We start from the raw sequence: 72,089 nt of genomic DNA on the forward strand, positions 1-72,089 counted from the left end.
GAGGACAGGAGTTACAGTGGAGACTGGGAGCTAGGTTAATCTTGGGTCTTCAGCAGGTGATGTCAAGAAGGGATTCACTGGGCAATGGTGTTATTATGGAAACACCTTGTGGAGACCAGACGGGAGTCAGGAAGGTTGGAGGAACACCCAGAGGGCCCCCCCCAAGTCTCACCGCAGGGCTGGGCTGGGCAGAAGCATCCTGCACCATCGTGCAGTCTGAGGGAGGTTTGGCAGAATCCTGAGCCAGAGTCAGCCAACAAGGAGGCTCACATCTCCAAGGAATGTCTGCTGTAGTAGCTCCGCCACACACAGTCCCTAGCAAGGAACAGCCCTGGAGAGGTGCAGCTACAGCTCAAACACAGCAATGGATCTCAAAGCTCAGCGGGGTCCATGTTCAGCTACACAAGTTCAGTAGGAGATTGGTGAGGTGCACACTTGAGGTTACCAGGGAGTAGAGGTCAGGCCAGCACTCACAGAAGAGAGGGAGAAGATGGTGCCTAGGTTCTGGTACCAGGAGACAGAGTACGTTGTGGTATATCCATAGTATATCCATGGATATGGTATATCCATGCAGTAAACTACTTCACAGCAGCCGGGGCACTGAGAAGCTTCCCATAAACTAACAAGATTTACTGAGTGAGAAGAACAACGTCTAACATCTGTACAAAGGAATGCTCTTCAGCAGGAAAAAGCATCAAACTACTGATACAGGGTCCGTCTGGATGAAGAGTCATTGCACATGCTGAGTGAAAGAAGCCCCACACAGAGGCTGCGTATCGCGTGGTCACACTCAGATCCACTTCTGAATTAGGCAAAACCATTGAGATAGGACTCAGAAGACAGGTTTCCAGGGGAAGGACTGGCTTCAAAGGGGCATGAAGGAATTTTCATAAAGGGCAATGGCCCATTCTAGATCCTGATCCTGGTGGTGCTTACACAATCGTAAGCATTGGTCAAAACTCATTGAACTATTCACATTTTCGTGGTCCACTTTACTGAATATAACTTATACTTCAATAAACCTGATTTAAAAAAAAAAACCACAAAGTGCAGAAGAAAAGTATGTTGAAGATGCTACCTTTAACATAAAAAAAAAAGAAAGAAAGAAAAGTAAGAATAAATATTGGCAGGGGCACCTGGGTGGCTCAGTCGGTTAAGTGTCTGACTTCAGCTCAGGTCATGATCTCATGGCTCGTGAGTTTCAGCCCCATGTCGGGCTCTTCGCTGACAGCTCAGAATCTGCTTCAGATCCTCTGTCCCCCCTCTCTCTCTGCCCCTCCCCTGCTCCCTCTCTCTCTCTCTCTCTCTGTCAACAATAAACATTAAACAAAAAGAACAAATACTTGCATTTTCTTGTATAATTGTGTTAAATTGTACAAGTTATACACAAATGAATGAGTGGTGATGTTAGGAAAGGGAACAGAGTGCATAAAAGACAGGTATGGGGGGGGTAATCTACTACACGCCTACACCCAACATCATGTAAAATAAATAAGTAAAATTACTTTATTTTTATATAGTTATAAAGAAAAGAGAGAGGGAGGACTCAGGAGGAGAGCAGACACCTACCGTGGGTCCACAATGGCGATGTGCTTGTGGATATGTAGCAGCCCCGGGAAGAATAAGGAAAGGAGGAGAAGCAAGGATACCTGTTGCGCTTGCTCAGAGGGATGGTTGATTTTATCTCAACTTGACCGGGCGAAGGGGCCCCTAGATGGCTGGTAAAACATTTTTCTGGTTGTGTCAGAGAGGATGTTTCCGGAAGGGATTAGCGATTGATGGGGTGGGCTGAATAAAGAAGATCGCCCTCACCAAAGCTGGTGGACGTCACCCAATCCATGGAGGGCTTGGTTGGAACACAAAAAGCAGAAAAGGGCAAATCTGTTCTTTCAACCGGAACATCTAGCTCCCCCTGCTCTCGTATGCGGGCGCTCAGGTTCTCAGGCCTTCAGACTCGGACTGAGTCACCCTAAGGGTGCTCCTGGTCTCCAGCCTGCAGACAGTAGGTGGCAGGACTTCTGGGCCTCCATGATGTGGGGGCCACTTCCTGTAGTAAGCCTCCTGTTGTAGCTCTCTTTCCGTTTCCTTTTGGTTCCGTTTCTCTGGAGACCTCTGACTTACTGTTTGCGAAGCCTGTTGGCACTTCCAGAGAGAGTTGACGAACAGCCTGGGGGCTGTAGTAGTCTCACATTCAGGGCTGAACTCCAGGCTGGGGACGAATGTCAGCAGCGGCGTAAGGTTGGGACAGGACAACGTGGAGAAGGAAGAGGAGTCTTGGGCTGTCCACAGGAAGTGTGCATGAAAAATAAGGGCAGCTGGATATGGCCACTGGTGTCAGGGGACAATGCAGGGAGAGAGGGGTCCCTAGGGTAAAGCCGACACCATGTCTTAAGAAGGAAAGTCTGGTCTACCGTGTCAGATGCGTCTGAGATGTCAGAGCACAGGAAGACCAAGAATTGATGGCTGGATCTCTCATGATTCTCACTGGTGATTCTGACAAAAGCTGCCATAGAGAAGGTGGTGGGGACAGCACTATGTTGGAATGAATTTGTTAAGGGGAAGATGGGAGGTGGGGATTGGTGACAGTGAACGGACACCAACCGAGCAAGCTCTGTAAAGGGATCCCAGGTTGAGAAAGAGTTGTTTTTCCATCTGATTGCTGTCATCACACGCCTGTGTACTGACAGGAATAACACGGAGGGGAGGGATCAGAGCGTGCAAAGAGCTTGAACAAAAGTTGGAACAAAATTGTTTCCAAGGTGCTGCTTGGTAAATTTCCATCTGAAAGTACACCATGCGTACCCGATAACACTGCATGAGAGAACTGCTCTGCTGCGGGTCTAATTATCTATTTGTCATGGCCTAAAACGGCACAACCTCGCGCCCTTTCCAAATTAATAATTCTGTGCAGAAGCAGCTATTCATTTTCAAATTCTCAATTTAATTAAGGTCATTACAGCTCTTTCAATAATATAATTCTCATTTGCTTTTAATACATCCCAACATTTTTCTTTCTTTGAAATCGGGTGACCTTTTAAAGTGTATCCTCCAATGTGCACCATGGGCATGAGGGATGTCCAATGGCCGTCAAAATCCTTTACCTAAAACCAAAGGTGGTCGTCTTAGCGTGGCTTCTATAATAGTCATCACGGAGTCGTTCTTTCAGGGAAGGAACACGAGAAATGCAAAAACAAGTAAGACACGGTATCTTTTTCATAGGAAATGTATCAGCGGAAGAGGGGAGTTAAAATACCTGCATAAATCACTAAAATACGTCATTCATTAAGTTGCGTAAAGGAGGGGCAAGCCACTCTCCAGACCTGCAGGGGGACGTCGATTTCCATCCAGTGTGCCAAAGGACGGTGGGGCTGGGAGTGCCCCGGGAGGAAACTGAGGGTGCTTGCCAGTGAGGTGTGGGGTGGGAAACCACAACCCAGTACCCCAGAGCTGGTAGCAGCAAGAGCCACCACCCTCCCAGCCTCAAGGGACAAGCGTTCACTCAAAGGGAAGGGGTGGAGAGATTTCTGCAGAGAAGCAGCAAGAGTCCAAGGACACAACCAGCCAGAAGTGACCTCATGGCAGGACAGACTTCCCTGGCTTCTCTCTCCTCCTTCCTCCGACCTCCTCCCGGGGACCCCCCCACCCCCCGCACCGAGCCTCCCCAACCAGAAGCTGCAGCCTGGGACCTGTCCGTGCAGCCCAGACAGCATCCTGCGACGCAGAGAAGGGCGAATCGGGAAGGGAAATGGAAGCAAGCTGGAACAACAGATGTGAAGGGGGCGGCAGGAGATCTGAGATTGGAAAGTGAACAGAGATGAGGTGTGTTTCTGCAGGCGGACGTCAGAGGCAGACCAAACGCAGAAAAGTGCGGACCAGAAGTCTGGCGTGCGTCAGCTGTGACTAGAAAGAGACAGAAAGAGACTAGGGACAGAAAGAGAACTAGAGTTCCGAGGATTTGGGCTGGGCGGGAACACCGTGCTCAGGGCTTCAGTTTGATTTTGCAGAAAAGGAAGGAGAGCTGAAAGTAACAAACTGCCAGCGAGGCAAAGAGAAAAAGGGAGAAGCAGGAGGCAAGAGGCAGACAAAACAGGAAGAAACTGCCTGGGAAAGTACCGAGGTGTGGACCGCGGTCTGTCTTTCCATAGAGCCTTTTAATTAAAATCCTTCTTATCGGGGCAACAATTTAAGTGAATTTTCCAGAATAGCAGAGATTCGGCTACAACTAGAATATTTCCATCACCATTAGCACGATGAATAAGAAATATTTTGGGGAAAGGCAATGACCGTCATCTTGGAAGGGGCGAAATGCACTTTAGAACTTGACCGGACGCAGAAGCCTCGTTTTCACTTTATAGAAATGGTGCTGCTGTTGTGGAAAACAGGTTGGCAGTTACTCAAGAGATTAAATGGAGAATGACCACGTGACCCAGCCGTTTCACTCCCAGGTATAGGTCCCCCCAAAATGGAAAGCAGGGACTTCAATAGATATTGGCACCTGCATGTTCATGGCAGCATTATTCACAAGAGCTAAAAGGAGGAAAGAGCCCAAGTGTCCATCCACAGACGAACGGATAAACAAAACGTGGTAGGTACACACAGTGGAATATTATTCAGCCATAAAGACAATGAAATTTTGATATAAGCTACAATATGAATGGCTCTTAAGAACATGATACTTAGTGAAATAGATCAGACACAGGAGGACACACGCTTGATAATTCCACGCAAACGAGATACCTCAGACAGGCAAATCCAGAAAAAAGGAAGGTAGAATAGAGGTTATGAGAAGTATGGGAAGAATTTTTAATTGTTTCTTGGGTTCAGGGTTTTTATTTGGGACGATAAAAAAGGTTGGGGTATAGATAGTGGTGATGGTTATACAACATTAGGAATGTATTTTAGTTCATTGACTTGTACAGTTGCAAATGGTCAAAATGGTAAACATCATGCTATTTATGCTTTACCATAATTAGAAAAAAACTGGGGCGCCTGGGTGGCTCGGTCAGTGAAGTGTTCAACTCTTAATTTTGACTCGGGTCATGATCTCACAGTTCATGGGATTGAGCCCCATGTCAGGCTCTGCACTGACAGTGCAGAACCAGCTTGGGATTCTCTCCCTCTCTCCCCTTCTGTCTGCCCCTCCCGTGGTCACCCTCTCTTTCTCTCTCAAAATATATACACTTAAAAAAAAACAAAATCCAGGGGCGCCTGGGTGGCTCCGTCGGTTAAACATCCGACTTCAGCTCAGGTCATGATCTCACGGTTCGTGGGTTCAGGCCCCACATCAGGCTCTGTGCCAACAGCTCGGAGCCTGGAGCCTGCTTCAGATTCTGTGTCTCCCTCTCTCCGGCCCTCCCCGACTCATGCCCTGTCTCTCTCTGTCTCTCAAAAAAGGAATAAAAACATTAAAAAAAAAAAAAACCTACCAAACTACACAACAACAAATATTGGTGACAATATTTGTTTTTGCAACAAATAATGTGCAACAAATACCTGGAAGCAATAGTTACATAATATTACACCAATATTTTCTCTTGATGTAATTTGCATCAAGAAGAATGAATCCCTGTGTCCACTTTTATGACGTCTCTTAAATTGCCATCCCTGCTAATGAAGAATAGAGCAGGTCCAGGCACCCAGAGTAAGCTCTGGAACACTCCACTAATAATCCTACTGTGTAGCAGGCATACTGCCTTTACTTCCCCATTAACAAAACACACACACACACACACACACACACACACACACAAGGGTCAGGGGACGGGGACTCCTTTCTTTGCTTATTCTAAGAAGCCATTCTGAGAGACCAATTTACATAGAAGTAAAGACCTAGTTGTACAAACTGTGGTAATTTTACAAACCATACACTGTCTGGGCTTCCGTTAAGGAAATACTGTGAGTTTAACGTTATCCAAGAAAATCAAAGAAGGATCATTCTAATGCAAATGACTCATTCTGAGCCATTCACCAATGGAAGGCTTCCTGAATGGCGCACAAGTTGAGTTGTTAATATAGTTTGTTTAGTTGCTTTTTGGTTGTTTCTTTTGGTCTATTTTACTTTAATCAGAGTAAAAACTAACGGAGAAAGAAAAGGGGGGGGGGGCGGGGACATGGGTGGTGAATTTCAAAACTTTTAAGTGTCTATGTTGCGTCACAAGCACATTTCCGGGCTGTTCCTGAGTCAGGACGATAGGAAATCACCCACTCAAAAGTAGACACCGAAGTTAACAGAATTAAATTAAATTACTCCCCTTGCATGTTTAAAATCTTTTATCAATCTTTCAGCGAGATTCATTTCATCCACATGAAAAAGAAATTTAGAACTTGCCCTTTAAAGACAAAAATTAAAAGACCAGCAGCATCTTCGTGTCCAAAAAAAAAAGGGACATTTCTTCTATTAATAAATTTGCTCTCGAAAAGTACCTCAAAGCATCTGTTATTTTCTGTTAAGATAAATGAGAAGGCAAAAATGACTTTGTTTCACACCTGCTTGAACAGGAACAAAGGTGGCTTCACTAAGAAATGAGCGATAATTTCAAAAAGATGTAAACTAACAAGTTTCTAATTTTCTTCTTAAAAGCGGATGTTTTTAAGAGGCAAAAATTTCCCACTATTCATACCACAGAAAACATTTTTCTAAATACTCCCTCTTTCACTTTTATTCATCATAAAGCGAATCTCAGCCTACTAATACTGATGCTTTAGAGGAGCGTTTATAACAATAAAATTTTGTCTCGTGGCAAAAAGAAGTAAAAGGGAACTATTGAAATTGAATGCTCGTGTTATCTTGCGACCCAAAGCCACACTTGATCCTGCAGTGTTCTGAAACTTTGCCTGCGGTTTTGAAATAGTCACAAGGAAGATTCTCAGGTTCCTGGTGGATTTCTTTCCATAACACTTTGGATCCCCCGTTGACTCAGCTGCAAGCAGTCTCCTGCCGAGAGCAAAAACAATCAGCACTTTGGAAACTGAGGCCCACCTCAGCAAGAAAGGGCCTCGTGATAAAGAACCCCCACGTCCCCAGGGGCCAGGCTGGGTGTGATTTCTATTCCACCTTCTGCAGGGAGATCTGTGAGCCCGCAGGAATATCTGGTGATTCCCCTTCTCACCTCCGGGAGCCAGCACCCAGGTCCCGTGTTTTGACAGAAGTCTGAAGACCGACCATCCCTCCTGTGTGCTACTAAAAGGTGTTCATCTAAGCAATAATTTTTTAGTGCCAAGCTTCAAAATTCCACCCTTAGTCCCCTTCCCCTTTCTCCTTTTTGATTCTTAACTGATGAAATAGATCTCCCGAATGACTTAGCATCAGTACAGAAAGGACTATCTTTGCCATCAAAGGGGTAACAAAGGCAGGAAAGCTGCCTCTCTGGGAAGCCCTCCCGGGGCCCTGAATTCAATGTCATCTCTTTCAGGTAGCTATACTTTGGCCTTTCAAATACAATGAATCTGAGACTTTGCAGCAAAAATACTGTTTAGAGGGGGAAAAGTTAGACTTATTCTTTACATGGGCACTTTGTTTTGTCCGTTTCTTCCAGTTTCTCAAAATTAAATTTCGAAGACAAGTATTAAAATGCATGAAACAGATGATGCCGCCACCTAACACAATTCTCAAGTTCACTTTCCTTCGACGTCTCTTCCTACCACCACGGCCTTGCGGTGACGCAAGCACCGCCTTCCGAAACAGGGATGGTTATCACACGGGAAACCATCGCGGTCGCATAGATTACTCAGATCATTCTTTAACCATTACTATGCGATTAAAATCTAGCATATTTTCCTAATCAATGAACTATTTTATAGGTATTTACTTTTCTGCAGCAAGCCCCCTGACTATTCCCGTTTTATATTTATATATTATTCGTGTTAGAAGTCCCTGACTTTCTTGGGGCGCCCGGGGGGGGGGGGGCTCAGTCGGTTGAGCATCGGACTTCAGCTCAGGTCATAATCGTGTGCTTCGTGAGTTCAAGACCCACGTAGGGCTCTGTGCTGACAGGTCGGAGCCTCGAGCCTGCTTCGGATTCTGTGTCTCCCTCTCTCTCTGCCCCTCCCCCACTCACACTCTGTCTCTCTCTCAAAAATAAAAAACTGGAAAAAAAAAAAAAAAAAGGAAGTCCCTGACTTTCTTTAAATTGGCAAGCTGAGAGGTATTACTAGTTCTTTTTTTTTTTAAGTTTACTTATGTATTTTGAAAGAGAGAAAGCAAGAGCAGGGGAGAGAACCCCGAGAAAAAGGGAGAAAGAGAATCTCAAGCAGGCTGCACACTGTCAGTGCAGAGCCCAATGCGAGGCTCGAACTCACGAACCATGAGATCGTGACCTGACCCAAAAGCAAGACGTGGACGCTTTACCGACTGAACCACCCAGGCGTCCCAAGGTTCCAATCAAGTTTGTTGCTCTTCTTCTATATATATATATATATATATATATATATATATAATGGCACTCCTTGCTTATTTTTAAAGTTTTCCATCAACTTTGGTGATAATTATATAATTAAATTTTGGAGCTGCAGACTTTTTTTTATAATGTAGGTTTACCTCCCATATTTTAACATAAGATAGATGCAGAACCAAATTTGCATTTATGTTTCCTTTACGTAATTGGAAAATGTTATTTCAACCTACCTACCTTCTCATGCTCTCAAAATGTTCTCAACTCATTTTCTAGTTCGAATAATCTACGCTTATGTACTTGTTATTTATTTATAAGAAATAAAATGTAATAATGCCATATTCGTATTTTACCTTGAGCTAGGATATTCTGAATATCCTTTAGAAAATACCATCAAATGCTCATTTCAGTTTTCCCTCTAATAATAAATACCACCCTAAAAAGTCACAAAACAATTTTCATCCATTTTTCTATTACTCTGAATTATTTTATATAGCTACTTTTAGTAGAAACATCCAAGTAAAAATGAATGTAAAGACAAAATGACAGGAATTTCTTTCACTTCTTAATGCTATAGAGAATCACCTCATTTTAAAAATTTGTTTTAACGTTTATTCATTTCTGAGAGAGAGACAGAGTGCAGGCAAGGGTGGGGCAGAGAGACAGGGGGACAGAATCCGAAACAGGCTTCAGGCTCCAATCTGTCAGCACAGAGCCCGACGCGGGGCTCGAACCCACAAACCATGAGATCGTGACCTGAGCCGAAGTTGGACACTCAAACGACTGAGCCACCCAGGCGCCCCACGAATCACCTCATTTTTATACATCTTCCCAATTACGTTAAAATAATGTCTTCGACTTACCTCGACGTAAATTGGCTGCCCCCAATGGGTATTGACAGATCTGAAACATAAGTTTATCTAAATGTTGGTGCAAGAGGTTGGCACCTGGGTGGCTCAGTCGGTTGAGTGTCCGACTCAGGTCATGATCCCAGGGTCATAGAATCGAGCCCCAAGTCTGGTTCTGAGCTGAGCACAGAGCCTGCATGAGACTCTCTCTCTCTGTCTCTCTCTCTCTCTTTCCCTCTCTCCTGCCCCCACTCACATGCACTCTTTCTGTCTAAAACTAAATACACACATATATACGTAAGTATTTAAAAAAATAAACGTTGGTGCAAGAAAAAGAAAAAAAACCCACATCCATAACCAGCAAGCTAACTGTCTGTGTAATTTAAAGGAAAAAATCTGCAAAAGAAAAAACATTTTCCCCTTCATGTTTAACATTTACTATAATCTCTCATCTCATTCTTTTGTCCCCCCCCCCCCCGAAGCATCCAGTCATTGTTAAGATTGTCAAGCATATTCTTCAGCCTGAATCTGTATCCCCAGCCCATTTCGAGGAGTAATTCTGTAAATCTGCCCCAGGGCCCCCATGCACACCAGGGATTGAGTCCTGTCTCAGTGGGAAGATTCTTTAACTGGGGTGGTTGCTTTCTGAGCTTTTGCACAAGACCTTAAGAAGAGTCGGAGAGAGATGTTCATCTAAACTGATATTTGAGGGGCACCTGGGTGGCTCAGTCGGTTGGGCATCCGACTTTGGCTCAGGTCATGATCTCGAGGTTTGTGAGTTCGAGCCCCGCATCGGGCTCTGTGCTGACAGCTCAGAGCCTGGAGCCTGCTTCGGATTCTGTGTCCCCCTCACTCTCTGCCCCTTCCCCACTCATGCTCTGTCTCTCTCTGTCTCAAAAATAAATAAAGCATTTAAAAATTTTTTTTAAATTAAAAATAAATAAACTAATATTTGAGTTGGACTTTCCAAAATTACCCTCCTTTTAATAACAACTGCATAAAATAAGAAGTGCCCTTGAAGAAACATAATTACACACCTCAAAGTAGAATAACACAAAACTTCTCAGACGCTTTACTCTTTACTGCCAATGTGGATTTTTAACAAGCTCTTACCAAAATACGCGAGGAACTGGAAAATCTTATTAGTAAAAGAGCCATTTACCTTTAGATGACATTTGAAACTTGAACACCCACAGTGTTGACAGAGGGTTATTTAAAATGCAGGGGGTGGGGCGCCTGGGTGGCTCAGTCGATTAAGCATCCGACTTCAGCTCAGGTCACGATCTCGCGGTCCGTGAGTTCGAGCCCCGCGTCGGGCTCTGGGCTGATGGCTCAGAGCCTGGAGCCTGCTTCCGATTCTGTGTCTCCCTCTCTCTCTGCCCCTCCCCTGTTCATGCTCTGTCTCTCTCTGTCTCAAAAATAAATAAAACGTTAAAAAATAAAATAAAATAAAATGCAGGGGGTGAGGTAGGTAAGTAGAATATGGCAGAACCAAGAGGAAGTCAGCAGCCTGTGTGCTCGTCTTTATTTATTAAAATGTTTTTGGTGCTGGAAAGTCATATCTTTTGAATCCATTTAATGCTATTTGAGATCATATGACCAGACAGCCAAAGAAAAACATGAAAGCCACCTAGAGCTCATGTTTGCAAGGAACCACAGAGGCAAGTTTTTAATCCCTCTTTTAGTCCAATACATGTGGTATAAATAAAAATAGACAATTAATAATAAAAACAGACACACCTGTAACGGACCATGGTCCCCATGCACACATTCAAGGTTTTGAGTGCTGAAACTGATGTAGGTTTGAAGACCATTTGCTTCATCCAGGTCGACACCATCGCTCTTCGCGCTTTGAAAATTCGAGACCCCTAAAGAGGAGAGGCTTCGCTTAATGTTTACGCCAGCCACAAATCCTACCTGTAAGTGCAGCGCAATCCTATATCAATTCCTTCCAGTCCTTTCCTTGTGATTATATACACTCTAGCTTCCGCATTTATTAAAGATGAGAACACCAAAAGGCAAACAAAAACCCCCAGAGGTGACAAAGGAATCTGATACAATGGAATGTTCTGGAATAAGGAGACTGAGTGATGAACACATGTGGAAAGGTGGCTTTTCACCCCATTCCTTTTGCATCTTTTGGACCATGTGAACATGTTGCCTGCTCAAAAAGTAAATAAATATTTTTGTGTGCGGGGAGATTCCGGGGCCCCACCCTAGACCTACTGAAACAGAATCTGTAAAGCGGGGCCCCGGAATCTTCATGGGAACGAGCTCACCAGGTAGGCCTGGTGTATAAGGAGGTAAGCAACAAAGGATGGAGAATATACATTTTTTATTTTAATGTTTATCTTTGACAGAGAGAGAGAGACAGAGCATGAGCAGGGGAGGGGCAGAAAGAGAGGGAGACACAGAATCGGAAGGAGGCTCCAGGCTCTGAGCTGTCAGCACAGAGCCCGATGCAGGGCATGAACTCACGGACTGTGAGGTCATGATCTGAGCCGAAGTCGGACGCTGGGCCACCCAGTTGCCCGGAGGATGGAGAATATACACACAGAGACGCCCTACGAGTCCGGTAACACAAAGAACACTGAAAACCCACCACCGCCAGAAGGACCCTCCCGCGCCAGCCTGCTCTGATGTCTGACTCCGTCTCCAATGTGTCCTTGTAAAACTGTATGCCGCGTGGTGTGCAAAGGGAAGTCTTGCCCTCACCAGGCTCACCCCTCAGTCTACTCACCCGCTGATCCCTGATCAGCACGAACTCTTCCCTGAAGAGACAGGTTCCTCATATGCTCCTCCTTCATCACCCTCTTGGGCCCATCGCGATCCCCTTCGATACTCGTCAGTTACTGAAATGATCTGAAGGCCACCCACCAATGACTGTCCAGCAGATGCGTGCACCTGTTTTTCACCCTCCATCCTTCCTGAAACTCTCTCCTCCCAGGACCTGTGTGATATTACGCTGTCCTGATTCTCCCCTCTCTCTATCGTGCTGTCAGCACAGAGCCCAGTTTGGATCCTCTGTTCTTCTCTCTCTGTCCCTCCCCCACTGACTCCCCCCACCTCTCAAAAATAAATAAATAAACTTTCTTGTAAAAAAGGCATCATTGGGAACTTAAGACTACAATTTTAGCTTCTCTCACTTAATTTTACAGCCACGCCTCTGGTTATTCTCTTCCACGCGTAGTAAATGTTCCAAACAGAAAACAATATAAAGGGGGCACCTGGGAGGCTCAGTCAGTTAAGCATCTGACTTCAGCTCAAGTCATGATCTCACAGTTCGTGAGTTCGAGCCCCGCATCAGGTGAGCATGAGCCCCACTTCGGGTGATCCCTGCTTTTCTCTCTCTCTCTCTCTCTCTGTTCCTCTCTCACTTGTGTCCTCTCGCTCAAAAAGAAAGGAAGAAAGAAAGAAAGAAAAGAAAAGAATATAAATTATTTCTCATTTCAAGGTTATAATTTAAACTTTTTTCCTCCAGTCTGAACTTTTCTCTATACATATCAAAATTTTACCAGAAGTCTGTCTAGAATCTAAAACTTTGATACGTGTCGGAAAAATACAAATTCAAGCCAGAAGTATCAGAGACTGCATTTAGCCTCTTACCTGGACAACCAGTAAACCAGAAATCTATGTATGAAATAACAATTTCAAGGCACTGGATATTTAACAACAAAGACAATGATGCCAGACGACATGAACAGGGTGAGTCCTATCATCGCCCCAGCTCACTTCCTGCAGAAAGTTTCCAAGCTGAGCCACCAGAAGCGAAAATCCAGGCTGACTCTGGCAGTTGAGGAGACCGAGCTGGGAAAGGTCTGGAGGAGCGAAGGGTGCCGTAGTTTGCAGGGTAGAGTATCCCTGAGCTATGGGACAGGTTCAAGAGGCCTAAGAGAGGGGTCATTGGAGTCCCCATAAGGAGAGAAGGAGGAGACTGAGAAAATAATCGAGGATTTAAAAGCCAAAAACTTTTCAAAAGTTGGTGAGATCTCTGTGCCCACACATCCAAGAAACTCAACACGCTCCAAGAAAAAGAAACACGAAGAAAACTACACAAAGACATGTCGAAATCAAATCACCCAAAACCAGGGAAGAAACACAAAACGGATCCAAAATAAGACAGGAAATGAAGAAAAGAAAATCAAAGAGCCGATGAGGCAAGGAGAAAACAGAAGCAACCTGGCAGATCCGGGCCCAGTTGCAACAACTATGTTAACTATAATGGTGGAAACACACCAAGTAAATGCAGTCATTGTCAAATTAGATAAAAAAGCAAGATCCAATTATCTGCTGCCTTCAACAAGCCCACTTTAAATATTGAACACAAAGGGGCGCCTGGGTGGCTCAGTCGGATGAGCATCTGACTTCGGCTCAGGTCACAATCTCCCGGTTCATGGGTTCGAGCCCCGAGTCAGGCTCTGTGCTGACAGCTAACTTGGAGCCTGGAGCCGATCTTTGGATTCTGTGGCTCCCTCTCTGTCTGTCCCTCCCCTGCTCGTGCTGTCTCTCTCTCTCTCTCCCAAAAATAAATAAAACATTTAAAAAAATTGAATATTGAACACATGTAGGTTAAAAGTAAGTGAATTGTAAAAGATATACTGTGCTGACACTATCAGAAGAAAGCAGGAATGGCTATGTTGACATCAGACAAAGCAAAGACAATTATTAGAGATTTTTTAAAGTCATTTCATATTTGATGAAAACCAAAGACTCACACATCCAAGAAGTTCCACAAACCCCATACAAAAGAAAGATGAAGAAAATTATGCAAAGGCACATCAAAATCCAAGTGCCCAAAACCAGTGATAAAGATCGAGTCTTCATTCCATATCAAAATCAGAAGATATACTCATCATCTGAAAACATGATTTTTTAATGTTTATTTTTGAGAGAGAGAGACAGAGTGTGAACGGGGGAGGGGCAGAGAGCGAGGAAGACACAGAATCTGAAGCAGGCTCCAGGCTCTGAGCTGTCAGCATGGAGCCCGACACGGGGCTCGAACCCACGAACCCCAAGTAGGACACTCAACCCACTGAGCCTCCCAAGCGCCCCTGAGAACACAATTTTAAGCAGGAATGATACGAGAGTCCAGAAGCTTCCATAAGGCACAAGGGGCTGATCGGTGCTGCATCCAATGGCAGCAAAAAGCCCAAGACAGGCGAGGGAGCCACGTGCTGTGAATCAGAGCCACACATTTCCTTTTTAGTTTTTATTTCAAACACCCAGTGCCCATCGTGACAAGGGCACTCCTTAATCTGCATCCTTTATTTACCCCCACCCCCCACCCCCTTTCCTCCAGTTACCATCAGTGCGTTCAGAGTCTCGGTTTGTCTTGGTTCGTCTGTCTTTTTTTCCCTTTGTTCATCTGTTCTCTTAAATTCCACATAAGGGTGACTGGTTATTTGTCTTTCTCTGACTGGCTTATTTCACTTAGCATTATCTCTCTAGCTGCATCCGCGTTGCTGCGATTGGCCAGATTTCATTCTTTTTTATGACTGAGTAATATTTCTTCTTTAGCCACTCATCAATCGATGGACATTTGGGCAGTTGCCATAATTTGGTTATTTGTTCATAAGGATGCTATACACACCGGGGTGCATGTATGCCTTTGAGTTAGCCACAGTTTTTCTCCTGGATCCCATGAGGAGCTATTGAAGGAATCTGTGCTAGGCAGTGGAATGAACAAATGTGAGACGGGAAAAAAACACCTTTCTGGCAGCAGGTTCAGAGTTGTGGGGCCAAGAGGGGAGGCACAGGAGAACAGGTGGGAGGAAGTAGCAGCTGGGGGTGGGGAAGAAGGGCTAGGGGTAGACAGGCATGTGACTGTAGAAAAATCAGGGAAAACACTGTTATCATAATCCAAAACCGGTGAGCCTTCTAACTACAATTATTGTCTACCTTCCAAAAAGCCCTGTAGGCTTCCAGAAGGCACCAAATGGCTTTTTGTCTTTCTCTCTCCAGCGCGGGGTGCAAGGCTTGCCATACATATTTTTAGAACAAATGAATGAATGGATCTGATCGAGACTTCTCTTTTTATTTGCTTTTTAAAGCCAGAGACACTGGTGCTTGTGATTCGAGAAGTTTCTCATATGTAAAGTTCTGAGGGAAAAACAATGTCCTCAATCAAACGTTAGTCGCGGCCTTTCTTCCACACCGTTCAAATTGCGTATTATCGTCCTAGATACATCGCATGTATAATTACAAGAAAATCATAAATTACATTAGGTATGATTCAAAATTAAAACGACCGGGTTTGGTTCCTGTCTTTTGGAAACACCGCCCTGATGGTATTGTTTCTTTGGGAGACAAGTCACGTCCCCAAGTACACGGGAAAACACACGCACTTTACTTTGAGCACAGGGGGTGGGGGAGGAGACCAAGAAAGAAGGCTTTTTTAGTCATTCTAATTTCAGACTAAAAATATACCACTGGCAACATTCCCATTTTTTCACTGAGTTTCCTTTCATCTCTATTAACATTGAATATCACTTTCGAAAACAAAACCGCAACAGAAATTAAAACGTGTTAACTCAGATTTGAAGGTGCTCATGTGGTACTACTACACTTCTGCGTTTTGAATCGCTTCCCAATATAAAAATTGTCCCCTTTCTAATCTCAAGGTTTTAAATCGTTTCGCTACTTTTCTCTCCCGATCGTCTACGTGCTCAGAATTACACTGTTAGGCAGAAATAAATACATCCTTATGCACCGTGAGGGAGGTTTGCCCACAGTTAGAGATTTGCGGCAGTACGGAAAAAGCCAGGCTTCGGAGTCGCAAAGGTGACTGTGAGTGATTAACAAGGTGGCCTTGGTTACTCTCTTGGAGACACTCGGTTTCCGTATCTGTAAAAGGGGGGGATGTATTAGATGCTTGTGCAGGACTCCAAATATTCTCTGCCCGGCTTCTTCCTCCAGCCACCGCTGGAGAGATCGGCTGCACCTAAGTCCCACCAGCTTTGAGAAGGTCAAGGGGGAGAGCAGCTCATTTGAGGCTGCCCTGGGATGTCTTTTAACACCCCTGCGTGTGGTACCCGTGGAACATGCCCCAGCAGGCACAAACGGGCCGGTTAGCAGCTACTCATCGGCTTTGACTGATGGGACAATGGAAGCCGAGGGATAAACATTCTCCCTTCTGCCCACCAGGCAGACACTTCTGGGATGCATTTCTCAAGCCTTTCCAAGGGGCCCCCGTGGAATCGCGTCCAGCCCACTGGGGGGACAACTTCAAAGTACATGCTTGCATTGGCTTTCCCTCCGCCCCTGGTTCCCTCCCCAGTCTTTTACTCCAGCTCTCTGGAATTATTTACTGGGCACAGGCTTCGCTTTCAGAGGAACCAGGGCTGGGGCGCCTGGGTGTCTCTAGTTTCGGCTCAGGTCATGATCTCACGGTTCGTGGGATCGAGGCCCCCATCGGGCTCTGTGCTGACAGCTCGGAGCCTGGAACCTGCTTCAGATTCTGTCTCTCTGTCTCTCTCTGTCTCTCTCTCTCTGCCCCTCCCCTGTTCATGCTCGCTCTCTGTCTCTCTGTCTCTCTCTCTTTCAAAAAATAAATGAACATTAAAAAAAAAAAAAAATCAAAGGAACCAGGGCTAAGGCAGAACATAAGAAAGAATGCTTCTCACCTCCCAGGGCAGGGGAGGGATGTAAATGAGGTATCTCCACAGGTCCGTATATTAACACGTAAACCTCCCAACGACCCAGTACTACCGTTATCTCCCCTTGGTAAAGAACGGCAGAGAAGTCAGGAATTTTATCCGGGGCCACGCAGCTGTTACGTGGCTCCAGAGACCACGATGCATCCCGGACTCTGAGCCACAGAAGCACAGAGTAGGTGCCAGAGAAGAGGTGGCTTCACGTTGGTAGGGTGCTATTTCAGACTGAACACGTGCTTTGAAGGTTGGAAAATTGGGAGGGACACGAAGGAATTCAGAGCAGCGGGGGTGACAAATCTGCCCCCATAAAAAGTTGATATTCGAGTCGGCTTTGATCTCTGAGATGAGACGCGCAGACGGGCTCTGTTCTGTACGCGCAGGGAGGCCACCGCTCGCCAGCCCTACTGGCACATAAAAATAGTGGTGGGACTAAATTGATTTAGAAGCCCGGTTTCCTGCTTAAATTCCACTTATCCTATTGACTTGAAACCCAGGCTTTGGCTTGCAGTGTAGATTCCCCCCATTATCTAGTCCCCCAAGGTAACTCCCACTAACAGATGTCTATCTAGCCCTTACGTAGTAAAGCTTGACGTCCAAAATCCCCTTATCAAAGGAGATTGCAGCCTGTTTTCCCAATTTAAAGGCCACCGATATCTAGGTACAAGAAATAAAGATAGGCCTGGCAAGTAAAACCCAGGGCCCCCAGATCCCGGCTGTGTAAGCCAGATACTGCTGTCCTGACAGGACGGGAAGATAAGAAAAGCTTCTGAGGTAGCAGCAGTCTGGCATCACTCCGCTGCCCGAAGAGCCCCCTGCCCCCCAGTCCCCAGGTATCTACAAATTGGCTGTTACAAACTCAGGAAGTGGGGAAGAGGCGCCATCCCCAAGTCAGCTGTAGAGCTGGGCACCCTTTCCATCTCAAAACCAAACTATCAGACGGCCATTTTAGCAGGTACGGGCCCCCGTAGGCCTGAGCCCAGGGATTTTCCTAATCCGAGGGCCCACTCAGCTCCAGCCAGGGATGCGAGCCCCCTCTCGCTGCCCTCACTTTTTTCCTTTCTGTTATTTTTTCACTCACATTAAAAAGGAAACACGCTGCATTTCTCTCCAGAGAAGCAAATCAGAAAGACAACAATTCGACTTCATGGCAGGTCTTTAAAGTTATCACCCAGGCCCGTAAAGATTGAACACCGGGTAAAGAACACAGAGACTCAGAGGATAGGCTGGATGTCTCAAGTGAAAATGCTGCTTATGATTTGTCAACAGAGAAGTCCTATAAAATATTTGGCATTCAGAGACAAGGAAATTGCAAGGGTTTCCCTAACAATAAATAAGGCTTCTTTTCTTGTGCAAAAGGCTAGATGCTGTAATATATCCTGGGGCTTTGACAGACCTCGCTGGCCCTGCCCGGCTGTCACCCCAGCCCTGGATTCAGGAGACGGGACACAAAGACACCGGGGAGGTTTCTGAGAAACGTCTGGGCCCCCGCACAAAATGAAACTGCTGTGTCTTCCAGGCTGCATTTTGTTTCTTTAAAAACCGTGCCTATTTTATTAAGGAGGGGGAAAAAAATTCACCTAAAGATTACACAGGAAGAGGTGAGGGAGCCGAGTAAACCCCAGTCAGGAACTCCTGCCCTACGAGCAGGGAAAGCAATTCTCCAAACGCAGCCCAGTGAATCTGGTCATGACCTCAACGTTGCTTTCAAGTTCATTTTCGTAGAAAGGTGATCAAAATTTCAACCTGAATGTTTTTTGCAGCTGCGTTTGCTTGCTGCTTCCTGAAATCTGGAATTCTACTTTTTGGGAAAAGATCATTTCTGAAGGATCTTTCTTCAAAGGTTTGTAGTATATCCCCCTTGGAAATTACTTTTTTGAGCCTATAAAGTATCACCGGCTCAGTCAGAAGTGACCCAATTGGGTGTATACTTGTCCCTGAAAGAGATACATACAATTACAATTCAAAAATAAAGGATATCAAACGTTAAAAATAAATCTCCTTGTGAACACCTCTCAGTTTACCCTGATTGAGAAACACATGTGGAGTCTACGTTTGCAGCAGATATGTTCCCCTCTCCCACAGCAGCCACCAAAAATCAGGGAAAACCTTTGCTATTATTATACTTACAAACTGCATTTTTGTCAAAAATGAAATAAATAAGCCAGGCCGAACAAAAACTTCTGCACGGCTTACCCAAGACTTTACTGACAGCTAAAAGAAGAACGCATTTTAAACAAAACACTCTGAGTGAACCAGCCTAAAACTTTTCACCGCATCGTTGCTATTTTAATTTAATTCACGGGGAAAATCAACTCAAAGTGTGAAAAGGTTAGTCACTCAGGAGGCCTGAACTGTTCCAACATCATTAACATGTCATTACTGTCAGGTAAAACAATTACTTTGAACTCACTCCAAACCCTATGTACACTCGATGAAGGCAACAGAATTCGCCTTCTGCTGACTTTCGGGCATTGCCACGAACAGGTACAATGCACTATAACGCGGTGCTTTATTGTGTAGAACAGCCCTCATTATTTTTTTTAAATTGTTTTCAATGTTTATTTTTGAAGGAGAGAAAGACAGAGCAGGAGCAGGTAAAGGGGCAGAGAGAGAGGGAGACACAGACTCCGAAGCAGGCTCCAGGCTCTGAGCTGTCAGCACAGAGCCTGACATGGCGGGATGGGGGGGGGGGGGGGGGGGGCGTGGGGGGTTCGAACTCACCAACCGTGAGATGACCACCTGAGTCGAAGTTGGACTGAGCCACCCAGCGCCCCTCAAATAGCCCTAATTGATAACCAGAGAGAGACTTTGTCCTAGCCCCAGTTTAAGAAGTTACTTTGTAAAATTAGTAAATATACAAGGAATGTACTTGAAAACAATGAATTACATTTTACACCAAATATAATATTTGAGAGCGTAATACATTCAAGAGCCCCATTACCTTTGTCAAGAAAAACAGGTGATTATGAGCATTCTATAGAAATATGCATGCTGTCTGCTCCACTCAAAGTCACTTAAGACCAGGCAAGCTCTGCTGTCCCATACACCAGCTGACTTGGTGCCGTCGACCAGGAATGCGTCTGCTGACCAGAAGCAGGCCAGCACAAATATTACGTTGTCTGGGAATCCCAATTCCTAGTTCTTTATAAAAGTCTTGAATTGGATTAAAAAGATTACTGAAAGAATGCAAACGTCCTATTTCTCTGTTTTACCTAACCTCTAGCTTCAAGGGCTAATAAAAATAAGGGTAATTAAGGGGCGCCTGGGTGGCGCAGTCGGTTGGGCGTCCGACTTCAGCCAGGTCACGATCTCGCGGCCCGTGAGTTCGAGCCCCGCGTCAGGCTCTGGGCTGATGGCTCAGAGCCTGGAGCCTGTTTCCGATTCTGTGTCTCCCTCTCTCTCTGCCCCTCCCCCGTTCATGCTCTGTCTCTCTCTGTCCCAAAAATAAATAAATGTTGAAAAAAAAAAAAATTAAAAAAAAAAAAAAATAAGGGTAATTAAAACACTAGCATAAAAAAAAAAAAGTTCAAATCCAAATTCTGTATTCATTTGAAAGCATCATCTCATCATTGACTGAGGAAAAGTTCAGGCCTAGGTTTCAGAAGCTCGTGTTCCGTCCCTTTTGTCGAAAGGCAATAAAGCCTCACATATACAATTCAAGTTCACATACCTCCTCTGCCTCATAGAAGGAAATGATCCTGAAGCCATCAACGTTTGGCTTTGTTTTATCAAATGGCATACCCTCCACGGCACCTCTTCACGTAGACTTCATCGGTGTCTTATGTATTTATCAGGTGCATCAGTATTAATGCTTGTAATGGCCATCCTAATGAGGAGCTACACTTAATTAAACAGTGGGTGTTAAAGTTACTTTGTTAACATGCATGCTGTGTGTTATTATTCACTTTATATATTCACTTATATAATATTATCACTTTATTATTCACTTAGATAATATTATCTGCGTGCCATCACCATACACTTACTCTGTAGACATGCAGGACACATGATGTTAAAAGAATGAAATGAAGGGAATTTTGTATCTTTGTGTAAATGCAACTTTTGGTCCAGACTGCAGAAACAGTCAAGAGGTGAGCTGTGGAGGTATCAGTGCCGCAGAACAAAATAATACGGAGTTTAATAACAATGATACATCGGGTCAGTTTCATTGAAACAATACTAACGGTAGCATTTAACGCAAATTGGATCTAATGCAGATCCTTTTAACTCACGTATATATTCAAATTTTATCATCAGCTTAGCAACTCGGACATCAAATATCTTTCAATAAAGAGCAATGATATCAAAAAATTTTTTTTACATTTATTTATTTTTGAGAGACAGAGCACAAGTTGGGGAGGGGCTGAGAGAGGAGACACAGAATCCGAAGCAGGCTCCAGGCTCCGAGCCGTCAGCACACAGCCCGACGCGGGGCTCGAACCCACAAACCGCAAGCTCATGACCTGAGCCGAAGTCAGATGCTCAACCCAGGGAGCCACCCAGGCGCCCCAAGGGCAATGATATTAAAATGTTAAGTGTAGTCATTGCAGAATTTCCAAAGAAACATTATACAATTGAGAAAATTAGCCTTATATATTAAGTGCTTATCCTTAGAAATTGGCCAATAAATAGAGTAATATAAAATAAGAAATCTTAAAAATCATATTTTCATTTTAAAGTGTTTCCAGTTTCCCAGGACATGAGAAAATTTTAGTCTTAATCATAAGTATTCATCAAGAAATTGATTAGTCCAAAATAATTTTTTTAAACAATCTATGGTTAGAAAAAGATCAAAAGAGTAATATAGTTTTTAGACCTTAAGAATTCTTAGCCTCTCTCTCGAAAAAAAAAAAAAAACTGATCCCACTTCCCATAATGCCAATAATGCAGTAGAAATAGAGCTTGCCAACTAAAATTAATAGCGTAATTGTATTATTTTCTAATTAAACTGGGCACAAACCAGTAAAACAGAAGCCAAAAGAGAGAGAATTCTGCCACTACTAATTGATTCTGGCCTCCGGTGATTTTTAAATGTCTCAGGTCAAGCAACAAACACACATTTATATATTTTTTATCCCTTTCTCTATTATTCCCCAAATGAAAGTACGAGACCTGGCATTTGCAAAGAGTTCAGCCAATCAAATTCTTGTGAGTAGACAGCAAATATTTATTTTTAAAAGCTGTTGATCACTCTACAATTTTAACAACTGATGGTGGTTTTTTCTAAAAAAAAAAAAAAAAGGATTATTTTTAAATAACGCAAAGAAGGATTTCAGCGTGAAATGCTGTTAATGCCAAGTCATTAATTTCAAGTGAGTTGTTCTTATTTTTAAGACTTGCAAAGGCGTAGTATTTCCCCCTAGCCATTGTGAAATGTTTAAATGAACACCGGCTATGTGAATTTGAGTGTCTTCTGCTTTCACTGTTGTAACACTATTTCAGGTCAATTAGTGCATATGACTCATTACAAACATACACACAAACAGACACTTGTTTTAAACCTGTTCAGATAGATTAAAATCAGAATGGACCGCTTGGCCTTGTGCAGTGGACACCCTACCCGAGTGTCTATGACAGACCTGTTCATTGGTATAGTTGATCATTTTTACAATCATTATTTCAAGCAAAATCATGATACGACTCAGTCCCTTTGGGTTGGGGCAAAACTTTAGATACATTGCTATATTGTTACGAGTCACAAAAGAGAACATAGGGCCCATGGCAACAGAGGCAGAATAAAAGCCTGAGTGAGATTCCAAGAGCATTAGTCATTTGAAGGCGGCTGCTTGTTCACAACAAAGCAAGGGCAAGCTCAAGCCTTTCGGATACACTGAAGGACAAGCGAAAGACTGATACTAGAGTCTGATATTTCAGAACAAATGACAACTCTTAAAATGTGCTGTAGCTCTGAAACGCTCAAGAAAATATGAAAGTAATTTTCTAAGCCTATTCCTTGATGTTTCTCTTTTAAAAGAAACATGATCTCTGAAGCCTTTGATTAAAGAAGGGTGTAATCACTCTTTTTAATTCACTCTGATTTCACCTCAAAAGGGACGCCCAGATTCTCTTATCCCAGGTTGGCTCTCACTTCAAACCAGAGGAAGGCAAAAAAAAACCAAAAAAGCAAGTCCATTTGAAGAGCTCTTCCCAAATGCTTGGAACTTCAGGGGCATTGACAGATACTAAACTGTACTGTAAAAGAAAGAAAGAAATTGATGGTCCTTATGTGATGTGGGACAAGCCGGAAGAATTTTAGTTGAGGGGAACATAGGGCATGTGGGATACCCCTGAGGTGGGCACAGCTTCAAAGATGGCTCCTGTCGTGTATCTGCACGCTGCCACACCTCTAGGGTGAATACGGACTGTTTTTAAGAAGGAGAAGAGTGAGGGACGCCTGAGTGGCTTGGTTGGTTAGGTGTCCACCTCTTGATTTCAGCTCAGGTCATGATCTCGTGGACCAGGGGTTCGAGCCCCTCATCAGGGCTCTGTGCTGACGGTGTGGAGTCTGCTTGGGATGCTCTCTCTCTCTCCCTCTGTCTCCCTCTCTCTCTGCCCCTTCCCCTGCTTGCACTCTCTCTCCCTCTCCCTCCCTCCCTCTCTCTCTCTCTCTCTCAAAGTGAACAAATAAACATTAAGAGAATAATAATGAAAGTTACCCTTATTTAAAAAAAAATAAATCATATATTGTGTTTAAATATTTAAAAAGAATCTCAGAATCTGTTAATTGCAGGGCTGAAGCTGAGGGATCCTGCTTAATAGAGCATAATACAAGGAGGAGGAGGAGGAGGAGGAGGAGGAGGAAGAGGAGAGGAGGGGGAGGAGGAAAAAAAGGATGGGGAGGAGGGGGAGGAGGAGGGGAGGAGGAGGAGGAAAGGAGGGGAGGAAAAGGAGGGGAGGAGAAGGAGGGGAGGATGGAGGGGGAGGAAGGGGAGGAGGGGGGAGGAGGGGGGAGGAGGAGGAGGGGAGGAAGAGGAGGAGGAGGAAAAAAAGGATGGGGAGGAGGGGGAGGAGGAGGGGAGAAGGAAAAACAGGATGGGGAGGAGGAGGAGGGGAGGAGAAGGAGGGGAGGAGGAGGAGGAGAAAAAAAGGATGGGGGGAGGAGAAGGAGGAAAGGAGGGGAGGAGGAGGGGAGGAGAAGGAGGAGAGGAGGGAGGAGGAAAAAAGGATGGGGAGGAGGGGAGGAGAAGGAGGGGAGAAGGAGGAGGAGGATGGGGGAGGGAGAGGGAGGAGGAGAAGGAGAAGCAGGAAAGGAGGGGGATGAGGGAGAAGAGAGGAGGAGGAGAAGCAGGAAGGAGGGAGAAGGAGGGAGGAGGGAGGGAGGAGGAGGGACAGAGGGAGGAGGAGGAGGGAGGGAGGGGGAGGGAGGGAGGGAGGAGGGGGAGGAGGAGGAGGAGGGAGGGAGGAGGAGGAGGGGAGGAAGAGGAGGAGGAGGAAAAAAAGGATGGGGAGGAGGGGGAGGAGGAGGGGAGGAGGAAAAACAGGATGGGGAGGAGGGGGAGGAGGAGGGGAGGAGGAAAAACAGGATGGGGAGGAGGGGGAGGAGGAGGGGAGGAGGAAAAACAGGATGGGGAGGAGGGGGGAGGAGGAGGGGAGGAGGAAAAACAGGATGGGGAGGAGGGGGAGGAGGAGGGGAGGAGGAAAAACAGGATGGGGAGGAGGGGGAGGAGGAGGGGAGGAGGAAAAACAGGATAGGGAGGAGGAGGAGGGAAGGAGAAGGAGGGGAGGAGGAGGAGGAGAAAAAAGGATGGGGAGGAGGGGAGGAGAAGGAGGGGAGAAGGAGGAGGAGGATGGGGGAGGGAGAGGGAGGAGGAGAAGGAGAAGCAGGAAAGGAGGGGGATGAGGGAGAAGAGAGGAGGAGGAGAAGCAGGAAGGAGGGAGAAGGAGGGAGGAGGGAGGGAGGAGGAGGAGGAGGGACGGAGGGAGGAGGAGGAGGGAGGAGGAGGGAGGGAGGGAGGAGGAGGAGGAGGAGGGGGAGGAGGAGGAGGGAGGGGGAGGAGGAGGAGGGAGGGAGGAGGAGGGCCTGGGGAGAAGAGCTCAGCCTCCAGGCGCCAACTAGTACGTGGCCGCTAATGAACCCGGGAGGCGGAGGAACAGGGCGGCCGGGGCGGCCCCAACTCAAAGGCCCCGGAGCCCGTCCGACGAATCGGCCCGTTTGTTTTGACAGCTTCGCCGGGAACCCTCGCAGGCCCGGCCCGCACTCCCCGCGGGGCCCGCGAGCGAGTGGCCGGCCCAGATACCGGCCGCACATTGTGTCACCTGCGCCGCCGGAGACTCGGGAAACAGCGCGCACCGCTGTGTCAAAACAGCCGCGGATGCCGCGCTCGGGTTGCCCGCAGCCCCCGGCCCGGCCGCCAAGGGCCAGGCCACCTGCCCGGCGGGGCGGGGCGACCAGGGACCGATGAAGGGGACCGAGGGCTACCTGCCACGGGCCGGGCCGGACACACCCAGTCGGCCCCGCGGCCACGCGGCCCGAGTCCGCACTGGGCCTGCGGAGACTCAGACTCCGGGAGCCGTCGGGGCCAGGAGGGCTCCGAGCTTCCCGGGACACCGGGGCCTTGTCCGTCCCCTGCTGCCGCTGGAACCGCTTGACTGGGAAAGAAGACACTAGAGCTCGCACACACACCTAAGGAAGGCCCTCTGCGTGGTCCCCTCTTTGTTCCCGCGCAGAGCGGGCGTCAGGACCCCCTTGGTTGGCGCCTCCACTCATCCCCCCGCAGAAGCGCCTGGGATAAGAACCTTCTGATGAGGCTCTAAACCTTTGGCACATATCAGCAATGCCTAATTATGACGGATCCAATAATACGTTCCTTGTGTTTCTCTGACAACCACATGTTCGGCATCCGGGCCGCGCGACTGGGAGCAGAGAAAGACCCTGACACTACAGATCATTGCCAGGGTCCTTCCACCGTCCCCACACTGGCGGGGCTGAAGTCCCCATTAGACACACACCTAGAGAAAGGGAAAACAGGCTGTGCACCGAAGCAGTTTGTGGAAAGGAAAGGAAATTTGTGTATGTGTGTGTGGGGGGGAGGGGATCAAGTGTTGCTTGGCAATTAAAATAAGTGGAATGAGGTATCTTTTAATTAACATTCTTCGAGTGGCAGGGAATGTTCCAATGTTGCCGCTTTAAGATTTCCTGCCTCATCTTGCGTCTTCCTGAGATTATATATTTCTAAAAATACATTAGGTGACAGTGTAACAGGCAGGAGAACGCACATCGTGGCTCCATACATATGGAAATCAGCTCTCTCCGGCGGTACCTGGAACAATGGTGGCAAATCTATATCAAAGGAGACGGAACCTGCAAGGCTTTGCCTTTGTGCGGCCCGTGTGTGAGCCCCGACTTAATGAGCTTCAGCTAGAGGTGCCACTTTGAACAAATAAATGCCGGGCCACCTCGGCTCTCCGGCCCACGGGCTGCCTGAAAAGGACATAAAAGGGGGCTGCTCGGGGAGAGATTTACCGTATACACTTGACACTGGATCAAAGCGCGTGCATTCGCCGCCCTGAAACGGAAGGGAAAGACGCCGAAAGGCTGTAGCTGTTACCAGTGGTTCCAGGGGGCTTCCTTCGAAGCCTTCTGGGGAAACGATTATGCCCTTCTGTCCCCAGGCATGCTTTAAAATGCACTTTCTAGACAATGATCATGGGTTCTTCCGCGGAATTCAGAGGGTGTCCATGAAACACCCACTCACACTCTCCGGTGCAACCCAGCCAGCGGTGGGGAGCCAACAGGTGAAAAGGTACCCTCTCTCCAGGCACCCACACCTCCACAGAGAACACCTGGCCTAAGAACCCCACTCCCCGCTCCTCTACCTACATTCCAAGAAATGTGCAGTGCGGGTAAAATCTGAATCCTCAAAGCAGAAGACTCAAAAACAGAGGAACTAATCCAGTTTCCAGATGGCGAAGTCGCTCCGTGATGCCTTTTCGCAGCCCGGCTTGTATCACAGGGTTCTATCTGCTTGTCTTATTGGACTTAGACACTTAAAAAGTCCCAATCCTATGGCTCTACTGGGTATTTTCTAGCCTTTCACTAAATTAGAGCATTAGACCTGATGATATACAATTGATTTTTAATTTTTTTTAATGTTTACTTATTCTTGAGACAGAGAGAGACAGAGCGTGAGCGGGGGAGGGGCAGAGAGAGAGGGAGACACAGAATCCAAAGCAGGCTCCAGGCTCTGAGCCATCAGCCCAGAGCCCGACGCGGGGCTCGAACTGACGGACCATGAGATCGTGACCTGAGCTGAAGTTGGACGCTTAACTGACTGAGCCACCCAGGCGCCCCTATTATTATTATTATCAATGTTTACTATTAATTTGAGAGAGAGAGAGAGAGAGAGAGAGAGAGAGAGCACGAGCGGGGGAGGGGCAGAGAGAGAGGGAGACACAGAATCCGAAGCAGGCTCCAGGCTCCAGGCTCCGAGCCATCAGCACAGAGCCCGATGCGGGACTTGAACTCACCGACAGTGAGATCATGACCTGAGCTGAAGTTGGTCACTCAACCGACTGAGCCACCCAGGCGCCCCTACGATTAATTTTTAAGTGTATTTTTCCTGCATAGAACAAATAGCTGGATTTTTTTTTTTTACATGTTATCACCATCAGGCCTGAACTTCTCATGAAAAAATCAGGTATTTCCCGCCCCCCCCCCCCCCCCAGGTATGGTAACGGTTTCTAGCAAAGAGCAATCTTTAAATCCCTGGAACCCTCCAAAAGGTTCACCAGGCAGCGAAAAGGTTTTTCTTTTTCCTTGGTACAAACACAGTTCATTAACTGCTGAGTCCTGGCGTCTGTGGGCCCACTCACAGTCACCTCCTGCGAAGCAGAGCAGAAATCACTTTCACTGATCAAGGAGAGGAGATTCCCGATCATTAAAGCAGTTTTCAAAGACAGCTAATCGGTAGAAATGGCCTCAGATGTGCAGCTAATCTCATCATTCAAATTTCCTGGTTGTCCTGTTTTCCTCTGCCCTGATAACACTTTATCAGACTGTAATGGAACCTCTCTGATCTGGAGTAGGGCATTGCAACAAAATATATACATACCTTTGATATCTTCCTTTTTGGAAAGCCAGGGAATTTAGTTGATACAGCAGCGAAATACAAAGCTCGGGTCCTGAGGTCTAGACTCAGTTTCAGCCACCAAATTGTAACTCCGTGGGCTTAGTTTTGACAGTCGTATTAATCACAAACGACTGGAAATTGTTACTATCGTGGTCTTTCCTGAACTAAGTATGTTGAGCAAAAGAAAAAAATACAAATAGGAAGTGCTTTCAAGCAATCTGGAAAGTGCTTTTGAAACACCGTGTTAAAAAATAACTTTTAACATTAAAAAATAACTTTTAACATTGACTTTAAATTTATTTAATACCTCTGAGAAACTAGTACATGGAGGCAAAATTAATTCTTGGATTTTTCTTTTTATAAAAAATTAAAATAAAAATGTGTGTATTCTTAAGATCTCTTTTTTTTAAAGCAAAATATAGACGAGAGAACTAAGAGAAAACTCATAAATGGTACAAGCACCTGACTACCAAAATGTTGAGACCAAGGCTGTATGAAAACATAAAAAGTTTAAAAAAAATTAATAACCACTTTGGAAAAGAGTTTGGCAGTTTCTTAGAAAACTAAAAACACACTCTTGCCATACGATCCAGCCTGTGTGCTCACTGGTACTTTCCAAAATGATTTGAAAGCTTGTGTTCACACAAAAACCTGACCGTGAATAGCAGCTTTATTCGTAATTGCCAAAACGTGGAAACAAGCAAGTGTCCTTCAGTACTTCGGGAATGGATAAACGAGCAATCCAGATAATGAAATATTATTTATCAAGACAAAGAAATGAGCTATCAAGCCTCAAAAAGGCATGAAGGAACCTTAAATGCATGTTGCTGTAGGAAACAAAACAAATCTGAAAAGGCTGTATGTTACCTGATCCCAACTGGATGGCATTCTGGGAATGGTCACACTGTGGGGGCAAAGAAAAGGAGTGTTTCCCAGGGTGCAGGGGGCAGGGTGAAGGGTGGATAGGTGAAATACAGGAGCTCTTTAGGAAAGGGCAACAATTCTGTGCAAGGCTGAAATGGTGGGTACATGTAGCTATACATTTGTCTGAACCCCAATAATGTACAACACAAAGCAGAACCCTTCTGTAAACTATGCACTTTGGGTTGTGAGGCTAGGTCAATATGGTCTTGTCGACTGTATCAGATAAACCATACTAATGCAAGATGTTACAAACAGAGGAAACTAGCCCAAGGGGGAAAGTGTGAGAGGGGATATACTGGAACTCTCTACTTCGGGGATATACTGGAACCCTCTACTTCGGGGATATACTAGAACTCTCTACTTTGGGGATATACTGGAACTCTACTTCAGGGATATACTGGAACTCTACTTCCTGCTCCATTTTCCTGTAAAACCGAAACTGTGCTACAGATAGTCTATTAACTTAAAAAGATGACAGTCCCCAAAATATACGCTCATAGTACAAAATGTCATTGAAATGAATGTTACTCCAGAAATATGCCTTTTAACAACGTAGCATTTCTAAATATGTATTGTGCAGATTGGAGACAAAAGTCAGTACTAATGCTTTTCCTTCACCAATAAATTATTTACTTACTAGCATGGGGAGTTAATCATTGGCACCCCGAAACGTCTTTGTTTTTGTTACATATAAAAGGGAAACATAGTCTCCATACCCCACTTGACTTCACCAGTATAACCCCAGCACAGTGAGACAGACGCCTTCCATTTGCCCCTACTAAATCTGTTCCACTTTGACAGCTTATTACGTTGTAGACACAACCTTACCAAGAATGCTCTTGACCCCATCATCTTATTCAATGATGGATTATCACCCACCTCTCCAAGACCGACCTCTGGTTACCCTTAATCAGTGTGTCTGTCCCACACTGGCCAATCTGCCGGGAGGATGTGAACAACCACCTTAGAGCATGGATGTCCAGTGCCTTTCACATGGAGGGCGGGGCCTCAAAGCCTGACTCTTGGAACGCCATTCTTCCAACCCTCCACCCCAATACCCCCACCCCAGCTGGAAAGGAAACAGCTCCTGCTTTCTGTTCACCTCAGCGAAGCTCCAAGTAAGATTTCTTTTGGGGGGGAAAAAAAAATTCTGCTGCCAAAATGCTTTTCTGAAAAACCTCTTATATAGACCGTATTATCTGCCTTCGTGTAATGAAATCAGTTGAATTTCCTCTTAAATTGCTGTTGAAACTGCTCATTTGGCTAGTAAGGGAAATTGCCTCTTTAAAACAAAATGCACCGAGAACTGAAATTATGTAGCTACCTAGTAAGAAACGTGGTGGAGGAATTGGGGCAAATCAAGGCAGTAGAGACTGACCTAGAAAAGACTGGGAGGTGGGGCCCGGGCTGCCACCGGTGGGCACAGCAAGAGGGCGGCCATCTGTGAACCCGGAAGACAGCCCTCACCGGGAGCCCAGCCTCCATAACTGGGAGGGAAAATGTCTGCTGCTTAAGCCCCCCAGTCTGTGGCATTCTGGCAAGCAGTCCAAAGGGACTAAGACCCTCTGGGACTGTGAGGAAATGAAAATGTGTTGTTGAACCCCCCGCCCCCCTCTCCGGTCCTTGGCACTTTGTTCAGGCGACCCCAGCACACTGGCACAGCTTTCAGAAGGCTGATAGTTCTAGATATCTTTGCACAGCTGTCCAGGATGGAGTAAGCCCCAGAAAAGAAAAACCCGGAGGCCAACAAGAAAAGGAGTGTCCGCATCTACAGGGTTGCGGGGCCCAGGAGTCGACTAACAGTAAGTCAAAGAAGATGTTTTTAAGCGGCTCCCCCAGCTCTGGCCACTGGCACACCCCCGTGTCCACAGTTTGATTCCAGTGTCCAACCTCTTCCCGGGCAAGACTGGGGCTCCATGGGAAGGTCTAGAGAGAGTGGAGAAAAGCAGCAACAAAAAAGTTACTTTTATTTGGACAAAGACAAAAGAACTCTAACACTTTCTAGGTGCCTTGTCTCTTCCGTGTTCCCAACCACCCCCCACCCCACCCCCAGAACCAGACTGCCAAAAGAGGGTCATTTTGGAGATGGTAGAGGGAAGGACCTATAGCAGAAATGGGTGACAAGCTGTCAGAGAGAATTTAGAATGAAGTCAGAGAAAAGCTAAAGTTCTCCAGGAATCGGACTTCAGGTTGAAAGTCACAGAGACTTAGAAAACTATTAGGATTCTAATTAGGGTCTTTGAACATGATAAAAGCCCACTGAAAGGAGCATCAGGCAGGGTTCCGGCAACAGAAGAGGAAGGTGTGGGTGAAACACATTGAATGGGGGAATTGTTTGGAAGGTGTGGGCTGGGTTACGGGTGACCTCCAGGGATGCCCAAACACCCTAGGGCCTACACAGTGCGGGAGGCCCCCACCCCAGGCCGGAAGAAAGGGGAGGGGATGGTGTCAGCAGAGCTGAGCAAGACCCCAATGTTAATGCTCCGGGGCAGGAGCTGGGGCCCTGGAGACTGGGGCATCAGGACTGCAAAAGGAGGAAGTTCCTCCCCAACTCGCCTCCCAAATCACACCGTGCTCCCACACTAACCCCCACAGGGAGGCAGAGGGCAAGAGAGCCCTGTGCTTTGTCTATAGTGCTGACCCGCATGCACCCAGCAGGGACAGACAGGAGCCGGGAGAGCTGGGCAGGGATGAGAGAGGCAGGGCCAGCACGCCTGGCCTCATCCTGTTGGATGGTTTGGACTCAAAGGTCCCAAACACCCTGACTTCATGCTGCTTAACCAATAAGGAAGATAGGCTGTCACAGACAAAGGCTGCAAGACAGAACCAATGTTCTCAGATGCCCAACAAAATCCTGGGAAAACCACACTCTTTTCTCTCTCCTCTGCTCACACGGCCTTGACCTCGGGCTAACTCAGCAGCCGCAGTGACTTGCCTAGGGGCAAAGTGGCTGGCTGTCTCTCCCTGCCCCTCCCCTCCCCTCCCCTGCAGGGCGCAGAAGATGTATTATCTCCAGCGAATGTGAAAACAATAATAAAACCAACTTAACGTCTGTTTTCAGTTATCACCGTGCAAAGCTAAACAATGTTGGCAATGAGAATGTTCCTCCCAGAAAGAAACTTTTGTTCTCCAAGTTCTAAGCGATTACTGTAGCCACCGTTGAGTTTTAGTAAAACGTGTAAGCTTCAAATTAGCACATTTTATGACTCATCCTTTAACAAACAAAGGGTCCGAGAACCCCCAGTTATACAGTCCTGGTACACAGAAAACAAGTACCACACAGAAGGTTCTGGAGTAACTTCCTAAGAATTTGGGACAGTTGGAGCTCACTGCAGAGGCAGCCCATATCCCCAGTCCCCGAGTTTCTAAATATTCCGGCATTTAAACGGGAGCTTTGGCATAAACCATGAGAACGAAAATGGTATAAATAACAGTTTGAGCTACTCCAGTCCTGTCATTCAACGTGAACACTTAGAGAGGGATAAATACAGCGTTTGACACCTATAACCGCGAAGCAATATAAACCCAGGATGTAGTATTTGTGTTTGATAAGTGCGGGCTTCAGTTCAGCCGTGAACAATTGCGCCTGGGTGGCTCAGTTCATTAAGGATGTTAAGCATCAAACTCTTGATTTCGGCTCAGGTCATGATCTCCTATGCCCTATGCTGGGCAGCGCGGAGCCTGCTTGGGATTCTCTGTCTCCCTCTCTCTGCCCCTCCCCACTCTCAAAATAAATAAACATTAAAAAATGTATTTGAAAAATCATTCTAAATCTCATGTGCTCTTTATTATTTGCAGACGTTGTTCTAAATGCCAAGTAGCTCCCGGGGTGGGCCTGGACTCGTGTTGGAGTAGAGATGACAGAGGCTATCACCCCACTTGGGCTTGGAATTCAGCCTGGTTGTGGCCCCCAGGCCCCAGCGAGCGCGGCACAGGTGGGGAGACGGCGCCTTGTGCAAAGACAGAGGCTCCCAGGGTCCGGGACCCTGCTGCAGGCAGAGCTTTATAACACTGCAGGTACTGACATGATTACAACGAAGCGGAGGGTCAGGGGAAGGGCACAAAGGACTGCTCTGGACCCACTGTGAGACACCCCAGGGACCCCTTAGATCGGCTGTGAAACACCCACGAACCCCCTAGATCTGCTGTGAAACAGACACCCACGAACCCCCTAGATCCCCTGTGAAACAGCCCAGGAAACCCCTAGAAACAGGGAATTGGGACTTTGGAAGGGAGCGGTCTCAGGCACTGTGCACCTCCGGGGGGTATTAGTTTATGACCCCGAGTCCTGTCTGTGGGGTCTCATCGTATCCCCTGGCTCAGGAACCTGTGGCAAACGCAGGTTACCGAATAAAGTGCATACAGATTTTTACTATACATAAGGAATGAAAACTGTGTGATTTCAACTGGGTGGCCCTAAGGCAGAAAACCTCCATTTTGGGGGCACCTGAGTGGCTCAGTTGGTTGACCATCTGACTCCTGATTTGGGCTCAGATCATGATCCCCGGGTCGTAGGATGATCGAGCCCCGCATCAGGCTCTGCACTGACAGTGCGGATCCTACTTGGGATTCTCTCTCCCTCTCTGCCTCTCCCCTGCCCACCTGTGGTTTTTTTTCCCTCTCTCGCTCTCTAAAAGAAAAAAGAAAAAAAGCCTCTGTCTTGTATCTTCACGAGCAGATTCGGGTTCAAACACTGAATGAGGCACACTACCACAGTGAATACCAATGTGGTCACTGGGCAACTGTGAAATGATTAAATCCGTTTGAATCTAAAACAGAAGAAAAAAAGAGTTGAATTCTGGACAGTTTTTTGGAGTTAAGAAAAGTACTTTAAGTGCCTGTCTGAAATATATACCGTTTATTTGATATTTCTTCGTTCTTTTGTGGCATATCACTTTATCATCAAAGAAATGAATGTTTAGGAAATAAATCTGTGCACGTGTCCGTTAAAAACAGAATGCCTGGGGCGCCTGGGAGGCTCAGTCGGTTGAGCGTCCGACTTCAGCTCAGGTCACGATCTCACGGTTCGTGAGTTCGAGCCCCGCGTCAGGCTCTGGGCTGATGGCTCAGAGCCTGGAGACTGCTTCCGATTCTGTGTCTCCCTCTCTCTCTGCCCCTCCCCCATTCATGCTCTGTCTCTCTCTGTCTCAAAAAAATAAATAAACATTAAAAACAAAAAAACAAAAAAACAAACAAAACAAAACCAAAAAACAGAATGCCTGACCAAGAGTAACCTCAGTAAACAGACTCACTGCAGAAGTCAGTGGCCACTAGCCTTGACTCTACACTTGGGCGGCTGTCTGTCTAACTCCCTTGACCTTTGCTGATGACTGCAGCTTCAGAATCACAAGAAGGCTGCCGTGCCTCCAGCCGTCAAATCCAAACCGTGGAGAATGTAGGGTTTTCTTCTCTTGGGCTCCTACTGTTTACCAGAAAAATATGGTTCTCCCTAGAAACTTACTGCTGCACCTCATTGGCCCACAACTATGTTCCAAAACTCCTCCTGACTGTGATGGAGACGAGAAGATTAAGTATTTCATTTTCCAGATGCTACCTGCCTTCTTTCCTGAATTATAAAGTGCAAGAGACAACACAAAACAAAACCCAAATTCACTCCTGTTTGTTTGTTTTTTTCTTTCTTTCATACCTGGGTAATGGACTTAATAGTTTCATCAGAAGAGTCTAGAATAGTTCTGAACCATGAGATGACCCAATAACTTTTATGATCTGACCCCTCAGGCTTTGAGACATACTTGCGATGGGAGCTGATCCCTGGGAGTCTGTGGGATGTGCCAGATACTGTCCTGTCATCTGATGACAGACTGGCTGTTGGACGCCTCTTTTAAGGTTCTGGGTTACAGTTTTGTGATATACCAACTGGACGACATTCTGAGTCTCGGTTCTCAATCCCGTAAATGAGGAAAACTAGACTATTCCTTTCCCTACAGAATATTAGGGGGTTCAAAAAAAAAATATTCCAAAAGGGTTGTGAACACCTGAAAACGTTATAGCAAAGACAGGGATTATCATAACCTCCATGTTAAAATTAGTCCAAAAAGAAGAGTTAAAAAAAAAAAAAAGGAACCCATGGAGGTCTGTGGCTCACTGTCCTGGGGGCCTTCCTCAGTCCTTTCCAATCTTCTCCAAAACATCAGCCCCCAAATCCTCACGTTGGTCTGTAGAGGCGATGTCACTTTGTCCCCCTCGGGAGCCCAGCTCCCCATTCCCACCCAGCTCCCTCTCCCTGGCTGGCACCCACCCCCAGGGGCGTTTCATCTGCAAATGTCGTGTTGTTTTCATCAACAGACTCTGCATGCCTAGAAACAGTCCCCGCTAGGCTGCTGGGAGCTGCCTTTCGTGTCTGAACAGGTTTAGTGGCATGAATCAGTATTCGGTGCTTCCAAAAATATACACATCTATAGTAAGATAACTGTTCCTCCGTCAGAATATCATGAACATTAGGGGAGACAAATATACTGTCAGATGTAATGACATCCTCCTCCCAGGTCCCTCATAAAGAAGTATTGAGAACACATAATTGCCCTCAAAAGATGTCTATTTTATGATAATCATTACCTAAATATTACACACTAGAGATTTGTACTATTAAAGAGGGCTGAAATTACTCATGAAATATTAGCTGTGTTTTACTTAAGCTCTTTGGACCTAATTCATAAAAATTAATTCACGGTTTGTAAGAGTGATCTCTTATTCCTTAATAGAATACTTCTGTAATTCATTAAATTCCTTAATGCCATCATCCCTGATCACATACATTTCAATTCTAGTCTTCCAATATGAAAAAAAGAAAAAAGAAAAAACCCGAACTTTCGGCAAGTCGAGGAAACATCAGAGTTTTCAAGCAGGACCCTCCTCTCAGAAGATCATGAGAAACTTACAGAATATGGAGGGGGAGACAAAATGCAACAAAAGTCGACCCAGATATGTCTGGGTCACATGTGTGACTATCTGGGAGTAAACCTACATTAAGAAAATGTTCATTTTGGAGGAACTGCTCTCAGAACAGACGGGTCCTCTCTGACAAGGGAAGCCCGATTTCTAAACTGTCAAAGCAGGGGCGCCTGGGTGGCGCAGTCGGTTAGCGTCCGACTTCAGCCAAGTCACAATCTCGCGGTCCAGGAGTTCGAGCCCCGCGTCAGGCTCTGGGCTGATGGCTCAGAGCCTGGAGCCTGTTTCCGATTCTGTGTCTCCCTCTCTCTCTCCCCCTCCCCCGTTCATGCTCTGTCTCTCTCTGCCCCAAAAATAAATAAAAACGTTAAAAAAAAATAAAAATAAAAAATAAACTGTCAAAGCACATCCTAGATTTCCTGGAATTGCTTGGCCGTGAGATTTTCATTGTCCTTAAGCTGTTAACAACAAGGAGCTCTGGGTTGTGTGGGGAGACCGTGACCTGCAGGCTTCTCAGGTTTGCCTAGGAGTCTCAGGGACGCCGTACCATAAAACGTAATTTACGATTTCCCATACGGACAATTCAGTAAGTATTGATTCACGTCATCTCCACCTCTGGGCTGTAACACCCATGAGGGCAAGGCGTTCCTCTGTCTTCTTGACTTTTGCATCCTTGGCCACGTGATAGAATTTCCATTGGTATATATATATTTTTTCCATCAATATTTTTAAATCAAAAGCTAACAGGGATGCCGGGGTGGCTCCGTCGGTTGAGCCTCTGACTTCAGCTCAGGTCATGATCTCACGGTTAGAGGGTTCGAACCCCATGTCGGGCTCTGTGCTGACAGCTCAGAGCCTGGAGGCTGCTTTGGATTCTGTGTCCCCCTCGCTGTCCCTCCCCTGCTCATGCTCGTCTCTCTCTGTTGCTCAAAAGTGAATAAAGGTTAAAAAAATTTTTTTTTAAAAATCTAACATATTTTACTAATTCCCTCTTGCCCAACAAGGATAAATGACATCAATTCAAGTCACCATGCATTTGTTGATTTTCCACTAGGAATACTGATAAAGATGGAGAAAATAATCCCTTACATTTATATTATTCTTAACAGTTTACTAATTTTGCGTGTGTCACGGAGTGTTGTGCTCACATTAACCCTACAGGGAATTAGGGTCCATTTTCTTCCAGTACTTTGTAAGTAAGGATATTGACATTCCAGGAAGGGACATAATGCAAAGCGACCCCACAGCGGGGTAAAAGGTGACAGGGCTGAACGTCAGCACGTGTAGACTCTGTATCTATCTGCCACTGTTTACAATGAACAAGTCACTTAATTTTGGTGTCTTCATTAGAGAAACGATTAGGTACACCATGACGTATTGTTCTCTAAAAAGTATTAGGAAGAAGATGAACAAGACCCTTTCTGGTTAAATCAGCCTCTGCCGAGAACACTGGTCCTAAGGGACGTGCGGAGAGACGCGTGTATGGTGTCTCCAGGATGTTGCCTTCGGCCTCATGGAACAGAATCAGGTTGCAGGAGCACGAGGAAAGGGGGGCAGTTCTCTCACGTGACACCAACCCGGGCTGGGCCAGCCACTGGCTGGGTGAGTCAGGCACTTTCCTGCCTCATCCTTCCAGGGAGGCCCTTGACCTTCACGGTCCAAGGTGATTACTCCGCTTCCCGGCCTCGGGACTCTGTTCCAGGCAGATGGGTGAATGGCAAATTCTCTTGCTAGCTCTCAGTATAACCAAAAATTTTACTCAGAAGACTCCCACTTAAATCACGTTGGCCAGAACTGGATCACATGTTCACCTCCGGCTAACGCGAGTGTGGACTTGTGTGTTAGCCTCCTGGACGAGAGTGTGGTTTTCTTCCAAAGGAAGAAAGGTAGAACAGACATTGGCAGGGCATCAACAGTACCGATGCATGTGGCGGAGCGATTGAGGACAGAACGAGGACGGAATTTTTCCAATTATTTTGTGAATCGATACACTGGGGATCTCAGGGTAAGCGTGCGTGAGGGTTGAATTATATCCTCCCTCCCAAAGTCACATGTTGAAATCCTACCTCCCAGGACCTCACATTGTAACCTGTTTTGTTTTGTCAACAAGGTCATTGCCGGTGTAATTAGTTAAGATGAGGTGATTGGAATGGGTCATAATCTAATATGGCTGCTGTCCTTATAAAAAGGAGAAATTTGGACACAGACACCCATGGAGGGAGAACACCATAGGACCATGAAGAGGGCCATCGACCAGCCAAAGAGAGAGGGCTCAAATGGATCGTTCCCTCACAGCCCTGAAAGGAAACCAACACTCCCGACCCCTTGATCTTACACTTCCAGCCCCTGACACTCTTGAGACAATAAAGAAACTGTTGTTCGAGCCACCCAGTTTGTGGTAGTCTCTTACAGCAACCCTAGCAAGCTACAACAGGGTGACTACAGTAGATATGCTTTCCTATGTTTTTTGACCAGGAGGCACTTTTTCACAAAACACTTGAAAAAAAAATACTGTCCCGCAGAATGTAGTTTTTTTTCAATTCCATTGAAGTGGAGTCATTTCACCTAAAACCAGGGTGTCTGACATTCCACGGCACTTTGCTTTTGACCGTATCATGTACTGAGTGTTCCATAATAGAGTTTCAGTACGTGTGTTTCAGTGATTTTTCTCCAGGTTGGTACCATAAGGTCCTACCAAATAAAGATAACAATAGTGTCCATTACCTCTACGGTACTTCTCTGTATGTCAACCATTGGGCTTAGTGCTTTACAGACATTTTCTTTTCTAACCATCACGAAAGAACAATGAAGTAGGTACCACTACCTTTTCCAGTTTACGAATGTGAAAACTTAACATATAAACAGCTTCTTGACACTGAGTGTAGATTGTTGTTGATTCTTTAAATAAACTTCTTTATTAAAGTGTAACCAACCTAATGAAAAGCACACGAATCGCAAGCGTGCAGCCCAATGGATTTTCACAAAGCAAAACCACATCTATGCAAATGCCACGAGACCAACACATAGAATATCACGAACACCCTCCTTTCCAAAGATTAACACCATCCTGACCTCTGTCACTGTAGAATACTTTTACTGGTTTTAGACTTTAAATAATATACCCTGCACTCTTTTGTGGCAGATCAGGTCTTTCTTTTCTTTTTCCTTGTTTTTACTATGATTAGAAAAAGTAAGACAATCCTATGGAGTAGCAATGATACTCTGACTCTATACCCAATAGAAACTCATACATATGTACCCCAGATGCACATATAAAAACCTTGCGTAGAAAGACTATTTGTAATAGCCAAACCTGGAAACCATCCAACAGACCAGCCTTGCCCTGACACCCAAACCAGACAAAAATATTACAAGGAGAGAAAACCACACTATCCCTCATTAACAAAGGGATTAATAATTACCAAATCAAACACAGCAATATATGGAAACTATAATACTACAACCAACTGTGGTTTATCTCAAGAATGCAAAGTTGGTTCAATATCTGAAACTCAATCAGTATAACCTACACTGTATTAAAAGTCTAAACACACACACACACACACACACACACACACACACCCCACATGATTATATCGATTGATGGAGAAAAAAATTTTGACAAAATTCAACAACCATTCATGATTTAAACACAGGGAAAAAAGAAAAAGAAAACCTCTTAGTAAACTAGGAATACAAGGGAATGTCTGATAAAGGACAACAACCAGAGCAAGCAAACAATCAGGAACAACTTTAGTTAAAATTGTACTTGATGATGAAAGACCAACTATTTTCCCCGTAAGACTGGGGACAAGTCGAGGGTGCATTCTCTCACTACTCCACTCAGCATCATCCTGGAGGGCCTATTCAGCCCAATAACATAAGAAAAAGAACTACGAAGCATACAGATTCTAAAGGAATGAAAAAAACTGTCCCTAATTGCAGATGATACGATTGTCTTTTTTCAAAGTTCCAAGGAATCTTTTTTATTTTTTTTTAAATGTTTTATTTATTTTTGAGACAGAGAGAGACAGAGCATGAGCAGGGGAGGGGCAGAGAGAGGAGGAGACACAGAAGCCGAAGCAGGCTCCAGGTTCTGAGCTGTCAGCACAGAGCCCGACGTGGGGCTCGAACTCACAAACCGCGAGATCATGACCTGAGCCAAAGTCAGACGCTTAACCGACCGAGCCACCCAGGCGGCCCAAAGGAATCTTTTTTAAAAAAATAGCCTCCTAGGGGTGCCTGGGTGGCTCAGTCGGTTAAGCATCCAACTTCAGCTCAGGGCATGATCTCATGAACTCGGTGAGTTCGAGCTCCACGTCGGGCTCTGTGATGACAGCTCGGAGCCTGCTTCGGCTTCTGTGTCTCCCCCTCTCTCTGCCCCTCCCCTGCTCATGCTCTCTCTCTGTCTCAAAAATAGATTTTTAAAAAATTTCTAAAAATTAAAGAAAAAAAGCCTCCTAGAATGAAAAAGTGAATTTTGTAAGACTGTACAGTACAAGACCAACACACAAAATTTAGTTGCATTTCTATACACTAGCAACAAACAATTGGAAACCAGAATTTCAAGAAGCAATAGCATTTCCGAAGACCCAATTTCTTATAAAATCACACACACTGAACCATATCATCCAGCAACCCCACTCCTAGGTATTTATGCTAGAGAAACTGAAAGTTATTTTCACATAGAAACTTGAACACAAATGTTTACAGTAGGTCTGTCCATAATCGTCAACAACTAACAACAATCCAGATGTCCTCCAACAGGAAACCACTTCTTGCGCATCCGCACAATGGAATACTACTTAGCAATGAAAAGGTACGACCCAGGGGTACACGCAACTTGGGTGAATCTCAAAGCCATGAACGTGTGCAAAGGCCATTAAGCCATTAAGTTGGGTACAAGAAGCCGGTTTCAGAAGGGTTTTGCGCTGTATGGTTCCACTTCCTTGTCATTCTCAAAAGGACAAAATACATAGTCATGGCACCTCCCAGGTCAGTGGTTGCCAGGGGTGACGGTGGGTGTGACTAGAAATCGGTAGCTCCGGAAAGTTTGGGGAGAGGTGCAATTGTTCTGTAGGTGATGCAGGTGATGGTTACACAATCTATACCCATGCTAAAATGCATAGACCAAAATAACGAAAGCTCTACTTTGTTGTATTAATATACAACTCAAACAATAAAATTTTACAAATCAGCCATGTGTGCCTATTGAATGGGGCCATCGCGCAGAGTGAGAAAAGTAGACGGTACAAAACCCAAGCAACGATGCCTCTGCAACATCAGCATAGTTTTAAACGTTTCAGAGGCAGGGCTCTCCTTCCCACCACCCCCTTCCAGCCCACAAACTCATTCTGCTATTCGTTCAATGATCCCAGCATTTTCACCGGTAAGAATTAACATATTTGCCTTAAAATATTTTAAATTAATCAACTCATTTGGTTTGGCCTTGCGCACCTATTCCCCAGAAAGGAGTAATATTTTAAGTATTAACATCCATTTCCACCTTCCCTGGAAGAGGTTTAAATGATTATTATACTAGCTAGCCTGGTCCCTTGTCTACAAAGTGACCATAAATGTTCTGGAGTCCAGGAAAGAAACGAGCTCAGGATCTAAAGCAAAGGAAAATGAGATGTGAAGGGCACTTGGACGCTCAGGGCCCTTCGGGGAACAGCAGGGACAAAAAGAAGAGAGTCTGGGGCTCATGACACGCGTCCAGCCGATCTCACCCCCTTACTGCTTCCTCTCAAGTCCTTTTCACATCAGTGTACGGAGCTCTGTATCTTTTACAAATGACTGTATAGCATCCCAATGTAAGTATTTACATTTTTTTACACAATAACAGGCGTTTGGATCGACTCGAATGCTTTATCATTACAAACAATTCCTGCGATTTAGATATTCTTGTTTATGCGGTCGTACCAGAGCTTGTATAGGATCATTCCTAAAATTGGAACCACTAGAATCATTCAGAGCTGGGACTATTTTAAATTATAATAGATATTGCCAAATTATTCTTCAGCAGACTTATATTAATTTGCACATCTATCAATAACATATGAGACTGCCTGTTTCCCCAACCTGCCCCCCACCACCGCCACGGTAGAGAGTGATCAAATTTATATATTCGCATCTGTCTTTCCAAGTCAAAATATGTCTTTTGTATGGATTTGATTTTTCTGAAACTTAGCATATTTTATATTGGATATTCTTCTTAGTGTATGAAATATGCGCTTCTATGATTTATCCATTTTTCTGTGGGCATGTTTGATTGCACACATTTAAACCTCTTTGCATATCACAAATAGTAATTGTTCTCAATGACGTTTCAGTATTTGTTTCCAGTTCTTCTTTTGTATTTCGACCTTTCGTAGTTTTTTCGCATGGAATTTAAATTTTCCTTGGAGTCAACTAGATCAATTTTTTTTATGGGCTTCATGATTTGCTTAAAATGTCTTCCTTACGCAGTTTAGAGCAACAATAAGCATCCATTTCAGCGGTTTGGTTAGCTATTTTTCTTCTTTTCTTTTCTTTCTTTCTTTTTTTTTTTTTTTTTTTGGAGTGGAGATTTGAATGCTATTGTACCCCCAGGGCTCCCAGATTGTCCCAGGGAGTGCCAGACTGGTCCCTGCCTCAGTGCAAGGCCCAGGTGTAAGAGAGTAGATGTTTCCCCGTCGAAACCGAGGTAACCGGGAGACATTATCAATTGGCTGAGCGAAGAAAAACTTGTTCCCAAGGCAACACATACTTGGGGCCCCAGCACACCCTCTCAAGTATGATCTCCACTCTCTCTAAAAAGCCTAGTCACTAGACTTTTTACCAGTTGGAGACCAAATCATCACTTGGCCCAGAATTCCACAGCCTCCAAAACAGTAAAGAAAAGCAGGTGGGGGGCAAACAAAAGCCCAGGTGCATAGGGCTATGTGGCTTGTGTACGTGTAGGTGTTCACGTGTCTTTGTGCACACCCTTGCAGCTTACCCTTTCTCTTGTTTCAGTGAGTCTTAGTTGCGAGAAGATCCCTGCCAAAGTCATCCTATTTCAAAGAGCTGAAGAATTTGGACAGGAATAGTTGAATCACTGGCCATAATCATATGAAACTTCCTTACGTCCCATAGTAGGATTTCTCTTGGTTTCTTGGTAATCGCATAATCCTAGAACAGCTTCTTGAAAACCGGCCTCCGTCTGCTTGGGCTCATACGTTGCAGAGGGAGTCACATCTCGGTCATTAGGGCTTTCAGAGAACCTACAGGAAGAGGGTTGTGAGTTCACGGGTCAAAGGGTCCAGATTTGAAACAGAGTTTAGCTTTTTCTTCCTGCTTCAGCCCAGCGGGGGTGTGTTTCCCATGAGAGGCTTGTTTTTTTTTAAGAATAGCCATAGTAACTGGGTCATCTGGTAGAGAATTAGTCAAATCTCCCCAGGAAGTGTTAATTTAGTGCAAATGACCGGACCCTGGATGGGCGGATCACAGAGCCAACCACCCCCCTCCCGTTCTTCAAGATGAGACACAGTAGGACTCGGCAAAAAAAAATAATTTGTGATGAGCATTTACCACATAAAAACACTTTGTAGTTGTTATTTTTAAAGCCCCAAGCTTTCAAGAGGAAAGACTTGTTTTCTTAAGAAAGATGAACAGCAAAATGCCTGGGCGGTGATGGCCAAAGTGAACATTCTGAGGGATTACACAGTCCCTTCTCAACACGTAGGGACACAGGAGACTTTCCTGCGTTTATTTGGGAAAGAGCACTAAAAGCGAGGAGATTATAGTTGTTTGAGATAACACCAGAAAATTGTTTATTTAACAGAAGGAAAGCATTGCGAAGGAGTGATGCTATTATTTTGATCCTTAGGATGAAAAATTAGTAATCAACAACAAAAAATATGAATAAAAGAAAAGGCTGTATAGCTAATTAGTTTGAATACATTTAACTTGTAGCTTAAAACTAAAGCTATTAGTGAATTTAATGGTGGTTCTACCTCCTGATAAATTGCTGTGTAGGCCAAATACATATTCCATTAGCTGTGATAACTCTAGGTTAGAATCTTTGGATTAATTGGATTAATTTGAGTTTACCTTCTAAGAATATCTATTTAGAGTCTAGGTATTAATCCTTTATACTTTTAGATGGTTTAATATGTAATTAAAGCAAATGTACATTAATCCTCTTAGACTGGTTTTTCCAGAAATAGACAATGGCGACAGATTGTATACAGCACGACGCCTGAATATCTTTGTAAGAGTTGAGCAAATGGTCGATGACAACCTTGAAACTTTCTGCAACTGCTGGTGTTTGTCACATCCAAAATGTTTTTATTCGAGATTTTTGGGTTTTCGCACATCACCCAGTTGTCTGGATTCCGGGGCCTCGGCATCTGTTCCACGGAGAATGTCTTCAGCCGGAGCGGCACATTGACTGGCCGGTGGAAAATCAGTGAGTACGTGATGGGGTCCGTTCGCTCTCTCCTGGCTGACGTCGGAAGCCAAAGGTCTTTTCTTAAAAGCACAGGACACGGCGGCCTCAGAGGAAGGCGTGTGTGAGGGCTGTCACACACGCAAAAGAGTGACCTCTTTTGCACTCTCTTCCAAACCTGTGACCTGCAGGGGGGCCACGCTGACAAGTCAGTTCCTCAGGCCTCTCCCAGGCCACTCAAGGGCAACCAGGAAGAAGAAAGGCCAGTTCTGAAAAAGGGAGCGACTCCCTCACGCCCAGGGCACCCGTTCCCACTGCGTGGCTGTGGCCCACCTGCAGGCCGTGCACCACACCCCCACGCACGCACAGTCTCTCTGTGGCGTCCGAGTTCACGGCCCAGTTTCAGCAGAACAGAAGAGCTTTGGTATTTCCTCAAGCCACCAACTGAGATTGAACTTGATCTGGATACAAAAACACAAAACGAAAAAAAAGCTCTACTGAGAGCAGCTTTGAGGGGGAGAGCGGGGGGCAGAGCCCTGTCTGGAGCCCCCTCCGTGCCTCGGAACCCAGCACGTGACAGCTCAGGCTCTGGGCAGCGTTGGCTTCTGAGCCAGTGGCCACAACAGGGCGTCACGGTCGTCATTTATGGCCGTTGCAGGTATAGTGGCAGAAAATCACCATCGCGTCTAGATGAAATGGCAGAACGGGTTGATAACAAAACCACACGCTTTCTGGTACCCAATAAAAAGGATTCAAACGCTAAGAAAACAGGCGAACTTCACTTTAACAACAGACGGATCCCTTGCCGACCTGTACTCCCAATGCCAGAAATACCAATTAATATCAAAAGATAGGGAACTGATTTGTCCTTACCTGCTTGTACTCACAATGCCAGAAAGGCCGGTTAATATCAAAGATAGGAAACTGATTTGCTTCTTAATGACTTTAAGCATCATTCTTAAAGGGCCAAGAACAAGGTTACGTAAAGATGATATAATAGTAATACATGTATTAGTTCTTCTTACTGTACAAATGTATTAGTTCTTGCGATCGTAGCTGTGCTAACATACGGTTTTATTAAGGTGTTTTAAAGCTAAACCTGGTACTATGTTTAATATATTTAAAATAAAATAAACATATTTAATTATTTAAACATGAAATATATTTTAAATATTTAAATATGTTAAATTTGTATCTTTGTCATGGCGTATACTAATTTTATCAGCGAAAGATATTTCGTTGCCACAATCCCAGCTAAATAAATGATAGAACAACACAAAAGGCCACAGACCAAGGAAATAGCCTGGAAAACACAAACTCCCACCAGATTCTCAAACACAAGTCCTCCCACGAAGGGACAGCTGTGTTAGTCTGCAGACACTCGTGGCCGGTGAGCGATAAAAGGAAGGAGCACCCCAGGACACCAGTAAGCACATTTCCAGAACTCGCCTTTGGGTCACCCCAGCCTCCCTCTCGCCGGTGCTGCCCTTTTGTCCTGAGTCTGCAAATCACAGCCTCTAGTCACAACCTCCTGTTCCTGAGTCCAAAGTAAATGGAGATCTTCTTGTCTACCTGTGAAACCCGTTGCCAGAAGGACGGAGAGGGCCCTCTTTGTCTCCATATGGCACTCGGAACTGCCACGTGCATCATCACTGCACAGGGCAGGGTGAGGCTGGCAGGTGGACACCGATTTGCTAGCTAGCGGGCTTCGCAAAGGAAAGCGTTGCTTTCGATGTTATTTGTGCCGGGGTCAACGCTGTCAGCTCTTCGTGTGTTCCCGCGCTAGGAAATCGCGCGGTTGCACCCACACCTGCCAGTGGGGTATCGTTTCCAGCAGCCTGCCTGTTTCTGAGATGTTCTATTTCTCGACAATACCAAATCGATAACCTAATTTGCGGCAACGTACCACATCACAGCATTTTGTATCACACTTCCAAGAGCTAGCAGCCTGAAATCTTGACAATTGAAGCCCCGTCCCAACTCCTGACATTCGGATCTTTGCCAGTGAGAAATAGGATAATCAGGCTTTTTGTTACACAACACAGCGCCTGTCCTTCCTACTTCTGTCAATAGGCCCGTCACTTAGGTTGTGACCTTTGTCACTGTTACCTTACCTTCTTCCTCTCCTGTGTGGCTGACGGCATCTCATCAGGCACCAAGTCCTGTGACTTTTCTGGGCGTCTTCCTCTCCTCTATTCCACCTACCTGCAGTGGCGTCCTCCTCCTGCTGAGATCGGTCACCGCATACCTGGGCTTTCCCTGTCCCTTCCCAGTCCTGCCACCGTCTCCGGGCTCTCCCCGCTCCGGCTCGTTCTACTTCAAACACCACCTGACTGGTCTTCATACGATCCTCGTTCTTCATTCTGATAGCCTGCTTAGAAGTTTCCAGTGCCCAGTCTCCCTGATCTTGCTTTCCAAGCTCGCTCTGTGTCATCCACGCAGGGACGGATCAGACTCGTCATACGCCCTCGACCACCACACCGATGCCTCACACCGCACCTCCACACCTCTGTCCAGGTGCAGTGCCTCACCAGGGGTCTGCTTCCCGAACTTTCTCTTTATCAGACTGTACCCATCCTTCAAGCTCTGCCCAAATCCAACCTTTTCCATGAAACTGCTCCCAAACATCCCTGCCCACAAAGATTTCTCTCTCTGGACTTCTCCTGTCCACTGGCTCTCCAGACATAATCTGCGCCTTTAAAATAGCCTTTCTAAGGGTGACTGGGTGGCTCAGTCCATTAAGCATCCGACTCTTAATTTTGCCTCAGGTCATGGTCTCACGGTTCATGAGTTCGAGCCCCACATCTGGCTCTGTGCTGACAGCAGGGAGCCTGCTGGGGATTCTCTCTCTCTCTCTCTCTCTCTCAAAATAAATAAATAAACATTAAAAACTAAAAATAAAATAAATTAGGCTTTCCATCTTTATTTGTCACTCATATCCATGGATATACCCATATAGAAACACAGTCATCCGTGTGCACACATATATTTTCCTTACGTAATTGCTGTCATATAAATATTGTTACATAAAATATTGTTACATGATTTGGTTTTTCTAGACACTACCAGTATACATTGGAGATCTGTCCCTATGATACATATGGGAAAATGGGTGGCTATTTCCTTTTCATATGTCTTTATTTTTCCGGACTGTCTCCAATCATCATGTGCAAACTTTGTCATGACATGAAAACACGTGCTTTTCAGACCACAAAACAAGGGGACAAGGAGAAGATATCAACAAGAGGGATCACACCTCAACCTTCTACCCGGTAAGGAAAAAAAAGAATTTCAATGACGATAAGAATGAGTAATTGGAGAGCACAAAACTGTATCACCTTTGACATTCAAAGATTTTCATAGAAGAACTGAGGACAGCTTATCTACCACAATATTCATATTTTCGTTCAATATACATTTAAGCACCTGCTAGACCCAAGGATCGTAGAGTGCACATCTGAACCAGAAATGAACTGTCTCCAATCCCTGCTCTAGGCTGACATCTTATAGAAGTCTGCAGTGATGACCTCACATATGTGTGTGTTTCCTTCCTTGAAACTCCCATTGCACAGAAAATATACCTTGGAAAGGTCATTTGACCATATCAACCTATGACCTATCAACCACAGAGTTATAGATAAAGAGTTTACATGAAACATGTGTAACTTGACTTGAATATCTAAAACATGATATTTGGGACCTAAAATGCTTCTGACTTTTTACAGCATCTTCATAGCTATTAATTCATGTTACAGTCACAACATCCTTTGCAGTAGGTAAGCTTTCTGCAGTCTATGGATAGAAAAACAAGCATGAAGTGGTCCCGGGACTTGTCTGAACTCAACGTGCTAGCGAGGCAATGATAGAAAACTGGCTTCTAATGTCATGTCTTTTCCCTGAGCAGAGTCAAGGAACAAACTTTGTGTTGACCAGAAAAACTCGCTCCTGGTACCGGAACCAACTTTAACATTAGAACAGAGATATAAATAAGTCGTATGGCAAGGACCTGGTGCCCAGGGATCTCTGTTGCATGGCCACGGTCACAAGGCACCACTGAACGTTCCAGTCCGTCTTTCCCCTGGTGAACCTGGGTCACTAGGAACCAGAAAGCACATTTGTTCAAGCACATTCCGTTTGATAAGCACAAATAAATGTATTCAGTCGCCTATATTCTAAAACTCTCCAAGCAACACCACCATCACATAAATAAAAGAAGCCAAGCTGGAAACATACCTATAACTTCAGGCTCGTGCGATGTTTTATAAAATACTGATTTTAATATCTGCTCAAATGCAGAGAATGAGTGGGAGTAGGGGACACACACACACACACACACACACACACACATACACACACAAAGACCATCTGTTACTTATTTAAGCCATTCTTAGACAAGAATATATTACTTTTCAGGGGAAAAATATTGTTCTTTCCAGAGGAATAGGAATGTGATATAAACAATGAGATGAGATAAAGCTGTTTATATCAAAGGGTGAATCAGATTATAACACTGAAAAATAGTACACATTTCCTGTTATTGCTGCTATAAGTAAAACAGTATTTGAAAGACAAATTGCCATGTTACTATTCTTGAAAATCCCAGGCTCTTCTATAAGTAATGACATCTTGGTAGACATGAGACCAACCGAGTGCAGACATATCTCCATCTACATAATTTAAGGGGGAAAAAAAAAATCAAATGTTTCTCCTTCAGAAAAGAGAACACGTTTTCCTTTAAAACGTAAGGAATCTACACAAGCTTAAATTTAAGGCAAACAAAAGCCACAAACAGGGAAGGGAAGACATAAGCATCAAGGATGCTCCCAGAGGACTGGATGCACAGCCCCGGCTCTGGAGACCGTGTTTGGGGAATGAGTGCCAGGCAGTGACCCAGCAGGTCCCCAGATTGGATGTGCTCCCAGCTGTGCACAAGCCCCAGGAGCCTCGACGACCGCAGCTTTAACAAGACACAGGACAGAGGACACTGACATCATCACCTCGGGCAGTAGGCACAGCACATTGCCCACGTCGACCACACAGGGACACACACGTCGTAGGTATTTACCACCCACCCCACCACTGGCTCCCACGCAGGGTGGGCATCCACGGAAAGCAGCCTGGGTCTCAGCGTGGACAGACAGCGCTCTCAGCGACAGGCCCCTGCCTCACTCCCACGCCACCTTATCTGGAAGCTCTAATCCCACCTCTTAGCAACTCCGATCTCCCGAAAGCAAGGAGCAATTACAGCAACAAAACTGGGATGTCTACAGGTCTCGAACATCCAGCGAGAAGTTGGCTCCCAGCCCTGCCCTCTCTGGCGGCCAACGGGGAAGCAACTGTGTCCCAAAGTCACAGCCAACTTTGAAGGGCAGGCTAACAGTGGATCTAAATCCTTGCAACATAAAGTTGGCCTTCTTGGAATAGTTCTTACAAGTTTGAGTCTAGAGATGTCCTCCAGAGAGGGGTAGAGAGATAAATACCTATCTCTGCTCCTACCCCCTTCCCTGATTGGCCTGTCTCCCTTGCTATGGTGCCTAGACTGTCCCCAGTGAGGCAGTGAGAGGTCTCAAGAGGACTTTGGGAGGCTCCCCAATGTCGCCCAGAGTGCCCACCTCTCTGCTTGAGGAGCCTCAGTGCCACGGGGGACGTGTGGCCACCTCCGGGCCGTGGGGGAGAACAGTGTTAAGAACTTGGTAGCAGTCCCGTATTCCATCTACATCACATCTCCTCTGGCCCTTCAGCATCTCACATCTCTTCCCTTGATCCCCAATCTCACTGTCCCTTCTGTTTGTGCCCCTCTTGGGAGACAATGCCTCATGGTGGAAAGATGCGCAAAGGAAAGAATCGGCATTCCAGAGTCGTCCAGACTCAGGTTTGAATAATCAGCTCGATCACATCAATCGCTCAACCTCAGGCAAAGTTTAACCTCTGTGTCTCCACCTGTCCAATGTGACAATAATGCTATGTGCTTCCCACATTTGTTACGATAATTAAATGAAATAATGAGCCTATGGTGCTTGGTATTTGGTTGATACTTGTTCAATAGTTGTCTTTTTTTTTTTCCCCCCTCCCTCACTGCCCTTTCTCTCCCCACTTCCTGATTGAAATTGGATCGGGGGAAAAATAAATGAACGAGTTATGGAAAAATCAGAGAATTTCAGACCCAGAAAGTCATGGAAGCTCGTACAATCCAATGTGCTTATTTTAAAATAATAGATGAGGGCATTGAGGCTCAGAAAAGTGAAAGAACTTTCTGGAGGCCACACACCAGGTACATGGGCGGTTCACGACCCCGTGAACAAACCAAACGGAGAGAGAAGGTGTGTGGCTACCATTTCTGCGTTCTCTCTGATCCATATTTCATTCAGAAAACATAATTCTATGACTAAAAAAAAAAAAGCCTAAATGATTTTTTTTTAATTTTTTTTTTCAACATTTATTTATTTTTGGGACAGAGAGAGACAGAGCATGAACGGGGGAGGGGCAGAGAGAGAGGGAGACACAGAATCGGAAACAGGCTCCAGGCTCTGAGCCATCAGCCCAGAGCCCGACGAGCGGCTCGAACTCACAGACCACGAGATCGTGACCTGCCTGAAGTCGGACGCTTAACCGACTGCGCCACCCAGGCGCCCCTATTGAAATTCTTCAAAACTGGGGTCATTAATCAGTTTACACTTCTAACCCATAAGTTCAAATCTTTAAAATGGTTTGCCCAATTTTTAAATGATTTTGTTATTTTTGAGGGGGGGGGCGCTTGAGCGGGGGAGGGGCACAGAGAGAGGGGGACAGAGGATCCGAAGTGGGTTCGGCGCTGACAGCAGACAGCCCGATGCGGAGCTCGAACTCACGAACTAAGAGATCGTGACCTGAGCCAAAGTCAGATGCTCAACGGACAGAGCCACCCAGGCGCCCCACTTTACCTGCTTTTACAATCCCTCCCAAAACATCCAAAGAGTCGAATGCACATATTTCCTATCTGTCAAACCACAAGTATCTGGCCACGCTCTGGTTTTCCTCTACCAGCTCCTGAGCCCCACACTGGAGCCAACCCAGGGCTGCCCTCTGCAGCCCACCAGGCTCCCGGGCTTTCTGCCTGCCCCACAACATTGAGGCTGGCTGGCCCTTGTCTCTGTAGGATGGGACACGGTGACTTGATAAGACAATCCATGCTGGGGTGAGGGCTGAGTGGAGGCTGCTCAACTCACCCCTCACACTTCTCCGTGGTTTTAGGTAAAATGTCTCACTTAGCAGTGACTCGTGACAGTGTGCCATCGCCATTTCTCCGAGGGGCTTTCTCGGGAGAAGAACGTCTGTGTGTGTGTGTGTGTGTGTGTGTGTGTGTGTTTAGGGAGGACGGGGTGCTTTCTTTGTTCCCAAAGCCCTGGAAGAGGCTTCTCTGACTACAGCATCTGGACCCCTGTCTGAGTCAAGCCCCATAGTCATGAATTCTTTCTTCAACACCATTCATAAAAACAAGCATGCGTGACTAACCATGAGGTGAGGCAGTGACATAGTTGATGGGACTTATCTGCCCAGCGTGTCAGCTCCATGTCGAAGGGGGAGACTTTGGGCACCATATTCCCGGCTGGAAAAAGATAAAGAGCTTAAAGCAGCAAGCATTTATGTATGGGTGGCTCTGTGATCCGTCTGAAACCAGCACCCTTGAGCAGCTCCCCAAGCCCCACTTGGCCGAATTCTTAGCCTAAAAAGGACGGAATTGGTTCTGTGCTCTTCCTGCCCTCAGAAGGTCTGCAAAGCCAAAGCCCCACATCGGTTAAAGGCCCCTCTCCACCCTTATAAGTGCAATTCTGAAAATTATTCTTAATTAATTAATTAACTTATTTATTTATTTATATTTGAGAGAGCACAGGAGAAAGAGAAAGAGACAGAGAGTCACAAGTAGGCCCCATGCTCTGTGTGGAGCCCCACAGGGGGCTCGATCCCACGACTCTGGGATCGTGACCTGAGCTGAAATCAACCACCAATTGAGCCCCTTGAAAATTTTTTTAAACTTTTTTTTCATGTTTATTCATTATTGGGAGATAGAGACAGAGCATGAGCAGGGGAGCGGCAGAGAGAGGGGGAGACGCAAAATCCGAAGCAGACTCCAGGCTCCGAGCTGTCCGCACAGAGCCTGACGCGGGGCTCAAACTCACCAACTGCGAGATCGTGACCTGAGCCGAAGTCGGATGCCCAACCGACTGAGCCACACAGGCGCCCCTGAAAATTATTTTTAAATGCATTATGCAAGGGACGGGGTATTTCTTGCTGTAAGATATTAAACCAGCCCGTCAAATATGCATTCATTTGTTCATTCAGTCTTTAGCCAATCACTCAAAGCACAGGTGTATAATGGATCATCTTTGGGGTCAGAAAGACCGAAGGCCGAATGTTAGCTCCGCTATTTCCCAGTTGAATACTCTGCTCTCTGACCCTAGGAAAGCTCTTTCAGTATCTGAGCCTCAGTATCATCGCGTAGTAAAAATTAGGGAAATAAGGGGCGCCTGGGGGGGGGGGCTCAGTCAGTTAAGCATCCAACTCTGATTTCGGCTCAGGTCATGATCTCACAGTTCAGGAGCTCAAGCCCCTCGTCGGGCTCCGTGCTGGCAGCGTGGAGCCTGCTTGGGATTCTCTCTCTCTCTCCCTCTCTTTGTGCCCCTCCCCCACCTCTCTCTCAAAATAAATACAATAAACTTAGGAAAATAATGCCAACCTCACAGGTTTGTTGTGAAGATTAATCCAGATTAACCATAACCCGTGCGGAGTGCTCCACACACAGCAGTGACTGGGTAGGAGAAAGCGCCTCGCCACCGACTTCCAACCTAAGGGCATCAGCTATCAGTTCACATCAGATCAAGGTCCAGGCCAACGTTGTGGGCAACGGCGCCATTGGATGTACGGAAATCCACGTTCCTCCCGCATGTGGCTCTCCCGATCGCTGCTTTGCTATGCCCAACTTCTTGGCATTTTCCCGAGTCCCCCACCACAAGGCTGCTTCTGGTTTCCCACCTCGTCTCTGGACCTTCTAATCAGTTCCAGACAAACCACCTCATCCAACTGCCCTGCAGCCGAGCAGTGACACGATCCTGGGTTGGGACCACTGCCTGGTTCTCAGCACAGCTGGTCAAGGGAGTGTGCTCACGGGCAAAGAGCGTAAGAGACAGCGCAACGGGGCAGGACAGCATCCTCAGGAACCTGTCACCCTGTGGAACTGGACAATGAATCTACGAGATCATTTACCTCCAAACTTTCTCGTTTTTAGGAAGGAACAAGGCTTAAGTTTACACACAGTTACACAGTGAGTTAAATGGCTAGATTTCCCCCTTTCTCTGCTACTCAGAAGTAAATTCTTGCTTGGTTGTCCCCCAAACTATCCCCACACTTCAAAAGATTAAGTGCTTATATCAAAAATACCACATATTCCCCTCAAACAACTCCATGATTTCCTGATTACCCACAATAGGTTCCCAATGGTCACGAAACAGCATTTTCCATTTTGACAACTGATACTACGTGGAGGCCAACTTCCACTTTAGGAATTCAAGTCTAGTTAGCACCTGCCCGTCCAGAAGCCACAAGCTGGCACACCCTCACCCTTATGCCCCCCCCGGGGGCTCCTGAAGTGACTCTGTAGCAGACAGTCTCCATGCCTGCATGTCTCAGGTGTTGAGTGAAGAAGCATCCAAGAGTCTGCCCCACGTCTATCTACACCCTGAAATCCAGTAGTTTCTTTTATGAAAATAATACACGGTTGCGGTTAAAGATAAATTCAAATAGCACAAGAGCACAGTGTATTCGTCGGGGTCCTTCAGAAAAAACAGAAGCAACGAGACACATATCTGTTTGGAGAGACAGAGTGATTTTAAAGAATTGGCTCACGTGATCACGGGACTGGCAAGCCTACAGTCGGTAGGTCAGGCTGGCAGGTCCGAAGTTCAGGCAGGATCTCGGTGCTGTGGCAAAATTCCTTCTTCTGGAAAGCTCAGTTTTGACTCTTCAGGCCTTCCGCTGATGGGATGAGCTCAGAGTAAGGGGACGACTGCTTTACTGAAAGTCAACTGGTTGAAAGTGTTCATCACATCTGAAAACTATGTTCACAGCAACATCTCGAGCATGTTTTCAGGGACGGAGTCAGCTCTGTTGGCATCTAAAGGTCCAATTTGGAAGAAAGCCCTTGACTTTACGCCTGATAGTCGTTCAATCTTTGCTTTTTGCCAGGCCGTGTGGCCGTCTCGTGTATGGCCAGCGGCTCTGTGATGTGGGTGCTATTAACAAACCCATGGAGCTACAAAGGAAAGGTATTAAGATCCTTTCCACCGAACACATTCTGATGACAAGAAACCCTCAATCTGCAGATGGGAAAACAAAACCACGTGACCTGTTTTTATTGGGGAATTAGAGGCAGAACAGCTTGAGAAAAGATCCAGAGGTAGCGGTGCCCGGGTGGCTCAGTTGGTTAAATGCCCAACTTCGACTCGGGTCATGATTGCGCGGTCCGTGGGGTCGAGCCCCGTGTCGGGCCCTGTGCTGCCAGCTCGGAGCCTGGAGCCTGCTTCGGATTCTGTGTCTCCCTCCCTCTCTGCACCTCCCCCGCTGTCTCTCTCTCTCTCTCTCTCTCTCTCTCTCTCTCTCAAAAATAAATAAACGTTAAACAAATTTTGAAAGAGAAGATTCAGAGGCATTCTCGGTGCAAATTTTATTTAAAGCACCACAGGTCTAGAACCCTTGAGCAACACCAGAGGGACCTAATCTGGGTTGTGTTTTCCTTGCCTCCCTATACAGACAGCAATATTCCTATTTTAAATTATTTATTATGTTGTGTTCCCAATTAAGCTATAATGTGACAGGCAAGCTACTTTACAAGGCAATAAAAAAAATAATCATGCTCCCCAGTGAGTAAACTACAAGGCCAAAAGGTGAGTTGTTTATATCCACGAGAGAACCGTTTTACGGCGGTGAAAAATGGTGGTCACGTCTTCTCGTTGTTGCTACAAGTAAAAACAGCCATAGAGGAGAACAAGATCAACCAGTTACCAGGCTCCTTGAAAGCACCTATTTTTGGAACAATGACAAAGCCGTGTTTGCACAGGGAGCAAAAAATGATTGATAGAAGGGGTGAAAGGAACCCAGTCCTGCCCCAAATTAGGGCCCCCGGGCGTAGACTGAAATGTTGGAAGGTTCAGGAGCAGAAAAGGCTCTCCCTGAGTGTGTGAATGGTCGGAAAATGCGCTAGTAGATTAACCTGACTTGAGAGACCCATCTTCTTAACAAGATGAACGAATCGTATCTTAATTTCAGGTTAGCGAGTCTACGAAAAACTAGAATGATGTTAAGGGCCCTGCCTTGTCGCCAGGGTGGTTTATGGGAGGCCTGAGGGGCTACATATGGCCACCAGAAGGGAGCCGGTCTCCAAACAAAAACAAAACCCACCGAAAGCCCTCACCCTCCAGGAACGCCAGAGTGACCACCTGCCGAGAGGCTTCATGCGTTGCAGCTGGAAGTGGCTGGTGACAGGTGAGCCCCAGGGGTGAGAGAGGGGACCGGGGTGGGAGGGGGGGCATGCCGTCACAGCTGTCTTCTGCCCCCACCCCAGGGGGGTGGCACAGGCTGTCTGTGCTGCGAGTCTGTGTATCCGAGGAGGCTGCAAGAAGCAGGAGGGAAGGGAGAGGAGGAGAAAGCATATGGACTTTCCACGGACTGAGCCAGGTCCGGAACCCAGAAGAGAAGTGCCCTCCTTCCAGGCGTCGGATGCAGTCGCTCCGAGAAAAGACCTTCTTCTCCATCCTGTTACTCACTCGGCGTCCTCACTGCCAAGAACCGCGCCCACCGAGCAGCGCCCTCCGTGCCATTCGCTGCCTGCAGCGATGACTCAGCGCGTCTCCGCAAGTTGTACTTTTCAGCCTCAAAGGCAAGGAGTCCTACCAGCCCCTCGCTCCGTTAAATTCTGTCTCTTGCTGTCGCGTCTTGGTCCATTGGGGCTGTCATCACAAAATACCATAGTCTGGGGGCTGAAGCAACAACCGTTTATTTCCCAGAGTTCTGGAGGCAGCAAGTCCGAGATCGGGTGCTGGCGGACGCAGGGTCTGGCGAACTCCCTTCCTTGTTTGCAGACGGCTGCTTCGCTGCCGTGGCCTCACGTGACAGGGAGACGGAGATCTCGTGTCCCTTCTCCTTTCAAAAGGCCACTAATGGCGTCACAAGGATCGCACTCCTAACCTCATCTGACGGTACTCACCTCTCAAAGGCCCTTCCTCCAAACAGCATCACCTTGGGGGTGAGTGCACAAACGTATGAATGGGGGCGGGTGCATAGGGGACAGTCTCCCACGACAGCCACCATCCATTCTCTACCCCTCTGGCAGCATATGCTGCTCCTCAAGCTGGAGGAAAACCCTTGTCCCTCTCCCCTTGGGTTCCCACTGGTCTCGGACAGTGCCGCAAGCGACAAAATGTGGCAACAGCGGTGCCGTGCCTGTGCCGAGGCCAGCCTTCCAGCTTTCTTCAGCCTGCTGCTTGGAAGCCCGTCTCCATGCCAGAAGGCCGACTACTCCCAAGTCAGCAAGTGGTGAAAAGCTCAAGCTGGCTCATGTGGCGAGAAAGGGGCACCGCGGAGCCAGCCGCGTGAGCAAAGCCTGTTTGGACCTTCCAGCTCAGCCCCAACGGTCCGCCGAGCGGAGGAAAAAGTGAGACCCGCCGACGGCACGAGGAGTAGCATCGTGAGCCCTGCCCGAATTCCTAACCCACCATGTGCTTTCAAGCACTCAACCTTAAGGTCGACAGGTCTGCAGCAGTCGAGCGTTAAAACACACAGAAAGGTTAAAACATGTGTTCAAAGAAAAGCCATCCGGCAGCCACATAACCAGGACTCACAGAAGCTGAGGCTGTCTGGGTGTTTCTTACGTCTCAAAAACTTCCTGCGTCCCTTTCAGTGGGTCTCCATTCGCAGTCTTTGAACAAGCAGCAGGTTTTTGTGTTTTGGGCGGGGGGTGGGGGGTGGGGGGTGGTTTCATGTTATTTTGAGAGCGCGAGGGGCAGAGAGAGAGAACCCCAAGCAGGCTCTGCGCTGTCAGCCCAGAGCCCAGTGCGGGGCTCGCACTCACAACGTCAGATCGTGACCTGAACCAAAGCCAAGAGCTGGACACGTAACCACGGGAGCCACCCAGGCGCCCCAAGGGTCAGGTGTTCAGTCACCCCTGGGGTCAGAATGCTAAAGCAAGGCCAACTTGTAGATTGCTGTTCAGCTTGAGGATGGCTGACTTTGGATCAGAAGCAAATCCTTGGCTGTCACCTGGGGCACGGAATCACACTCTTACAACCTTGCCGGATACCGGAGAGCTGGGACTGTGTTCTTCCCTCTGGAACATCCCACCTCTCCGTCTCTTTAGGCTAACCTGACTGCACCAGGCCAGAACCCCGGGGTGGGCCGGGGATGCTGCTTGCTCTCATATTCGTGTGGATCCCCCACAATTTCGGGGGACACTGTATGTAGGTCACAGAGACAAATGGGAATGGAGAGGAACACAACTCTCCCCTCCAACAACCCATGGGCTAAAGAGGTTTTCGGCTTTTCCACAGTTTGGAGGAGTGGTTATTACCATAGGACACTTTCCTTAGTCTTCAGTAAATTTCTGGATTCAATTTGCGAGTTTGGATATGGATGTGAATATTTTCCTGCCACTGGGAAAACAAATTAAGCCTGAGACTTGCTGTGAATGACTGGGACTCCAAAGGAATCACTCTACTAACACGCAGTGCAAATTAGAAGCCAGAATAACGCCTCATCATTATAGCCCCGCCGACAACTAGTGCTTTGGGATCTTTTTGATTTGGGGTTTCTCCTTGGAAGAGCCATGCCCCCTGGATGATTCCTCATGATCCTTCCCACGTCGGATATGTATCTTGCCCTATTAAAGAAATGCAACCCACCCCCCCCCCACCCCCAGACAACTCTCTCATTTCCTAAAGACACCTGCAGAATGAAATTCATCGCAAGGGGTGGAACATGGACCTTGGGTAATTAACACACTGCAGGGTCCAGTGCTTTCCAGTAGGTGTTCTCTGGCTAAAAAGTCAGTTCACAGCATTAAAAATTGAACGGTCATGCAGAAACTGCTGCTGATTCATCACGAGCAGCCCCCCAACTGCCCCATCACCTCATGAAGTTTCATTTTTCTGGTCAAAAGCACCAGGGAGATTGGTGATTTCACAGACTGTCCTGAGAAGAAAATAGAAGAAATTCACTCCCACCCCCGAAAAATGTGGCTTTTCCCGGATGGAACTCATTGTGCAAAGCAGCATGAAAGTAAAGACACTTTGGGCAAATTCGATGTAATGTTTACAAAATGCATTTATTAAACAGACTTTCTCCAATTGAAAATTTCCATTGCGGGCCCGGAAAAAGAACAAGGTCGGTTTCTATTAAATAAGCCTATTTTATGCAAACTTCCATGTCAAGTCAGCCAAAAACAGTTATAAAAGCATTCAGAGAAGGAGGACCAGCCTGCGCCCTGGACAAAACCGTGAACTTGGTGAACTCCGTCTCTGGCACCTCCGGCTTCCCTTTATCAGCCCATTTCTTCCCTACCCCGGGGGGACTTTGCTATTTGGTTCTCAAAAGGGTCATTCAGTGTGCCCCTGCCACCGATTCGAATGCCAGAACCCCACACCAGGCATAGACTGCAGAAAGTGAATTCAAGCTAAGGACTTTTCTCCCCCTCAGTTGTAGAAGAAATGTTTTCTCCAACTAAAGGGAAGGTGTTGGGGTGCAGGGGGAGCCTCCCTGGCCCCCACATTACATCCTGGAAGACGATGTTTAGTCTTCTCACGTGGAGGCCAGCTCGAATACAGAGAAGCATGTAGGTGTTTTTCCGGGATAACATAGAGCAGTGGTTGATGAACGGTGAACTCTCTGGAACTTCAGATTTTACAGGTATTTTCTTAAAGGACACTAAGAATACAGCTACTATCCTGGGGGAGGGAAGGGAGTTCTGGGGCTTCAAAAGAGGCAGGTTTTTCAATTGAAAATGTTGTGAGGTAATGCAACTTTAAAAAAGAACATTATGGTCCCACCAAAGAACTGATAGAGAAATAGTAGGTCAATTAGACAGAAGAGAAGTAGTCAAACATAATGTGCAGAATTTTAAAATAATAGCGGGGGCACCTGGGTGGCTCAGTCGGTTAAGTGCCCTACTTTGGCTCAGGTCATGATCTCACAGTTCATGGGTTCAAGCCCCGAATCGGGCTCTATGCTCACAGCATGGAGCCTGATTGAGACTCTCTCTCTCTGTCTCTCTGGGCCTTCCTTGCACATGCTCTCTCTCTCTCTCTCTCTCTCTCTCTCTCAAAATAAATATAAACAAACTTTAAAAAAAAGTTTCTCTCCCTCTGCCCCTCCACCCTGCTCATGTGCACTCTCTCTAAAATATATATATTTTTTTTAATTTAAAAAGTAATTTTAGAATTAATATATGCTCATTGCTTTTCCCAAATCAGAAAATACAGAAATTTTTAATGTTTATTTATTTTTGAGAGAGACAGAGACACAGTGTTAGTGGCAGAGGGGCAGAGAGAGAGGGGGACACAGAATCTGAAACGGGCTCCAGGCTCTGAGCTGTCAGCACAGAGCCCGACGTGGGGCTTGAACTCAAAAACTGTGAGATCATGATATGAGCCGAAGTCGGACGCTCAACTGACTGAGCCACCCAGGTGTCCCAGAAAATACAGAAATCGTTAAAGAAATTTTTTAAATAGGGGTGCCTGGGTGGCTCAGTCGGTGGTTACGGGTTGGACTCTTGGTTTCGGCTCAGGTCATGAGCTCACAGATCATGGGATTGAGCCCGGTGTCAGGCTGTGGGGTGACAGTACAGAGCCTGCTTGGGATTCTCTCTCCCTCTCGCTCTCCACCCCTCCCTCCTCTCTCTCAAAATAAATACACATTTAAAAAAAAAAAGGCACAAAAAAATAAAAAACAATGATCCTGGAAATAGATATTATACATGCAAGTATTACTCATATATATATACACGTAGATACATAGATAGGTAGATAACATAGAGCTTTCCTGCATTTACCAAACCAAGTGAAGAGAGTGAGGTTAGTTGTGAAGGTCTGTGGAGAAGTTGATATTGGAGAGGATATTCTTTTTTTTTTTTTAATGTTTATTTTTGAGAGAGAGGGAGCGTGCGAGCAGGAGAGAGGCAGACAGAGAAGGGACAGAGGACCTAAAGCAGAGTCTGAGCTGTCAGCACAGAGCCTGATGCGGGGCTCGAGCTCACAAACCGTGAGATCGGAACCTGAGCCGAAGTGGGACAGCCAACCCAACCGACTGAGCCACACAGGCGCCCCTCGAGTGGATCTTCTTACTGTGGTGTCATTTCATCCGTTCATTCAACAAAGCATCGTCCCAGGCAGCGCGAGGTCTATCAGCTGCCCCAGGTAATGAGACACAGCCTTGCCCTCAAGATATTGTCATTCTGTCGCGGAGGGCAGACGCGATCACAGCTATCTGGTGTGATCTACTTTCACTAGACAGGGGTACAAACATACTGTAGTGCTGACCCTTCCCAGTCGAGCACACAAGCGTCCCCAGGTGCTTTCACGCACCAGATCCAGCGGGGAGCCTGAGGGCGGACCCAGGATCCGGTGCACCGCTTACTTAAGTCACACTCACACACGCCCTCATCGCTCCCAAAGCACCCGGTCCAGGACCAGATGCTTAGGCACGTAGGTGGCTCCAGCTTCAGGCAAAATGGTTGCTGCGAGTTTTGCAAAATCATGCCAGCTCGGTCTCTCCTCTCCCCCGGCAGGCTTGTCCAGGCATTCCGCCCTCTCTCCGGCGTCACCCACATTGAAATGGGGGCTACCGCAGGGAGCTCAGTCCCCTCCCTCCCAAAGACCTGTGGGCTCCTAATGAAAACCCCTGCCTCCTTCGCCAGGCATTATAGACGCCAAAGGGAAGTGCAGCCTTTGCTAAGACAGAGGAAAAAGAAATCTGAAAAGATGATTCAGCGATCCGGCACCCCCTCACATACCCAAGCTGGGAGGGATTTGCATCACCCCCACATGGCCAAAGGCAGGAAGTCAAATGACTTGTTTTTTCCATAATTGGGAACATCCCAGATGTGTAGGAGATAGGCGATGTTTTTTGTGCTTGAATCTCACCAGCATGCTACATACACACACGATTAAGTCCTTATAATAATGACACGTGTTACATGGAAAAGCACGAGGTAATGTGGACGTATCCACCAGAACTCTAAACTAGTATGCGGGTGGGGGCGGTGGTGGAAAACTGGGGTACAGAAGAAGGCTTTCCCAGGGGGATGATGGCAGGCTAAGGCTGCTGGGTAAATACGAGTTCGCCAGGTAAGTGGACAGGCAGGGACAGGTGTGCATGAGGGTCCACGGCCCAAAGGAGCTAGCTTGCCCAGGGAGACCCAGAGGTGACAGTGACCCAAGGTCCAGATGGAGAGGGGCCACCAGGTCCTGGTGGTACGCAGGGACTCCCCAGTGCAGACCAACGAGAGGCATGTGTTCGTGCAGAGCCCACGAGAAGGCGTGGAAAGCATCTTTCAGAAGGACAGGTCGACAACACAGGACAACGTCTCCACTGGCCAAGGCAGTAGAAAATCATGAAGCGTGTTGGTGGACCAAGCTGATCTTCCCAGAGCAGCCCTGGTCTGACTTCTTGTCCTGTCCCCTTTTACTACAGAAAACATGCCGGGTCACTACTCTCCCCTGATTCTCAGGGGTTACAGCACCACCACCCATAACAAAGCGTCTATACACATAAGGGGAAGAATGAGGGAACAGAAAAGCAAATGGGGTAACATGTTAAGAATAAGTGAATCTGGGTTGATTCGTTTCCTATTGCAGCTGTGACCAATTAGCACAACTTTAGTGGTTTGAAACAACACAAATGTATTCTCTTGAGGTCCTGGAGGCCACAAGTGTGAGGTCGGTCTCAGTGAGCTGAAGTCAGGGGGCGGCAGGGCGGGGGCGCCCCGGCAGGGGGAGGGGAGATTCCCTGGCCCTCTCCTTGGCTCACGGCCCCTTCCTCTAGCTTCAAAGTACGTCACCCAGGGAGGGTCCTGCTTCTTTCGTCAACTTCTCTTTATAGTCAAATATCCCTTGCCCTCCCTCTTATAAGGGCATTTCCAAAACCGGTAGGGACCCACGTGGATCATGCAGGATAACCCCCCATGCAAAGTCCTAGAGGGGTCCCATCTGCAAGGCCTCTTTCTGCCCTACAAGCTGACACTCTCTGCTTCCAGGCAGTATAACCTGGTAGGTATGATTCAGCCTGCCACCCCAAGAACAGACAGTATGGGAGCCCTGATACCCTTTTTTTTGGTAAATTTTCCATCCATCGGAAATTATTTTAGAATAAAATGTTCTGGGGGTGGGAGGGGGGGGCGCCTGGGTGGCTCAGTCAGTTAAGCGTCCGACTCCTGATTTGGGCTCAGGTTGTGATCTCATGGTCATGAGATCAAGCCCCGCATTGGGTTCTGCGCAGACAGCATGGTATCTGCTTGGGATTCTCTCTGTCCCTCTCCTCCTCGCTCACTCTCTCTCTCTCTCTCCCAAAATAAAGAAATAAACTTTAAAAAAAATGTTTTTAAAAGATGAACACATGGGGTGCCTGGGTGGCGCAGTCGGTGAAGCATCCGACTTCAGCCAGGTCACGATCTCGCGGTCCGTGAGTTCGAGCCCCGCGTCGGGCTCTGGGTTGATGGCTCTGAGCCTGGAGCCTGTTTCCGATTCTGTGACTCCCTCTCTCTCTCTGCCCCTCCCCCGTTCATGCTCTGTCTCTCTCTGTCCCAAAAATAAATAAACGTTGAAAAAAAAAAAAAATTTTTAAAATAAAAGATGAACACGTTTGGCAATAAATTATAATAAATTATAAGATTCCCTCTAGTCAAGGGCGTCAGCGTCCCTTGATGCAATGTCTTCGACCCTCTTCCCCCTCTGTTCCGTGAAAATATTCATTAAATCATACCTGCCCAACAGCGTCTTGATTCCAACACCCACACGTTTGATTTTATTTTAAAGGCAAACGCTGACACGTGATCCCCCCACTGCTATCTTTTTTAAAGGCTGAGAAAAATCCTTAAGTTTTCCCAGGCCTGAAATTTATAAATTTGACCTTGTCAGAGAAGGCATGCTTCTACAATCTTACAAAGACTGTAGTAATTGAAGATGTAAGAAATCATCTCGGGGGCTTTTATTTTCCTGAACATTCTTGCCTGCACGGGGGACCATCCAGCACAACAGTGAACGTCCCCTTGCATCGGCTTCGGGTCTCTGCTCACCCCCACCCGGGCGCACAGGCAGGCGGTTTGAGCTTCCCCGGGGCTGTTGCTCCAGTAACGTGGGACTTTTCGGTTGTCCCTGGGCTCCAGCCCCTCATGTTTACACGGGAAAGCCTCTCCTTCCTCCCAGGCTCTGTCCTTTCATTTCGATCAATTGTTCACCCAGGGGGCACCTGGGTGGCTCAGTCGGTTGAACATGGGCTTCGGCTCAGGTCATGATCTCACAGTTCACGAGTTCGAGCCCCACATCGGGCTTGCTGCTGTGGGAACAGAGTCCGCTCCGGATCCTGTCTCTCTTCTCTCCTCCCCTCCCCTGCTTGCGCTCTCTCCCCCTCTGTCAAATATAAATAACCAGTAAAAAGAAAAAAGAGAGAGAGAGAGAGAGAGACAGAAGGGTCTGAGAACTGTACAGATGTTAGTTTATTTAAATAAATAAATACATTGTCCAGGAACCGTACCTACTGTATTATTGTATTATTACCATCCTGTTATCATGACTGATCTTAAGGTTTTTGTGTGGCGGGAAGGTCAGTGGGAAGGAGGAAAACAGATGCATGAGCCAGGGGTCCAAAGAGCTAAGGGGCCTCGGTCAGGGTTTTGCAACCCTCCCTGTACCCCAGCACAACCGACCATCGGACCCAGAGGATATTCCTGTTGCAGACACACAAGCAACAGCTGTCGGCAGGGGGGCGGGGAGGAGGGTGGGGAGACAGATCTGGAAAACCAGGCGAGGCTCAGAAATTTCCCTAAGCTTCAGTTGCCGTGGATTGGGCAGGATGGCCTGGAGCCCCGGCTAAGACAGTTTCTCAAGTGGATATAAAGCTAAATTCAGGTTTTAGGGCAACAGCTCCATTCTAGGGAGGGGCCTGGAAAACTCATAACAAAACATTTGAAAACCTATACAAGTAATTTCCTGAAAAAAGTTATTTGAGTCACCAAAAAAAAAAAAAAAAAACCGCAGCGGGGGTGGACTTTGGACTTCCATTCGGACTTTGAAAGAATCGCTAAACAAATAAGGGATATTAAACGTAGAGTAATAAAGCTGGCTTGCAACTTGTGCCTTGACCATATTTCTGTAAGGAAAGGAAGCCCTGGAGGTTGTCGTCTCGGCTATTTTCATTGAATAAGAACTGCTTTCCAGTGTTTCGAGCACTGGGCAGAGCAGCGGATTACCGTTCAAAGCCTTTTTCCAGAATATCCACAGAACCACCTTGCCTCTCAAAGGTTATTTGCTTCTCTGAATTACAACCCCTTCGGGGTCCACCCCACAAATTTCCTTTCCTATGGTCTTCCCCACAATCAGGTGTGGGGGGGGGGGGGACATGATATGCCTCTGTGTGTTTCAATATGTTATCTTGTCTTTCCAGTATGCTCCAGACTGAATGTTTGCATCTTCCCCGAATTCATGCGTTGAAATCCTAACCCTCAATGTGATTGGTGTTCCTGGGAGATGGGAGCTTTGGGAGGTGATGGGGTAGTGAGGTAGAGCCCTCAAGGATGGGATCAGTGCCTTTAGAAAAGACCCCAGAGAGCTCCCTCCCTCGGCCCTCCCACCTGGTGAGGACACTGGGAGAAGACACCATCTGGTTCTGTGAACCAGGAATCGTGTCCTCGCCAGACGCTGGATGGGCCAGCACCTAGACCTCAGGCTTCCAGCCCCCAGAACTGTGAGAATTAAATTCCCGTTGTTTACAAGCCCCAGTCTGTAGGATTTCGTTACAGCAGCCTGAATGAAGACAAATTCCTTCATAACAATTTTGCTCATTTACCCGACGAAAGGTACCCTGGTGACGGCTCCACCTGCTCCAGATGTTTCCCCACAGATATTTTAGGAGGGGACCTGTCACCGTGATGACTAGGTTACTATTAATACGACAGCACCGTCAGCAAAAAAAAGAACAAAGTTCGCACTTTCCCTTTGGCAGACGTCGCCATCCAGATCTCTGTCACCTTCTATTTCACAGAACGATAGAGGAGGCTCATTTCTTCAGTCTTCGGTGCGTCCTTATCTTATGCTGGGTCTAAGGAACACTTGGGGAACCAGAGTGATTGTAACCTCCTACCTCTTCCGCCTTCCTCTCTCTTCTCAGATCAAAATCACAGTCTCCGCAGTTAACTGGCTGGCTCCCCCAACACGTTTCCTGATTATCCCCTACTGACCTTCGGGACTTTCAGCAAGGTGCCTGCAAGCAGGGGGTAGGTTCTGGCTTTATCTGATCCTGTGTCAGGACAAGTAATGACGGCGCCCTCTTTGATTTCAGCTGCTTTCAAACCTCACCAAAGGAGGACTTGAATCCCTCCAGATTACTCTCCGGCTTCCCTATCCTCCTTCATCTCCAAACGCAAAACCCTCAGATTGCCTCCCCTCCTCCTCCTGCTCCTCCTCCTCCTCCTCCTCCTTCCCATGAAAGAGAAAAAGATCTCAGGTTGTTTCACGGACAAAGGGGGACCCTGTTGTTATAGATGTGCGTGAATATTAAGGAGCCTATATTTAGCGTGTTAACAACCACATCTAAGAGACGACATTAACGTTTCACAGAAAAGGGGCTGTTTGCCAAACCGGCTTACACTGACCTGAAGAAGTACTGGGAATTTTCAATTTTGAGGTTTCTGACCGCAGTGAGGAGGCCCGCCGTGGCCCACTCTGCCTGGGTGCGCTGTCTCATGAGATCTGTGGGGGGGGGGGGGGGGTTCCTCTGGCGACATCGAATGACACTCCCTGGCAGCCTCTTGAAAAACGGCTGTTGTGTACTTTCACTGGGAAGAGCCATTGAAAGCAAAACTTGATGCTGAAATACGGACAAATCTACAATTAACTACTCAAAACACAAGTTGAATTTGCCACCAAGAAACAATGGACGTGCACAGAGATTTTAAATCGGACATCCACTACGCCTAAAGACACACATCTAAGCTTTCGAAATTCAAAATAGCGCTTGCTCAAACTTTACCAGATTTGAGAGCAGGCTGGCTCCCTCGGTGGCCGCGAGGGACATCCGGTCCATACCTCTCTCCCAGCCTCTGGTGGTTTCCTGGCAATCTTTGGTGTCCCTTGGCTTGCGGAAGCTTCACCCCCATCTCTGTCTGCAGACATGTGTCTGTGTCCAAGTTTGTCCTCTGTACAAGGACACCAATCATATTGGCTCAGAGAGACCCGCCCCTCCCCCCCTCCCCCACTGCAGTGTGACCTCATCTCAACCGATTACATCTGCCAGGACCCTATTTCCAAAGATGGTCACATTCTAGGGTAATGAGGCTCAGGAATCCAGCATCTGAATTCGGAGGGAACACAATGCAATCTGTGACACACCGCAATGTTGCCTCTTCCTCGGAGACACTTAGAAAAAGAGGCCAATTATGCCACCTAGGTTGCTAGAACTTTCCAGTCAGCCTCCGCCCCCTGCACCCTGTGGGGCCCTCCACGGGGCTTATCCTCCTAAGCAGGACTCCGTCTCTGTACCCCACTTGAATGGTCCCCCACGTTAAAACCAGCTTTCCACAGCTGATAACGGACGCTGCTTGTTTTTGAGACGGCCTGGACGGCAAACCCATCCTCCCCAATTTCTTTACTCCAAAGAGTGAGCATCTCATGGCTGCAAAGGGCCAGGGCCGGCATCCCTGGCAACCTTCAAACCAGAGGCCACAGGTCACCACCGAGGCTCAGCACCAGCGGCCACGCCCACCAGCCTGAACACTGCATCCGGCCCTCCTTCCGTCTATCTCCTCTCCTCAATCATCTTCCGAGCTATCCCCAGTTTCTGAAATACGCCCCCCACCTGCCCAGGTAAACTGGTCAACCCTTAAAATTCACGGCACGAGGTATCCCTGACGTCACCGTGTTCCCTTTTGTGAGAAACCCAGGCAGCTTGGCATTTTTCTTTTTCAAATGCCTCCCTTGGGGGCAGGCTGTGACCCGGAACCCTGTATGTAGGACTCTCAGTATCCAGAAACTTCTAACCCTCAAAGAGAATTCTAACCTCAGAGCTTCAAGAAAGAGTCATCCACTAATAAAACCACTATATTCTGCTCCCTTGTTAGTGTAAAATGTCAGGGTCACCGACTAAATTCATAAAAATTCCTTTATTATCAACTAAGATTGTTCTCGGAAATGGGATATCGTTATTAAGAAGCTATCTTATAGGTGAACTTCGGTGGTGGGGGTTGGGGGCATGACCCAAACATCCTTTTGTGCATTAACCATCGAGAGGTCTCTCAGTTAGAAATGAATTTATTGTATTTCTTGATATTTGATTTGCCCTTCCTATTTTAAAACAGCACATCTTTCTGAAAACGTTCTTTCACATCCCAAATACTGCTCGGAGGGAACAGTAGATATTCAGTCGTCTGTCTTACTAAATCAGCCTGATCCCTCTCGCTTTTCTATCTGCCCAGAAAATTCCAAGGTCAGCCCCCTCAGCACGGGCCAGCTCGTGTTGTGTCTGGGCCATCAGAACGTTGGGTCACCGTCGTCTTTCACTACGCATCACCCTGTAATCCTGAAGGCTCACCAGGCTCCTGGGTTACCCTGATGCTTGTTGAGGACCAAGATCACTGCAGCAAGGAGGCTGTTTGGGGGGGGGGGGGGGGCGGGGGGCACAACGATGGGGGAGCACAGCCACCCCCTAAGCCTGAGCACAGGTTTGCTCCCCGCTTTTGTCGATGTGACGCTGTCCTGCTTAAGGCACACAGCAAACCAAACCTGTAGAACTTCTCTGGATCAGGAATCAGAACTCAGCAGCAGTTTTAAGTAATTTGGAAATAACTTTCAGCTCCTCCTTTCCCTTCAACAACAACAAAAAACCCACACATTTTAAAATGTAAAAAGAGGGGCGTCCACGTGGCTCGGTTGATTAAGCGTCCGACTTCGGCTCAGGTCATGATCTCACGGTTCGCGGGTCCGAGCCCCGCGTCGGGCTCTGCGCTGACAGCTCGGAGCCTGGAGCCTGCTTCCGATTCTGTGTCTCCCTCTCTCTCTGCACCACCCCCCCACCCCCGCCCTCCGCTTGCCTTCTGTCTCGGTCTCTCAAAAATAAACACGAAAGAAAAATTAAAACGCAAAAAGAAATTCCAAGGATGGCAGCGCACTCCCTTTCCAATTAATTGTATTTATAATAAGATGATATATTTGCATTTATTTTCCCCTAAATAAACACACACATGATTAAATTCCGATGAAATCATATGTAAGGCAGAGAGAACGCGTGTATACTCAAATGCGTGCAGGCACACATACACTTTGTTTGAATCATTCAAAATAAAATAAAATATGCTTGGGGTAAAGTCACCTTAAGAGTAAAAAATCAAATTGAAAAAAGGCAAAGTTAATAACCTGGCTCACGGCTATCAAAAAACAGTGGTGTCTTTGTAACAAATGGTCCTTTTTCAGTGGCCAGAGATAATTTCTAAGTGCTTATTACCCATCTGAGCATGCAAATTTTAAATACCTTGCTCTATTATATCCATTCTATTACATCAATTCTTTCAGCAATTTCCTTGTAAAATTAGATTTGTTCTCCTGCTCTTTCCCGCAAAGCACTGAACCAAGAACAGTGGTGATCTCAATTGCCTTTCATGCCAGATTTAACCTTATGATACATGCATTAAATACAGATTAACATCTTGTCTCGGAGAAACTCGCATTTAGCAGACCGGCCAAAGTTTCATTAAAATATAAATCAATATACAATTCATGAAAAGAAAACCAGGCAGGTAGGGAATCTGTGCTCTTCCTTCGAGGAAAACACACCGCTCTGCCTAGTCCCTGTGCACACAGCTAAGCTAGGCTTTTCTTTTCTTTTCTTTTCTTTTCTTTTTAAGCTTATTTATTTTGAGAGAGCCAGAGAGAGCACACATATGTGCGTGCAAGAAGGAAGCGGCAGAGGGAGACGGAGAGAGAGAATCCCAAGCAGCCTCCACACTGTCAATTCAGAGTCAGACATGGGGATCGAACTCACAGACTGTGAGATAGTGACCTGAAGAGTCAGATGCTCAACCAATTGAGCCACCCAGGCGCCCCAAAATGGGCTTTTATTCAGGACCAGGAACCAAGTGGATCTTCCTAAAGTTACGGAAATGCACAAAATGGACTTTACCAGCCCACAGATCTCAATTTGGTAACTGATTATTGGGAATGACCCTGGGATTTCCGGCCCGATTCCAGTGATCCAAGGCTATACCTTGGTGGACGGTGCCTTACTTAGACGCACTTCAGCGTTTCTCTGGAACCCACAAGAACTGGGGTACAGTTCTGTCAAGAAACCATCGGCCCTCAGAAGTTCATTTCACGGCAGGATGAAAACTCACTATTTATTTCAGGCCAGACGGGCCACCCTGTAATTGTGCAATAGCTGTTAGATGGATCTTTCCACTATTCCTTAGAACTGGGTAAATGTAGTTTCTGCCAGGAGAGGCTCTGTCCCACTCTTCCTCCTGTATGAGAGCCATCCAGCAAAGCTCCAGGAAGAGTGACAATCGACTGCGGACAGGTACAAAAAAGGAACCAAAACTGCCATTTCTCCCAAAATAACAGCCACACAGTATAATCAATATGTTGGAAAAAGTGGAAGAAAGAAAATGACAGATTTTTCTTTTGAAAACTCACATCATAAACCCTAAGTCCTCTGTATTCTCCCTGCATTATTGTATCCTTTTTCGAGACTCCAAGTCATATAAAAAAATCACTCCTCTTTCATTATTTCAGTGTCCTTGGAGATCTCAGCCACGAGCTTTCTATATAACTCGTGTTCTTTTCTTAATACTGAGAAACGCAGTTCTTAGACTGGAGGGCAGAAATTGGCTTTCCATACGAGTCGGACCATCTGCGAAACTGACTCTGTGATTCCAGGAAAGTTGATCTCACTCTGATTTCTTACCTCTGCTATAAAAATGAGTTTTTACACTCAGTTGTTTCAATGGAGCACTTGAGAAGTAAACTAAGAATCTTTATGGTAAGATGTGTTGAAATAATTATTGTGGGCTCAAGCTCTAGCCACAGGACACCTGTCACTCCCGGGGAAGCCACATGTTTGTTTGTTTGTTTGTTTGTTTTCCCGCTCATCTTAACTCAAACTGCAAATGAAATCATTTTTCCACTGGACTGAGTTCTTTTAATGCCACGGTGAAGCAAAACCATTGATAGATCCAGGGTTAATCGTTCCCATAATGATAATATTTGTACCTAATTGGAAATACGTCTCAGCAAGAAGGATATTTCCATTGCTGGATTTCTGAAATAACTATGACTAGAGCTGGAAAAATCAGACCCTACCAATGTATCATGCTAAGATAAATCATTCGTCCATCTGGTCTCCATAGAGACCAGTTTGTGAACCCTAGGAAAGTGTTACTCAGAGAGGAAGGCCCACTGCTGAAACGGTTGCGGCATTCACAGGACTTGATTTGGGGGAATGATCTGCAAGAACTCTTTAACATACCTTAAATTGTTGGCCGTGCTAGTAGAAATACAAGAACTGAGTCTCAGGGCTCCCGGGTGGCTCAGTCAGTTGAGTGTCCGACTCTTGATTTTGGCTCAGGTCATGACCCCAGGGCTATGGGATCAAGCCCCGAGCCAGGATCCACACCCAGCACGAAGCCTGCTTAAGATTCTCTCTCTCTCCCTCCCCCGTACCTCTCTCCCTCTGCTTCTCCCCCACTCATGCTCTTTCTCTCTCTTAAACAAAATTTTTTTTTTTTAATTTTTTTTTTTCAACGTTTATTTATTTTTGGGACAGAGAGAGACAGAGCATGAACGGGGGAGGGGCAGAGAGAGAGGGAGACACAGAATCGGAAACAGGCTCCAGGCTCTGAGCCATCAGCCCACAGCCCGACGCGGGGCTCGAACTCACGGAACGCGAGATCGTGACCTGGCTGAAGTCGGATGCTTAACCGACTGCGCCACCCAGGCGCCCCTTAAACAAAATTTTTAAAAAGAACCGAGTCCTGCCGAAGTATGTTCAGGCCCCTTGGCATTTTGTTGCGCAGACAGACAAATACGTTGAAATGCTCCTGTGATACCTTCGTGCTTAGATGCTCCAGGTCGGGTCCTGGGAAGTTAGCCTCCCCGACTGTAGTGGTAAAGGTGTGCAGAAACTTCACAGAACAGCCTAAGATAGTGCGGAGCATGGCGTGAGATAAGGTGGCAGAGTTTTCGCTTGTTGATCTTCTCAAGTCAAGGCCTTAACAGACCCACCTTCATTCAAGACCTTCCCCGGCTTGGCCTTGGAAAACACCCCTGACCCAGGCAAACTCACCTGGGGAGAAATGAGCTGCGTGGTTGCCGTGAGGAGGAGAGGGAAGGACCTTTGCCATCAGCAGAAGAACACCCAGGCCCAGCTCTGACTGCAGGGGTTTTCAGAGTGGAATCAAACATAGAAGTTTCAGGGGCGCCTGGGTGGTGCAGTCGGTTAAGCGGCCGACTTCGGCTCAGGTCATGATCTCGTGGTCCGTGAGTTCAAGCCCCGCGTCGGGCTCTGTGCTGACAGCTCAGAGCCTGAAGCCTGTTTCAGATTCTGTGTCTCCCTCCTTCTCTGACCCTCCCCTGTTCATGCTCTCTCTCTCTCTGTCTCAAAAATAAATAAAT

General features: G+C 46.6%; 1 long non-coding RNA gene across 1 annotated transcript; it reads right to left on the reverse strand.

The window, feature by feature from the left end:
• Positions 1–6,637: 6,637 nt before the first annotated feature.
• LOC125167649 (uncharacterized) lies at positions 6,638–54,380 on the reverse strand. Its single transcript, XR_007152877.1, has 3 exons — positions 54,082–54,380; positions 10,979–11,106; positions 6,638–6,934 (listed from the first exon to the last, which is right to left on the reverse strand). It is a non-coding gene; the product is annotated as an uncharacterized LOC125167649 (long non-coding RNA).
• Positions 54,381–72,089: the final 17,709 nt, after the last annotated feature.

This window comes from Prionailurus viverrinus, chromosome A1, assembly GCF_022837055.1.
Source record: "Prionailurus viverrinus isolate Anna chromosome A1, UM_Priviv_1.0, whole genome shotgun sequence".
NCBI classification, from domain to species: Eukaryota; Metazoa; Chordata; class Mammalia; order Carnivora; family Felidae; genus Prionailurus; species Prionailurus viverrinus.